We start from the raw sequence: 72,089 nt of genomic DNA on the forward strand, positions 1-72,089 counted from the left end.
AAATAGTGTATTAAAAAAAACAAAAGTTTAACCGATATAAAGAAAAGATGATTTCGTTTTCATAGTCTTAACAAAAAAATAAACTTCTATAACTAACATTTTGAAACAGTAACTAACGTAGTTTAACTACCTGTTCATCACAACTAAATCGACTCGATCGTTTGATGTAGTACTAATAAAGTAAGGTCGTAGCAATAATCAACAAATAATACTAAAATTTAAGAATGTAATAATACATTCGAGATCAAATTTTATGACGTAATTCAGTAGGTTGTAAATACCCTGATTTGGTATTTAAACAAGTAAAACCTGACTAATAAACTATAAGAGAAAATATTTAGCACTTAGATTCAATGGCACCAAATATTTCTTAACCTAGTTATTCTCTGTTAAACGTTAATAATATTCAGTCTAAAATATAAAAAAACAACGTAAAAATAATCAAAAATAACGAAATGTAAATAGCGAACTCGAATGATCAAAACGTTAATGGCTTTTTACGATCTTCCTTATACTCCTCCAGCCATTTGGGATGTTTTTGGGCGATATGCGAAATCAGAGTTTTCTTTTGAGAATACTTCTTGCCACATTTTTCACAGCCGAACTGGGGACCCGTGACACATTCGTATTTTTCATGTCTCAGTTTATTCCTTCTATATTTGTACAGTTTTTTACAAATGGAGCAAGAAAATCGATTGTCTTTGTCAGCATGGATCGGTTTCCTTCCCCTTTTTTTAGGCGGCACCGCCTCTACTTTACACTTAGGTTTTCGTCCTCTTTTTTTGTACTTTCTCTTAATGATCTTCGTAACAGTTTCTATTTCTGAATGCTCTTTTTTAATATTATCTCTGTCTATTTGAGTTACAAGTTCTGCGCTCTTAAGGTACCCACGTGTTAATGGAAAAGGAGATTTGGCGTAATTCAGGTCGTTAATGAGAGCTATGGATGGTTCTGGAAGGGCAAAAGAATGAAAAGCGATATTAAAGTAATTAGACAAGTCAATAGAATTTAAAAGATTTTAAAAAGTGAAAGAAATATTTCATGATTGCGTTAAAACTGAAAATTTAATGCATTGTTTGAGAAGGTCATTTACAAGTCATGCCGTGCGCCACAGAAAAGGAGTGTACATTTTCAATGTTACAAAGCTTGACGATGGTTAGTCAGCGATAAGTGACAGGATGGTGTTGGAAAGGGTTTCAACTAACTTTCGTCTAATCCTACCGGTATAATTTATCTCTGCATTACATCGACTATTAACTGGATTGAAAAGAACGTAGTAGAAATAATGCTAAATGAAATGCGCATCCAGTAGTAACAGGTTCTTTACGTCGTTCGAACATGATACTGAAATTTAGTCTAGTTGCGGACACTGAAGTTTTCGTCTAAAGAACATGCACAATAAATTAATAATACACCTGGCGTTCAAATAATCACGAATTTTTAAAGACTTAAAAAATGATTGACTAAAAAAAGACATCTGCAGTGAAATCACATGTGAATGCAAAAAATACAGAAATAATAAATAAGATAAATAAAGCCACATTACCATCAAACTACAAAATAAAAATGAAATAATTCAGGTTTACCTTATTTCGTGAGCCGCTCCCCGAAGTCACAATCCATTAAATTCTTCTATAAACAAATATATATTTTTTAATAAGTTGCATCACACTATCTGTGCCAAAGTAAAACCGTCCACGTTGTTTTAGCCGCGGTAAGAGAACGCGCAAGATAACTTGATAGCTTTCAATAGCCAAATAGAACTCGAGGGTGAAGTGAGAGGTGTTGTGCACATTTATTATGAAATTCTATTGTTTACAAATAAATACGTGTAAGTATAATAAATATAATTTTTTTTACTTACCAATAAAATGAGCCATTCCACTCCACATTAAGACAATGTTAGCACTATTGAGAGTTAATAGTTGTTACATAATATGCAGTCCAGTATAATAACATATCTATGAATAGTTCTAGTAAGCATGCAGTGATCTAGCAGCGGCCTGGCGCCCAACGCCCAACATACAAAGCGAGTACACATCAATCCATACACATTCATGTGAACATAATCAGAAACAGCGACTTACCTTATCAGTTACCTCACCTTTTAAAAAGGCTACAGTGGATTAAACAAAACCTTTATACCAATACCTTTACCTGTTGCACTGAAATATTTTCAATTTCATATGGATACAGAAATATAAATTGTGATAAGATTAGTAATTTATAATATTAATATTAGATACTAATTAATATATGGTTGATTTTCACATGTGAAAACACTAGCACTCTTATATCCGCCGTCGTGAAATATAATATTTATATATAACAAGATAAATAGATTATTTAAGCAATGACTGTTTATCTCATTTCAAATTATGGGAAGACATTGCGCATTTCATCCGTTCCTTAGACGTCTGAGACAATGGACTTTATTAGTACACAAAGAGAAAAATCAAAATCATGTTCATTTTTAATTGCTGTCTTAATGCAAAGTTCATTGTTCCAGAATATCAAACTCAAGTCCCAAGTAACACCTTGCGTCAGCAGATCGAGTAGGTATTGGAGTTATTGTAAAGTGACGCAAAATGTTGAGGCGCACCATCGCGGGTCGCCGTCGCACAGTCAGCGACGTGCTTGCCGCGACGGCGTCCGTGTCGTGTGTGCTGCTTACCTTGCGAATCTCGAACACTGTCACTCGAGTTCATTATTTCATCCTGAGATCGTTCCATGTGCCATTGAAAATCTGTAACGAAACAAAACATATATTAAAACGCCTTGTACTGTTCACACGTGTCGCCTGAAACATTGAATGCATTGTAGGTGTGACAAATTTGAATAATAATAGAATATTTAGTAGTAAGTTATGATCTTGTTACAATGTCAACTTGCCCTTGCTTCGAGATCGTAAGCTTGATACTTAGGTTTTACATACAATTCTACAGGATAATGCTACTAAATTGCTACTTACGTAGGAAAAGTGATACAAGGTTCTTTAGCTACAAGACGTAATGTTTACGACGGGTCCATATTGACTCTCATAAAATTCTTATTCCTATTTTTTATTTTACTACCGATTTGTGTTCGTAATAATCATTCTTCATAAAAAAATCTCATACTTTATTGTTCATAAATTTTTATTACTAATTTCGGAATTCATAACAGACAGTGTTCATATTTTTTTTACTCATAATGTCATTACCAAGAACATATCACAACTCATAATGTTGTTTTTCATAAATTTTTCCTTCATAACAGATAAATATCATAATTTTCTTATTAATAATGGCATTAATAAGAAACATTTGAACTCAGAATATTGTTTTTCATAACGGTAACTATAGAGACGTAATTACTAACGGTAATTATTCTTATTATGCAAATTATTACCTAGGATTTTTTTAAGATGTCATTTATATGTTCTTCAAATGTACTAATTGGCATACCTTAATTTAGCAAAATATTGAATGGCAACCAACCTAGTGGCAGTTATATTTGCTGCTATAAAAAAACCTATGGCGCCTTAGCCTTCTGAACCTAAGTATAATAAAATATAATTATGAAAACCAATATTAGTTAGTATAAACAAGGTGTATAAATATTTATATTATGAGATCCGATGATTATGAGTTTCGATTGGTAGTATTAAAAAAAAAAACTGAACAGTGATCTTTTTCCGATATAGGACTTAAATTATGTCAAAAAATGCGCACCCGTTTAAGACTGATTTAGGATTTCAGAGCCTGAACTTGTGACACATTAAATTTAGGGGACTTTAAATTAAAACGCTATGGGCTAACTTCTAATACAGGTATAAATAAAGCCATGGTTAACTGCTTACTGCTAACCCATGGTAAGTAACCTAGCGTCAAAATGTATGTAATGTCAACCCTATCCTAGGTTACTTAATTAGTAGTTACCCTATAGTATGAGCTTCATCAATAGGTATGGGTAAATTGGTACTTTTTATTTTGAGAGGAGTAATTTTGTGTTTCAAGTGTTAGAAGTTGACCTTTTTAAGGAGGGTAAACAGGCAATTTGGTCACACAATGGACAGAAATTACCGCTAGAAATGGGCCGAACATGGGTTTCACCGAATACGAATATTCGGTAAATTTTACCGAACCGAATATTCGGCATAATTGATTCCTAAGTAGAAACTAGAAATATGATTCATTTTCGTTAAAATGTTTAATCATGCAACTCTTGATTAAAACAAAAAACTTGTTTAATTTCTCACAATAAAGACCTCATTGATCATGATCATATTAACATAATATTTTAAAATAAAAATCACTGTAGCTTAATCTCAAAACAGCTACATACTTATATTTTGTTTTTAATTATTAACCATCTTTTTTCTGCTGTTATTGGAAATAAAGCTACAGTGTCAACAAAAACATAAAGCCTCACTGTAGCTCATATAAAAATAGCACATTTGACACTCATCTCATACATAGCTCAATACAGTAAAAAGAAGAGTTTAACTTTGCGAACATTCGGTGATTTAGCCGAATATTCGGTAAATCTGCCGAATATGCCGAATACCGAATATAAAACGAATATTCGGGCCATCCCTTATTACCGCCGGCTAACGCCACCCGCAACATGACCGGAGTTACAAGTTGATTAGTTTGCGAGTGGCAATCACTTGCGTATCTACAGTCAGTGCAAATAAGCAACTTTCTTCATCTTTTTTATTACAAATACCACAATATTCCTTCTTTCTATTTAGGAAGGGCATGAAGTGATGATGTACTTAGCAAGACTAATATTTTTAACATCTACCTACACCTTTTTAACAAATACTTATTTATCACTTTAAGAAAGAAGTTCGCCTTTGTACATCTTTCTCTTGTTAACTGTTAATTTTATGAGGTTTATTCAAGAGTTATAACATAATACACGGAACAGAAAAAAAGGTATACTAACTGCGTACGACGTCGTTGTGAGCCACGGCCGGCTGATCATCGGCCTCCTCGTCCAACGTGAGATCCTCTACCCCGTCCCTTGCATTCTCCTCTTTACAAGGCGGGGCTTCATCGCCGTTGCCATGCGTGAGTTCGGCGGGCGGCGGTGGAGGCGGCGCGGGCGCCGGCGACAACGACATGCGACGCGCTTTCTTCCGGCGGCGGCTCGGGCTCATGGACCCTTCGCGGCTGTCTATGCTCCCGTCACGCACCTACGAACAAGCCAACGGTCATCTCATGATTGATTACCTAATTGGATACAAGATTGTGTAGAAACGAGCTGGAACTATATCAGAGAAAAAAAAATTTTAGTATACATAAACCGGTCAAGTGCGTGTCTGGCGGCTTCGCGTAACTTAGGACTCCGTACTAATATGCAGCAAATATTCAATAATACATTTTGATCAAATTACTTGTTGGAATATTCTTTGTAAAATTATAAAACTTTTAAAAGACCAATCCGACGACGCACATTCTGGGTTTTAAACGAGAAAAAAAAACAACATCCCACCTTCACGTGTAGGGGAGGTTAAAAATGTTTCTTTCTGGCCGTTTTGTCGGCGTTAATAACATGTACTTATACTCGTGCAAAATATAGTTTTCTAGCTGTAGTAGTCTCTGGGCTAAGCCGCAGACGGACAGAAGGACACGGCGAAACTACAAGGGTTCCTTGTAGGACTATGAAATCTTAAAAATGAGACAAGAAAATGTGTGTCGCGTATATCAGACAGTCACGAACAAAAATGTGTTTTAACCTATTGGATGTCTTATTGACGCTGATGACTTTAGCGGACATAAGAGTAAAGGAATTTTGATAATACGTATGTTTCCATATAATCTGATGGTGCACTTGATGATTCCGATTTGTATGCAAATTACCATTTGAAAAATATCAAAAATTAATGTATTTTATAGAGCCAATGAGGAATCAATTATCCATTAGTAACTTCCAAGCTGTTAAAAAATTGTAAGATGAACGATCGGTTCCTCACCGTCATTATTCCAGCCTATATTTTATGCCACTATAAGGCTCAAGCCTCCTTACAAGTCTTGGGCGGTAGGTGCCACGTGCGTAACGCAGATTACTAACTTCACATATATCATTAAATTGCTTTGTAGGTATATTGCTACCCATTCAAGTGATTTAACTAAAAAATAATGAGACTTGTTCCTCTAAGATTTTTAATAATAGCCGATTCATCAGATTGCATTATTTTTGAATCAGCTTGAGCTTGAAGCAAAATTGTCTATTTTTAGCTTACCCGAATGCCCGAAAGAGGGTTATGTTTTTCGACCGTAATATGTATGTATGTACGTAAGTACACTCACTATATATTAGCCTACGAACTTCGCTAATTTTTGTTTTGATCGAAGCCTACGAAAGTGGAGACAGGACTCCGTTCTTAACTTATTAAGCATTCATGAATCATGTTCCCACTTCACGTTTAATTTTTTTTTTCAAATGACTGATTCTATCTTTGTTTTTTAATGCAAGTTAAATTCAAATGCGATTCGTAGGAAAATATTCATTATTTTACGACATAAATAACCATAAAGGGGTTGTCCGAAACAAGTATTTGTACAGTCGCCATCAGATATTTCGGAGCGTCCAAATTGATCAAAAATATCGGAGCACGAGCCTTGAGAATAGAGTGCATGTTCCAATATTTTTGACTACCTCGACCGCTCTGAAATATTTGATGGCGACTGGACCTAACCAAAAATTCATCATTCATTTCGGATTATTCAAGTGTAATGTATGTATATGTAATTCTAAATTGACATTAATTTGAGATATTTGTTGATATGTATTTGTGTTAATGTTAATACAAGCGATTATTCGATAAAACGATAGTTGGGCAGCTTTAAAAAATTAGCTATTTGACATAATATTACTTGACATGGAATAAAATGGAAAAAAAAACAAACATCAGACTGCCCTAATCTGTCATCTCCCAGGATAACAGGATCGAAGGATTTTGGGCACAAATTTGTGCCTCTGGGAGAGGACAGGTTAAAAGACCTTCGCCGGCTCTTGCTGAACTTGTTGAGCTGACACAAGTGTTGGTGGCGTAAAGGTTTGTACAGTCGAAGTCAAAGATATCTTTACACTTACACTTTATTACTTTCTCGCTGTCACTTTGTATTTGAACTTTTATATAAAACTGTCAGAAGGCATATAGTACTAGTGTAGGTAAAGATATTTTTGACCTCAACTCTATACACTAATTTGGCACATTAGAGGCGCAGTAAGGGAGGGATGTAAAAAAAAAACTTTATAATGGACCTATCTCATCTGCGTAACTATTTTTATTAAAAACTTCAAATTTGGTATCATCATCATCAGCCGGAAGACACCCACTGTTGAATAAAAGCTTTGTCTTAAGACACCACAATGAACGATAACTCGCCAATTGCACCGTTTGTGCCCCAAACTCTCGCGATATTGTCAGTCCACCTAGTGGGAGGCCAGCTAAAAGCTTCGTCTTCCAAATCGTCAATTTGGTATGCAGTTACAACATAACAGCTGCTTATTATTAATTATCATTGCGAATGTGGAATGCTTAAATTAGCAAGAATTGCAGGGAATAACTGGTCAGGTAGCTCTAGTACTTATAATCATTTATAAAAATTATAAATAAATAAAAACTATGCCCGCATTGCCGATAAAATTTGTTATGATATTAACACATTTGTCTGCAATTTGGGCATAGCTTTTATTGACTCCATTTCAACATGTTAGGAATTAAGATTATTTATTGATTCAAGTGTTACGGAGGTCCATATCAATAAACTGTACTATTTTAACCTTTCTTCTTCCCTACAAACCATACACGTAGCATACACCACAGTTATTTCTGAGACACATTATGTCAACATGCAGAACCCACCCTTGTCCTCTTGCGCATTAAACAATACATAATGTTACACAGGCCTAACTGTCACCAAAATCACACAAATTACTGAAAAAGCAGTGCTCTGATAATAAACTCGTACATAAAAGAGTTCGAAACGCGTCAGTTTTTTGTGAGTGGTCAGCATAATGCCTATGTGTGTGTGTGACATCTGTATTGTTTAAAATTACCAAGAAATAAAGAAAAGAGTATGACGTTGCTCAGACTTAACTGTGATACATGGTTTTGTAGTGGAGAAGAAAGTTGAAATAGTAAGGTTCAATAAAATAAGATCCAAATGTAAGTAGCTAGATTCTACCTAATGAATGTTTCAATACAAATAGAAAACATAAGAATGAACATAAAAAAAAAGTTATGATTCACCCACATGTGATTTTCTCAGAAACTGTACAGCTAGATTTTTACATGCCTAATATCTTAACTACGTAAAAAAATAAAATGAAAATTAAATAATATTTAATTTGTTTAATTTTAAGTCTCATTTGTTATCATGTAATTGAATGTTTACTATGACCTCAAATATCCAATGAGTGTGTTTTTGTGGTGACATGGACAACATTTGTTTGTTTTAATTTGCAATTCTAATTTCACATACTTTATGGTACTCCGATGATTTGAAATTTGGTTTACATAGGTACCTACATACTTTGCATGATAATAATAGATGAGACAAGTACTGCCAGTAAAAGATGATTTTAACATTTGAACATGAAATTATGGTTTGTTTACTACTTAATCGTGAAGAATAGGTAGGTACATACTCAAAAAAGAGATTATCCATTTCAATTTTTTTTTAATACATCTCATTATCATTATACTAAAAACACGTATAAAATAAGCTTTCATAAAAAAAAATTGTATGTAGGGTATTGTGATACTACTAAACCGATAAATCACTAAGTGGTAAGTTTCTGTGGAGTGCAGACGAGGTTGAGGCTATCAATTGCCAAATGTTTGTATGCATATAATATAGGAACTGCTGCATCTATTTGCCTAATCCTTCTCCAAATGTCCAATCTCACCGTTAGGTACACCATACATTGTGGAAGAGCAATAAAGTATTGAGTATTGGGTAGGTATTCTTCTGATCTTGTAAATTAATGACTATTATATATTAAAGTTTTTGGGTTTTATTTATAATGTGGATGTGTGTGTAGTGTGTATGTAATCACAATTTGGTCCTCAAAAGTCAAAATTGTTGGTTCTAAACCATAACCAGTTAGCAAGTGAATTGAATGTCTTGATTGGTACCAAAGTAAGTATATTAACAATATCCCACTACATAACTTAATTCTTGAGAAGTTTGCTGGCATCTATACTTTGTCTGTGACACATAAACACCGACTAAGCAATAAAGGCAATAATTAAGACATAAATATGCTATTTTAATGATCAAGAGCATGGAAGCAGTTAGGATTGTGAGACAAATTAAAATAGACTTGTGTTTCTCATATTTATACTTAGTCCAAGTGTGCCAAAAATGTTTCAGACCAGTCTAGGTTCCTTAACAAGTGTGGGCTTTTGTTCTCATATCAGTCCAAATCCAAGCACACTAGGTCATGCCATACTAAATTACAAATATGTGAGTGACGGATATGCATAAAAACTGAGCCACAGGCAGTACGCAGGTGTTCAGGCATAAGATTAGGTTTTTGAGCTAATAATCAATTTTGATTCTAGGTTCATGTATACAAAATTAACTAGAAATATTCTGTATACCTATATACTGGCTTGACAAACTAGCCTTGTGTATCCTTAGCATTTTCTTAGGCTCAATGACATCCCAAATCCAAAGTTATTTGCATCTTCGACCTGTCTACGGCTTTGTAAGTGATTTGAAAAATCTTAAAGGATTGTTGTGAACATAAGTACTAAGCAGTTAAACATTAATGACACAAGTCCATGTTGATATTGGTTTCCTAGGGGAGATTGAATGTGTCGTAAGTCAAATCACCTATGTAGACAGTTAAATTTGTTTCTGCTACTTATGTTTACTGACCTGAGGTGGGGGTGACGGGGCTCGCGGCGGGTGTGCGGGGGCAACCTGTGCGGGGCGCGACGGCGGCCGGGATGGTTTATTGTCGGAAAGGCCTTTGATCTGCAAGGACTCCGCTGCCTTTAACAAAGCAGCTAGCTGATCCTGTGAGATGTTCACCTCCCCACGGTACATATAATCCATCATAGCTCTCAACTCAGCATATTTAACATCTTTCAATATAATTATGGGATGCTTGTCATACTGCTGTGATAGTACATTCTGCAACAAAAACATTGTGTTGTTTGTTCTATCCTGTAAACATTGATCCCATCTTGCTTGATGTTATTGCGATTGTCTATTGTTCCTAGATTTGAATTGCATTTTTGTTTGATATTATAATGTGACATTCTGAACATAAAACTTAAAACAAAAACAAAGTCACATGTTAATGAGAATAATTGATTTTAGTCAAATGTTAAAATGTCATTGGGCAAATCATCTTTTTATGAGCATCATTGAGTAATTGACTTGATGCAAATGGGTGGTTAAGAAAAGTAGATGCAGTAACTTTCTGTTGCCAACTCATCTATTCATCAATCTAAACCAATTGCCAAGGCTTGAAAGCTAGACCGAAACAACTGGATTGTTTATTAGAGCAAAACTGTGTTGCCTTGTAAGTTAAACACGATAGCAATTGACCTACATTACGTGAGCGCGTTAGGTTAGCAAATGACCAACCTCGAAATAGGGACTGCATGCTGACAGGACGACTTTGTGCGCCTTGAGAGACTGCCCCTCGGCCGCTAGGGTACAGTCCACGTGAATGCCCTTCTCCAGCAGCGTGTCGAACACCGACACCAGCGTCGACTGGTGGTTGTTCCATCGCAGGCAGAACTGCTGGTCGTCGTCCATTCTCGAGCCACTCGCCGCGCCCTCGGTCCTACGTCAAAACATTCTCCCATCAACAACGTTAAAACACCATGCAATAATTAGGCCACTCAGAAATTGCTCCCGATCACAATAAACAACGATTTATCAGCGGTGATTACCACACGCAAACTCTAATCTTCTCACCGATTCACTTCATAAATTGATATCACACACCAACTTTAACTTTAGGGACCACATACGAGTCGGTCCTAAGCGACGCGGCACTCTAGACACAAAGAAAATGGCCGCTTTTCCAGCGCGACAAAAAATAAAATGGCGACGAAAATCCTAAGTTTTACTATTTTCTGGACAAACTTTTCTTGACACACATAACTGATTCAAGTTCAACACGGGGCCGCGACACGGTGAACTTCGCAAAAGTTCGAAGTCAACAAAGAAACTTCAGAGAAACTTTGCTTCGAAAGTTCACGAGTGGAAATTTTCAAGATGAAAACTCGTAGCGAGCACTGCTTATCGCGTTCGTAACGCTACATCGGAGATCTAAACGCTTACCTTGACTATTTCATTAACTGATGTATGAAGTTTTAACACTGTTTTAGATAATTTCGAGGTATTATAACAATACTAGGATAATAGATTAACACAATTTGCACACCCGCCAGCTTTCTTGAATGAAAACACCTACTTTATAGTATAGTAGGTAACCAACTACTATGCTATGTTGCAAGTTTAGAGAAAGGCACCTCTACAAAAATCCAAATGAAGTACAAGTTGGATGGAAGCGACGCAGTGACCCAAAATAAGCTCCGGCGTGTTGCCACAGTAAAAAAACAATAAAAAGCTTAAAAACAAATGCAATATTAATTTAATGTTTTTCAATACTTTAATTCTTAATTTTCATTTTATTCAAGTATTAATGATTTAATTCTTTGATTTCTATTGCAAGCTAAGCGTTTAGTGATCAGATTTTATGAGATTTCATGTCCTTGACCTTATTTAGTAGAAACATCGCGACAGTTATTAACTAACATTTAGTTGTATCGTGTTATATGAATATATTTTACATATAAATGACAAATAAATTGATTAAAATGATTTATACACTTTATTAAAATTGGACAAAAGGGGTTTCAGGAATGTTGCCAGCAACAAAATAGATATCAATGTCAATGAGGGCTATCGTTTTTTGTCTCACTAGATGGCGCACTGTTGCGTGAGGTTTTTAAGTATGGCTTTCAAAGTCTGTTATTACGGGCGTGAAAACAAAGTTTAGATTAAAATCATATTTAATACACCTTAAAACCGTATCATAAAAATATCGAGCATGCCACAGTGTTGCATAGTCCCCGTTTTGTTCGGAAAAAAGGGAGGACAAAGGTTTCCGAAAGACAAAACTGTCTCAAAACACAGCACTCATTGCCCCGGAACGCATATTTGCCATAATTAATTTCAGATATTGCAAAATATTCACAAAATTATCCTAATTATAAATAAACCCGCGTAGCTCACCCAAAAACTATGACATTTGGAGACTTTACGCTACACTAGCGCCTCTAGCGGCGAATTCATACGCGATAGCCCTCATTAGATAGTTTACTTTCAACGCCATCTACCGACTGTGTTCGGCACTAGAACAGTTAAAGTTTATAATGCTTTGGGTAGTACCTTAGTTAATGTGTTTGTACAATATTCTAATCGAAGATGCGGCAGCTATGCGGCCGGCAGCACAGCAAGCGTTAGGAGCTAGCATAAGATTTTTTTTTCTTCGAGTACTAAAATAATAGCATACAAGTGGTAATAATTTAAGAAGCAATTTTGTATATTGCTACAAAATTGCTGCTTTAATAAATAAAATTTCTCGACTAATTGACAAAATTAACTAGAGCATATTTTTTCCAACTAAACTAAGTACTCGTATAATATTTATTATGCCAACAAGACATATTGTTCAGAAATTTTAACGGTATTTAATACGTACAATTTGAAAAATCAGCCTCATAGCGAATGGTCCTAGTTTTAATTGTTGTTAGGTGTCCGCTCTATTCTGCACTTAAGAAGCCCTATTAGTGACACAAAGTACAAAGACGCAAATATGGCAGAGTACCTACTCTTAAAAACGACGTTCTAGTTTCTCTCGGCGGGCCTTCGAATTACCCGCCCCGCCGAGAGAAACTAGAACGATTTTGACGAAATAGCTATGCAGGGCCTTTTGGGGTCGAACAATCTATTAGCTAGATCTTAGCTTACCTCTGAGAAAATGCGTGTTTTAAGTTTTCGCCCATGTACTAAATTACAATAACGGCTGTGCTCCACTCAGCGGGGGCTCTGATGAGTACTTTTAAGTACAGCTTTCTGTTTTTAATGTATCATTTTAAATATCTAATTATATACCTATTATAACAAAAAAGAATACTGACTGGCTTCACTTAATAGGATAGGGTGCCAAATGCTAGAATAAAATCTCATTCTACTTCTACCATGCTATAAACAAGGTGTAGTGCCAGCTAGTATCAAATAGCTATAACTAATGTAGTTCACCTTTTAGCAATTGATGGCGCCACTAAACACTACCACAGAATAAGTACAGACCTAAAAACAAATAGTAGCCTGGTCATTCTACAGTTTTTAGGGTTCCGTAGCCAAAATGGCAAAAACGGAACCCTTATAGTTTCGCCATGTCTGTCTGTCCGTTCGCGGCTTTGCTCAGGGACTATCAATGCTAGAAAGCTGTAATTTTTCACGAATATGAATGTAAACTATGCCGACAAAATGGTACAATAAAAATATAAAAAAATTTTTTTTAGTGTACCTCGTATAGAGTAAAGTATAGTGTATAGACGTAAAGTGGGAGTGATTTTTTTTTCTCATCCAACCTTGTAGAGTGGGGTATCGTTGTATAGATCTTTTAAAGTCATTAGGGGTTAATAAAACAATTTTTCGATTCAGTGATTTGTTCACAAAATATTCAACTTTAAAGTGCAAATTTTCATTAAAATCGAGCGTATGGGTGCTAAACAACGAGTAGATATACATTACATTGCAGAGACATATACTTAAATACATTCAAACATCCAAGACTCACACACACAAACACCTACTACAAAAATTTATATTCATCATACAAGTATAAGCAAAAAATGTTCGGTTCTGGCACCTCGTCGGCCGCTGCCCGGACTGAGGGTCGCAGTTCTACCTAACACTCCTCGCTTCGCTCGTCGTCGTACCTAACCAGACCTGCCTTATTAGAATAGATAGAAGCATCGAATTAAGGTACTGATCTATTTATTAGGTGACTGATCTATTATTTTGGTGATCGAATTTTGATGATCAAACTATAATTTAGGATACAGGTTTACATTAATCTGATAACTCATACTTAGAGACAGATTTGATTAATTTGATGACCAATATATAATCTTAGGGATAGATATAATAATTAAGGTACCTATCGCAGTTTAGTGACCAATCTAAATTTAAGTGACAGAAAATATATTGTTCCCAAAAAATAAGATTTTTCATGTGTTAACAAATAAGAACATAAATAAAACTAGTAAATTATGAAGTAAATAGGCTTATAGCAATTTCGGCTGATTTTAACAGAATTATTAAATATCGAAAATACAAACCGAAATATAGTTTTTCTATGCATCTTTATTTCAGTTTGTATTTTCGATATGGGTTTTATGGGATGACCGTAAAACTGTAAAAGAAACAAAAAAAAAATTGAATTGAAATAAAAAATATTCCAAAAAACCAATCAGAATTATTAAAGATTATTTTTTATATACTTTTTTGTGATAAATTATTTTTGATAAATTTTGGTGGATTATTGAAGAATGGGCCCGCTGGGCCCGCGTGGGAACTATGGCCCAAGCCCTCTTGTTCTGAAAGGAGGCCTGTGCCCAGCAGTGGGACATATATAGGCTGGGATGATGATGATGATGATGATTGAAGAATATATTTGCAAATTACCTGACCTAATTTTTAATGCAAAAAAAAATATTATTTGAATTAATGTTGATTTTACTTAGAGCGAAGATGTTTTAGGTGACTCTGTCTATACCCCAGGCCAACGAAACGAGATAAATTCTGGCATGAGAAAGAAATGGAGCGAGATAGAAGTATCGTCGTATCAGACAAGGATGAATTACAAATATCTCGTTTCGTTGGCTTTACTTTACATAATGTAATGGGTCCCACTGAAAAACAATATTATGCTGAGTGGGTCCCAATTTATACTATTCGATGTTTTTTTAAATTATTATTTCATCCTAACGTGTTTTTTCTGTGTATCGAATATGTGTAAATCTCTCTCTCTCTCTCTCTCTCTCTCTCTCTCTCTCTCTGTAATATTGAAATAATACCTAAAGAAAGTTTAATGAAAGCTAAGGCAATTAGCGCGACCCCCGCCGCGCGTGCTGCATTAGTTTTTTAGGTTAGTACTACTGACCTATTTCGAATTCTACCCCAAATTAAAATAGGTAACGGAATTGATTTTGTCAACTATCTACTTTTTACATACGTACGGTCAAGGACTATTCATGGGCCACCATGGAACCATTTCACAGTAAACGTCATAGTGACACCGCATTAATTAACAAGGAAAATCGTAACAACTTTTCCTTTGAAAAGGTTTCATGGTGGCATGAATTAAAGCCCTTGACCATGACCGAGGATCATGTCTAAACCGCTGAACCGATTTAAATGAAACTCGAAGTTCGTATCGTACCGTCCCTCTCGCTCTCGTATTAAATAGTATAAGTGTCAGAGGGATCGCACGACACGAACTTTGAGTTTCCAGTTTCGTAGTAGCCCTGCGGATACTTTGAGTCCCCGGGAAGGACATTAGGATAGTTTTTATCCCGGAAAATTACATAGTTCCCGCGGGATAGCGATAACCGAATTCTACGCGGACGGACTCGCGGGTAACGGCTAGTATTCAAAAGCTTTTATTTAGTTTCACCAGTCCCGTTGTCTGTCTGTCTGTCTGTCTGTCTGTAATCAAATCTCGCAAGTTAAATTTGACCATCTTCCAGTAGTGAGATCGACTTGAAATTTGGTATGCAAATGTAGTTTGGCTGACACTTAAAACAATTACTTTGCTGAACGCGTCTTTATATGATAGCTACGTCTATGCAACAAATGTGTGTTCATGCAGCTCCTCCACGCGCACAGTTTAAGAACACACACACACTCAACCAGAGTAGGAGTGGTAATAGAAACATCAGATGCACCTATATGCAAAAATATCACCTGGCAGTTTATTACTTACGGTTCTTGAGATGTACCTAAATGCCCTGTGACAGACACGCGTAGCGAAATTAACAGGGTTTCATTTGCTTACCCTTGCTTAGGGTTAGGTTTATTTTATAAAAAAGTTCTGTGAAGTTTTCCTTTAAAATAAATTTAAAAAATATATCAAATGTTGTTATATCCTTTGAAATGATATCAAATGTTGTTATACCGGTCTTTACACACCCATTTCACGGAACCCTAAAATAGTAAAGACCTTGAGAATGAAGAAGCTAGCACCAGTATTATGACAATATCCATATTATTCTCTTTGAGCTATTGTAGTATCTCTAAGTCTATTAACCCATTCATTGCCGCGCGCCAGATTACGTACACAGACGCCCATCGGCGTCAGCGGCGTCACATGAGGGTCCACCCAGACGCCGATGGGCGTCAACGGCACTGAATGGGTTAAATGACTACTTCAATTCAAACAAGTTATTATAATGAGCTAAATGTATGAGAGGGTTTGAAGTTAATGTTTCAAACACATTAATATACTCGTATCGTTTTTTTTTAATTAAAGTAGTAATTAAATTAATAATTAATTATATCTACAGAATATCGCCTGGCTACATAACGATTACCTACGCCCTACGAGGGACTTAAATTGCTAAAGTATTCTTGGCGGATAGAACATTGAATCATCGTTCAACTGTTGTTATTATTCGAGCTGTAGAATGAGAATTATTTGAACGCAACCAACCTAACGGTAGACGAGCTTCCCTCGTTTTCCATGTATCTAGGTCTAGCGACAACTGTTTTTCGAGGGTAGTTGTTATAACATTTAAAAAAAAAACAAAACAGAGATAAGTTTTAAAGTTTAAATAGCGAAAATTTTCGTCTTATCATTGTATAATTTTATAAGCTATCTATGCATCATCATCATCATCATCGGCCTATTCTTAGTCCACTGCTGGACATGTCTCTCCAATAGCACGCCACTGAGCACGATCCTCGGCCGCTCTCATCCAGTTACTGCCAGCTAAGCTACCCTGCGAAATATAATATTAATCCTAATTGCAAAAATAAGATACACATTCTATCAGTTGTAACGGAAAAACAGTCAAAGTAAACGCCGCGAGAGAGAAATAAGCCGCCAGCCCCGCAGTCGCTTCGTTATAAAAATCAATAGCATTAGTAAGTTCGTACAAACGAATTATACGAATCCCGTTGTGTGCGTTCGCCAGCTCTCAGTGTGCGGAAAACAAAAAAAAACCACCAGCGAAATTCTTGTAATAAAAATCAATCGGAGCGGAGAGAGAGAAGGCGCCGCGCGGGGCGCCGGCCGGGCGGCCCCCGCATAGCTACACGCGCTATAGTGCATCTACCCTCCTGCCACCCCACGCGATTTATTCAGCGATTTTTACTCTCCACGCCGGTTCGCTTCCTAAACAATCAAAACTTTCTCCGAAACTACCGAGCCGACGGCGGATTCTCGCCGCTAGCCGGTCCCGAGTCGTAATAACGTTTGCGAAACCCGAGACCGTTCGGAGGGCCGCGGCGCTCGGCCGGTTCCGGGCAAAAAGGCGTTTGTTTTTATTTCTTCGGCTCGGGGAAAAAAATCAGCACGCGCCCGCCCTGCACCTCCTAAACATGCGCCACGCAACGACGCAGACTCGGCCGGGTGTGTGCCGAATTCACTTTCATTTGCGACATCCCATCGTGTCCCGAAGGTCACCGCGGAGCTGCATGCGTGCCGGGCAGGACTGCCAGCGGCGGGCCCCGCTGACCGACTACGTCTAGCTAAATGAGGTAAGTAGAGTGAATTTCGCGCCGTTCGCTTCCCTCGCGTTTATCGCCTCCGTTTTACACCGTCCTTCGCGTCGGCAAGACGGTGAGTGCCTGAGTGCCCGATGTGTTCGCATTTCGCGGGCGCGCACGTGCGCTGTGTCCACGCTCGGGAACGGCCCGCGATAGAGCGACATGGGAGAGGGTTAACCGCGCAACTTTACATTCACTACTTCGCAGGTGTCGGCGCGGGTGCCGCCTTGTCCCTTTCACAACCCCGTTCGTCCCAAGCGATCACGTGTCTTCCTTTCGATAAAGTTTTGAATTTGATTCGCGGGCAATTTATAACAACACATATATAGCTTGCAGTTCGCAGATGACGTATAGGTAGTTAGGTACGAGTTAGGTCGAGGCGTCCCGGCAAAAACAAACAGAATTAAAAAAACTCGGGAGACGGCAGCCTTGCGGGCGACAGAAAGGGAGGGAAATTAACTTCGCACTCTTCATTTGTGCACCAATCGAGAAAAAATTCAATAAAGCTCGCTTCCTTTTGTCTAATTGCCTATGTATACGTACTTATGCCGAATGTTCGATTGCTGCGACATTTAGAGGAAAATGGAGTATTTCGCTGTATCGCCCTCGAGGGCCCGCGGACGGGGCTCGGCGAGGTACTTCGGTTAGATCACTTTTGTATTAGTATTTTGATTGCGGCAAGGACGCAACTTCAACTAACTTTTATACGCAACGGTTATGGCGTTTTGTTTCAATTAAACTAATCATCGGTACTTATGTTTTATATCGTTTTAGATACCTCGTTGAGTTTCTTGCCGGATTCTTCTCAACAGAGGTTTTTCCGAACCGGTGGTAGATTTTTTTTTGACATTCACAAGTGCTTGTTTTAGCCTAAATTGAATAAAGATATTTTGACTTTGACTTTGACTTTTAAAACGATGTAATGGACAGATTAATCGAATACGGATTCGGTGCCGTATTGTTAAGTCGTAATCTGGTTTGGTGTGAGGACCGGAGTTCCAGCGACGCTCACCCCGGGTTTTAACATTATTCTTCTATCTTCTCCAGGAAATGCCCGGCCGTGGAGTCCTGCAGGTCAAGTGCGAGCCGGCCTCTGACGACGACGAGTCCCAATTTGCGCACAGCTTCCTCTCAAATCAGGTGATTTTTATGATTTTTTTATTTTAGGGAGTTTAGGAGCCTCCTGGTTTATTTTTTGGATGTATTGATTGATAGTGAAAAATATCGTGACGAAAATTTAGTTTATTTCTGTTGTGGTGCAAATGTTTGGGGATTCGTGGTTAATTCCTGCTGTCGCTTTGGTATTTGAGGAACTTGCTCATTTTTAGTTATTGTTTTTGTAAGTTTGATGGATAGGTACAGTACAACATGAAAAAGTACAAATCAAAAGAGGGCGCCACTTTCTTTGTGACGTGTTCTCGCAAAATGCTTGAAAATGGCAACAGTTGCATATGTTTCACCCGTTGTCTACATTTGAGTACCAATATTCACACTGATGGTGATGGATGTTTTCAGATACCGTCTTTGGAACTTCGGGCGGTGAAGCTCGAGCCGGAAATAGACAACAATGCGTCTGCGCACATCCTGCATCACTTGCAGGTAAACTCACAATAAGCCGAAATTATCAGATTTTAATGACGCACAATAATATTGAATCAGGCGTTATTTGCGGAGGTCTTCACATCAAAGAACTAAAAAAAAAAAAAAACTATACAGTTTACATGGTATATACGTGTCTGTCAACTTCAATGCCAATAGTGGCATTATTGTGTTATGACATCCAAACGATTATCAACTTTATGGTGGTAGACTTTAGGGTGGTAAATATGTTTTGACTGATGGTACATGGGGCGGCGGAAATAAAGTGGCCATAAAAAATTAAATCCGTCACTGGTGTTCATGCAACTCCTCCACCTCCACACTGGAAGAACACGCACAATGTAAGACTAAGATCTGGTAGCATGGTGAACGCGTTTTGTTGCTCTGAAGATGAACTCTGGTTGAGTTCGAAACGCGACTCTGCAGTGTGGTAGATGGTTGGTTTTGTGTGTCTTCTTATAGTGAGAAGCTGGAGGAGCTGCAGGTTCACGCATTTGCTGCATAGGCATGGCTACATACCTAAGCTAAGGTAAGGTAGGTAGGTAGGTACAGTCACCAGCACCAATATCTGATACGACTCTATTTCTAGGACCGGAAGGGCGTGTCAGATACTTTTGCACGCTTCGCTATGGCAGATATTAATGCTGGTGACTGTACGTAAGGTTTGCTTGTGAGCAAAGTATATTGTTTATAGTTCTTCAATATTTACTTAATACATTTTTAATTTGGTTACCCAAGACCTTATAATTAAAAGCAATAACAATCATATACAAAAATAAAACATTAATCATAATTATAATAAAAAAAAAGTTATACAAAAAAAAAAAAGGTCAAAAATCACAAAAAAAAGAGTAAATTATATAATAAAGTAAAAAGTAAAAATTGATAAATTTTTAACTTAATTTGTTCTAGAACGTTTTATTTTTGATTACCGTTAACTACGTGCAACAGCTAAAATGTAGTAAAATTCTGCTCACGTTCCATATCGTCGAGACAGGGTTCGGAGGAGCTGGAGGAGCTGGCGCCGCCGGCGCCGTCGGGCCCGACCGCCACGCCCGTGTGCGTCAAGCAGGAGCCCGCCGAGCCCGCCGTCACGCTCGAGACGCTGGCGCCCGCGCCGCACTGCGACACCATGGTACGATGGTGATGATGATGCCATATCGGTTTCTGGTAGGGCGCATCCAGTAAAAGTGAGGCAATGGGGAATGGATGAAAATTTTAGAAATGCTTGAAACTTTTTTTATCGATAGGAAAACCTTCCTAATTAACAGAAAAAAATATCAGACTTTTAAGTAGCATCAATTAATTTCTGAAGCTCATGTCAGTTTCTATGGGCGTGTACATGAAAAACAGGGTTGGTATTTCCAAGTTGGTATTATCCGGACCGGTAACGAGTGTCACCTGTCAAAAAGAACGAGTCAAAGACACAACTTCTTTTTTTTATTTTTTTGTTCTGGGCTATGGAACAACCCGTAACCAACCGGACTATCGTAATTTGGTGGTAAAGAAAACTATTTAATTTTTATTTAATTAATTGATGCTACTTAAAAATCTGATATTTTTTTCTGTTAATTAGGAAGCTTATTCCTATCGATAAAAAAAATTCAAGCGTTTCTAAAATTTTCATCCATTCCCCATTTTGGCAATTAAGGTGATTTGCCATCGGCGAGGCGAGACGAGACGAGAGTTGAAATTTGTATGGCAGCACCCGCGGCGGCTCGCGGCGGGCGCGCGAGAATGCATACAAATTTCAATTCTCGTCTCACCATTATTCGACCCCGTTACGATTTTACTATCGAACCAACTGAATCTTGTCATGGTCCACTGTGAAACTTTTAACAATAGCTTGACGAGGGCACAATATATGCCTTTGTCGCATCGCATCAGACAATCTATGCTCCATTACGAGTACAACTGTCAAACAGGTTTATATGAATGTGAGTGTGAACCGAACCTGGTTATCCATCGAACCCGTGACTTGTCTTAGTCTCACTCTCACTCACTACTGGGAACACTCCTCTCAGGTTGTTGTGTGGTGTTTTTACCCAGGCCAAGTGCAGTTTCTAAGTCGCACATAAAGTCCGAAAAACTCAGAGGGCTTCCACCCACTGTTTCTTGCTTGAGAGGTCATGACAAACCGCTAAGGCTACTACGAGTTTTTTAGAGTTCACGCTCTTTGTATCTTTGGATGATTTCTTTGACTTTTGACTTAGTACCTATTTCACGTTTCCAGGGCGCCACCCTTATCGACAGGCACAAGACACTTCCAGGCGCAAACGATGCTGACTCCATGGATTTCATGCCCCTACTGGCTGTTAAAGACGAGCCCCTATCTGAAGGAGGTAAGATTATTTCTATGTACATTCCCCTAGAACTTATTTTAAATATAAAAACGAAATAAAAACGTACGCTTTGAATCGAAGTCGGACCCTCCGGAGAGTTAAAAACTCATGCTTGACAGGATGACTTCTGTAGACAAATCGGAGCTGCAAATAAGTGATTAATCCTTCTTTTCTTCGCCAACTGTTGTGTAACAACTGACGAGTTATAGTACCTTTGTTCCAATTTCATCCATGATGTGCAACCAAGAGGTTCCCCGAACCTAGGTTCTCCATGTCATCAAGCTGAATTCTAAAGAATCATCTCGATTTTTCAGAGCAACAACACCTAAGCGGGTCGGACACGAGCGACTCGAGCACGCAGCCGGAGCTGACGCGGAGTCCTAAGAACTGGACGCAGCAGGACATGCAGCTGGCGCTAGAGGCGCTGCGGAAACACAACATGAGCCTTACTAAGGTCAGTTATCTATAGCAATAAAACGGTACAGCTTTTGGCAAGCTACGAGATGTTTTCCAGTCCAAGCTACCCCAGTCGGTGAAGACTATAATAATCAACCAATGCGTTTTATGTACCTAGTACGACATGTTCATTCACAGTCACACACAATGCAACAGGTAAGCAAGCTTAAGATCCCACAAAGGGACTCAGATACTTGGTATATCTCACCGTGATCATTTTGATAAGAAATAAAGTTCAGAAATTATTCGCCAGCGCATCTGTGTGGTGGATATATTGACCATCACGTTGCGGAACTGAAATGGGCCAGGAGCCTGGGCAGACACTCGAACAACAATGAAACTAGAATGACTTGTTTTAGTCCCTCGTTGAACAATCTACTATTATGTTGTTCGAATAAACAGAGACTACGAGACTAGAGAGTGGTCAGTGGGTCTTTATTCTTTATCCCCCAAACTCCGTGTTCCAGGCATCAGCCACGTACGGCATTCCGTCCACGACGCTCTGGCAGCGCGCGCACCGGCTGGGCATCGACACGCCGAAGAAGGAGGGCGCCTCCAAGTCCTGGAGCGAGACGGATCTAAGGGGCGCCCTCAACGCGCTCCGCTCGGGCGCCATATCGGCCAACAAGGCCAGCAAGGCGTATGGTGAGTGATTGTCATCGCCATTAGAAATACGTTCACTGAACGTTAGATCTCCTTTAAAAACGCCACGATGGCCGGTCTTGCGTCGCTCGCATCCATCGGTGCCTCTACCTCAGCACGAGCCAGCAAGAGTGAAAGAAGCCTATACTGAGTAGGGAAGATAGACGACTAAGTATAGGTCCACTCCAGCTGGCTTGTTCTGAGGCACCGACTTGAAACTGATATAATACGGCCGGTTAAATTTTTGTTATATTTTTTTCTCGCTGTTTAGTGTACTGTCAAGGACTTTAATTCCTCGCCACGGGACCTTTCCAAAGGAAAGTCACGATTTTTCTTGTTATTGTTAATTAATACGATGTTACTATGACGTTTCTTGTGAAATGGTTCATGATGGGTAAGGGATTAAGGTCCTTGGCCTACTCTTGCTACTCTAGCGCCACTCTGAAAGAATGTGGAATTGTTCTTTTACGCTTATAGCTGTGGCTGTGTGGCTGTGTGTGGAGGTGGAGGATTTTAAACTCCGTCCGTAACTGGTTGCAGGCATCCCCAGCAGCACCCTGTACAAGATCGCGCGGCGCGAGGGCATCCGGCTGGCGGCGCCGTTTAACGCCGCGCCGACGGCGTGGCGCCGCGCCGACCTGGAGCGCGCGCTCGCCGCCATCCGCGCCGGCGCGTGCTCCGTGCAGCGCGCCGCCGCGCAGTTCGGGATACCCACAGGTGCGTAGCCCGCCGTCAACAAGTCAATCCTGCGGGTACTGCCTTTTCGAAACGACGTGTAAGTCGTATTCTGATTGAGATCTGACTTTTCCCGATGGAAATACATATTCACTATATCAGTAAGTACTCGCTACTTGCCGATAGGTGGCGCTAATTCACTGGTTTATTGATTAACTCGGGATTTTCGTAGGGTTCAGAATTGATTGATTGACTACGGGCGTTGTTTGTGTCATGTCACTAGGGCGGAGTGGAGACCAAAAAGTTGGGCTACAACTCGGTCATAGTTGAGTTGGCTGAGAATGACTGTGGTTGGTAACATTCTATTTGGGAACAAATTTTTCAATGCATAATACCACAATGACATCTAAATGTTAAATCTGTGAATTTCTGCAAAATTACAGCTCGAATAAAATTTTGATTACTTATTTGAAAATACATTAGTGTAGTTTGCACCTCGTTGCTATTGCGTTGCTCATTGTCAATAGAACGGTTATCTTGCGTGTAAAACGTTTAGCAAGAAAGGAACATTTCACTAACAGATGTCGCTTTTGAATCTAATTGGCGGGAAGATGTTGCTAGTATTATTTTTATACACCTTTTCATCGTTTTATAGCCAATGCTATCGAGCTATCCTAATTAATAATAATCTAGGCTGTTTTCTCAAGTTTCTCAATTACGCTGTACTATATTGATGATCTCAATTAGTAGCATAATGTTAATGAATGCCTTACAGGTACTCTTTATGGGCGGTGTAAGCGTGAAGGTATCGAACTGTCGCGGTCCAACCCGACGCCGTGGTCTGAAGACGCTATGGGGGAAGCACTGGAAGCTGTCAGGTTAGCACAAAATCTCTTTAGGTCGGTATTTAGCTGATTTTGGACCATTTTGTGACCTTAATACGTATTTTTTTTGTAATGTCACGAATAAATATTTTCCTTCTTACTCCTTCTTTCTTTACTTCATCTCCGAATCACCACTCTTCCACGTGAAGCTTCTTCTATTTTTTGATTTCTCTTTCACGCTTTACTATTTCAAACTTCACCAGTTCTTAATTATTTATGGTTAATTACATGAAACATATTGTATTTCCTACGGGATAATCTTTTACTTTCTGCCTGCTGGTAGATGCATTGAAATATCGGGAGTTCATTAATATAATCTAGTCTAGTACTTACATCACGGATCACAATAGATTCATGTATAGCACGATAACCAGTTTTTTGTTACGCCCTCTTAAAACCTGAAACTACGTATGTATTATGCTATTTCTAAATTTATATAAAATTGATATTTAATTTCCAGAGTTGGCCAGATGTCAATAAATCAAGCAGCAATACATTACAATTTGCCTTACTCTTCTCTATATGGACGGTTCAAGAGATGCAAATATCAAGTAAGTTTTCCAGAATTTGCTAATATTTAGGAATGATGCAGTACCGTATGTACCTATATATAGAGCACTAAGGTAAGAACTCTAGTAACTGGGCAACAAACTTAAAAAAATACGTTTTCCCAGAGAAGCTAGGTTGATTGTTCGCTCCCGAAAACCCCACATAGTTAGCAAATTTCGTAGAAATCATTATAGTCTTTTCCAAGATCACCATAATAAATAAATAAGTATAAAATAGTAAGTATATGTAAGTATACAATTGGTTATTTTAGAAGTGTAAAAATAAATACTTTCTTATTTCTATGTTACTAAATAACATATTTTTTTTTCATTTTTATGTTTTGTCACATCGTCTCATATATAGCAAGTAGTATTATATCTAATTAATTATATTCCTTCTTGCAACAAACTCTATATTCGACTTTTTACAATTTACAGAGTCCTCAAACCCTTCCTCAACAAGCAATGCCAGAGAACATGGAAATGGAGCAACAATCTCAATCCCAAGAGATGTATTACCAGCACCAAAATGTGCCTGTGAATCAGGGCTTACATCCTGAACAAGATCTTCAAAATCCTTACCTTCAGCAGAATTACGTGATGAGTGACCCGGGGTTTGAGGCGATGCATAGTAGTATGCTGGCTGAGCAAGGATATGGGATGTACTACCAAGGCTGCAGCAGCATTGCCACGAGTTGAGGGCACGGTGCCTCTGGTAATGAGGCCCCTTGACATTGTGTTTTTTGAGTAGCAGTTTAAGATTTAGGTTACTCGTCTTATACTTAGTATTACCCAATCTGGGGAGGTACTATATTCGTCCCACTGCTGGGTACAGAACTCTTGAAATACGAAAATTTGGTCCTTCGTGTCAAGATGATGTTTCGTTTGGTAAGTAGGTATTCTTAATTATTTGGTGATATTAAGGATTTTGACCGGGACAAATGAAGAAACAACCGATTTTTACTCGTTTTAATTTTGTTGTTGTGATTTTATGTAAATGTATGCAAGGTCTATTGTACATAGAAACCATGCCTGAGTAGAATTGTAATTAACAGGTAGGTAATTATTAAATAAGCGGTGTCAAGCTGTAAAAAAATGATTACAAATCATTTGTAAACCGAAATACGTAAACCGATGGCAATTTATTATAATTAGTATAGTTCGTAATAATTTGTGTCCGATAAAATTTTAGTCTGCTCATATTTTTATAAAAAATATTTCTGTAGATTACTTATTTCTTGTAGATTATTTAGATCACGATTAGAACTTAGGGTACTGTCAATATTGACTCGATCGTTTAAGTAATCGTGGACTTCCAATATAAATTATAGCAATACTTAAACTTTAGGGTGTTTTTAGCATTTTACTTTACCGATAGGTTGGAGATTCGAAACTTTGACGGTGACCTATTTTCGCAAGACACTGCATATAGATAGGAATATTTAATTTACCAGCAATTTGTTTCAGTCGTGATTGTGATAAATACTAGCCAATACGAAGGGTCATGGTCTGAGTGAATTGGAAATTTTAAAGCTAGAACTGTTCAAGATGGATAATACGACCGATTACTTTTAATATATTTTTGTAACTCAACTTTTAACTTAAATTCCATCCTTTCTAAAAACGTTTAAGGATATCGAGGAGTCAGATAATGGTTAGTGAATATTCAAGTTTTCCACGTTGTTGTTATTGTTTGTTTTTGTAGTTATCTTTAGTGATTAGTAGACTGCTAGATTATGAACTGTCATGACATACGTAATTAAATACCAAACGATATTGTAGATTTAAGGATAAAAGGAAAGAAATGATATTATTTTTCCACTGCCTGTATTGTGTGGATGATAGAATACAATATCTTTACTTTTTATTGACTACTTACTTATAATAAAAATAAGACGCTATGTGAATTGTTTCTTTATATGGACTTTCAGTATTTATTTCCAAAAGTTAAACAATTTGTGGTACCTAGTACGTGTCCAGTGGTGAAAGTTATAATTGAAGTGCTAAAAAATCCAAGCATTTCATTTAAAGCTCGCTAGTGGTAGACATGTATTAAAAAGACAATCATGTCCGTTGTGTTTGAAAAATAAGATACGTAATTTATAATGTGATAGCACTCACTAAGAGTCCATCTCGTCCGTAGTATTAAAACTTGGCGTAAGTATTACTATACTCTGAGGGTAATTTTATAGTGGATAGTTTGGGATTTTTTGTCATCTTGTTAACATTTACTTACTAAGTTATCGATTGTATTGTTACATTGTGATATTATGTACCTATTTTAAAAGCCTACCCTAGGAGTTTTCTGTCAGGTGAAGTATCACTAGATGGCGTTAGTATCGCATGGTCCGCTAGACTGAATCACGAGCCAATCTCACGTCAGACCTTTTGTCAGTGGCGCCATCTAGGCATGTGATTTCTTTGTTAGAAAATATTCATTATTATTATTATTCATCATGCCTGTTATGTTCGCTTGTTGGATGTAGAGATTTAAGAGTTCATTCTGTAATATTAAGATGGCGCATTTATGGAGTGTTCAACAGCGCCATCTATCTGCGGGAAACCGTAAGTAACAAATGATTTAAAACAGATATGAAATAACGAGTATGTGCGCAACTGTTCTGGTTGTAATGCAAGATCTAGTTAAAATTTTCAATGGGTCCTTGATTTTATTGAACAAACTTGCCTACCTTTCCTTCTTTTTTTTCAAATAAAAAATAGATTCGCATCATTGACGACAATGCCTAAATTTATATAAGACCATTGGTTAATCAGAATATACATTTTTGTATTTGAATGTTGTGTTTTCAGCTTTTTTCTGTAAATGCGTTCTCCAATTCTTTTCATACTTAACAGTAATTGTTTTCACCAGTCGTTTATTAGTTGTATGGTTATTTGCAAATGTTTATAAGTGATAGGGATGCAGTTGAGAGACAATGTTCAAACTAGCAATAAAGTTTTTATATTCTTGTAACTAATAGCGCTTTTAGATCTTCAAAAAAATAAACCTGATAGTCTGGAGCAGGATTTTTATTCACATTCACACCAATACTATGAATAACCCTGCTCTGCAAACTTTACGTCTGTGCTAAGCCAGTTAAGGATGTCATAATTTGAACTTATTTATAGCACGGCAGCAGTTACAAAGGCCGTATTGTGGTAACTTTTCTGACGCTCAACTGTCATTTGATTGTGATCGCGAGTGTCAGAAACGAGAGGGAATAGACCCTCGAGGCCGTAGGCCGTACTGCCTAACGTTTCTGATGCTCGCAATTGCAATCAAATCAAATGACAGATTTGGCATATAAAACCTGTCATTTGATAGTGAAGTAATATTAGGCAATACGGCCTCTGAGGCACTGCTCTAGTTTTTTTTGTGTCCGTCATATTTTTAGTTCTTTGTGCATCTGTGTCTCCGAGAGACTGTAAGGAATAAGATAAAATGCAGATATGTACATAAAAAAGTCGCTTTATTTAATATTATCTACAGTTAGATATAAAATAAATTACATATAATGATTTCCGTGCGACGTCGACCGCGGCGCGGATACATTTACAATTCTCTCTCAGTCACTACTACAATATAAATTAACAATGTACAAAATTACACAATTGCACGTCTAAATCTATAACAGTATCTTTTTGAGCGTTTATTTATAAAGCGATTACAAATACGGTCAATTTTATTTATTACAATGGCAACACTGTCCTTCAGTCAAACCAGACTATGCGAAATTTGATTATTGTGTGATTTGTGTTGGGCCTGTAATTATACATAAAAGTGAATGGGTCTCAAATTATTAGGGCATTTCCAAGTAGAAAAGGCACGTCCCAACACAGTTTATTTCCTGATTTGAGGCAGTATAGTAGTATGCTAATGTGAAGCTTCATGGCACTTAGTTAATCTACTCGTTCATAGATGGCGCTTGTTTTACCTTAGATGAAAGCGCAACTCTTACAAAATTGAATAAACCTATTTTAGACAGCGTCATGCGTTTTTAAAAACATTTATCTATTTAATATGGCAGGAAATAGCATCGTCAGAGTATAAACATTAAAAGTCTCCAAAGTTACGTAATTATTTATCATTTATGACTGTTCACGCTAACTGTTAATTAACAATTATATCACTTATTTAATACACTTGTACTTTGAATCGGCAATAGCAATCATAAGAAACATTTTATGAGCGGGAGCGGAACTAAAAACAAGACTAATCAGCATTGAAGTTTGGGAGAAATAGAAAAAGAACGTTCAATAATGATTGGTCTTGAATATTACTAGTAAACGGCGCAGTGACACAACATGCCGTTCCTTCTTCGTAGCTAGAAGTGTCCTTATTTAATTGTTTATAAACAAAAGGGACACACTGAGCGACCAAGTAGGCACGGCATGACGCGCTGGTTAACACAAGATTTTGTTAGGCTAGATGAAAAATTAACACAGTAAATTAATAATAAGGCCCATCTTTGAGAGTAGATGTACAAAAAATTACAATAATAATTCGTAATACGGTATTTGACTATTTTGTTATCGAATAGAAATACAATTTTTAAGCTACCTTTACAAATAACAAAGTTATAAAGGTTTGTAATTCAAGATTAGGCAGAGAAAGACATACTGGCATATGACGTCACAGGCCAGTACCGCCATACTTGCTGCATAGAAAAAAGCGTTTCAGAAAGAGACAGGTATATCGATTTTTCAAAAAATCACTATAAATCCAATTTTCAACTGATTTAAAATTTCTCTTCGCTAAACACTATCTGTATATCTATATTCTCATAATAATATTAAGATATGACAAAATCAGGAGTTGTCAAATACCGTATTGGCAAGCAGCGAATTTATCGCAGTTCACAAAAAGAGGCCATTAAACTCGACGCGACTAACAAATTACCTTTTTTTATTTGGAAACATATGCCCAATTAAAATTGATTTATGCGAACAACACGTGTCATACAGTCAGCGTAACAAATGTTTGCATATTTTAGTAAATTGTCGTTTATACATTACGTACAGTTGTAGTGCTAAAGTATGCAAATATTTGACTTTGACTGTGCCAAATATACTTTGGTATGTATAGTTGCGTTGGGGTCAAGACAACTGCCTGGCTACCGAATGTCATAAAATAAGTGCAGCAGTTCACCATATGCTCAGTTAAAAAAGAAAAACGCCTTTCGTTAGTCACGCCATGAAGAGCTTCACTTGTTTTACGACTGTATACTCGTCCGTTTCAGCACGCCGGAAAGAAATAGTAATGTGTAAATTTGACATTACATCACACATTGAGAAACAACTCAAATAAGTAATTTATTTAACGGTATGTACAAATGACAGTGGTTTTTGGCAATTTCGGTATGCTAAATGACAATTAAAGAACTCACTTATTTGGGTACGTGTGGTAAAAAATATTGGTGCTCAAACTTTTTCTTTTTTGTTTCTTTGTATAATTTCATTGGTAATAAATAACTTAATTTTAAACTGTAAAAACCTTTTAGAGCCCTGAATAAATTCGTACAGTACATGCTTATTACACAATTATGTTGGGTCAAAATGGCCCTAATAAAATGGGTGTCATCCTAAACACGTTATGTATGGCCTTCAAATTATTCCGCTACAGTTTAATATCAAGCCGTCTTAAATCAAGTCTGAAGGTACAAGTTATTAGCAATATCGATATCAACTTTTGGGATGCAGAAAACAGTTCATTACACAGAGGAGGGGCGCCGACGCCACGGTCGCCATTTTGTTCTTACACACTATTTACGTATATGCGTGCACCGCGCGTTCGTTATACGCTAGGACTAGACAACGCGCGGCCATCGTCTCCTCTCACTCACACAAGGTCCGTCGTCGAGCGAACGTCGACGGGACGCAGTATTTCGGGTATAATTTGATTATTACGTTTCGATTCGTTCTGCAACGACAGTTTTTAAGTATCCAAGGAGCGGTAATCGCGTACTCGTTCGTCTGGGATCGAGTTCTGCAGTTTTTTTGTTCGTTCAGTCAGCGGTCGGGTCGGCTCGGCGTCTACACGGGGCCGTAGTCCGAGAGCGGCTGTCCGGAGCGCGCGGAGGGCGCGGACGGCGCGGGCGGCAGCGGCGCGGGCGCGGGCTGCGGGGCGGGGCGGGGGCGGGCGCGGGCGGCGCGCCCCCCGCGCGTCACACGCCGCCGCCCTTGACGAGCGCGCGGTGCTGGGGCGGCAGCGGGCGCGGGCCGCGCCACACGCGCCGCCACGACTCCAGCGTCTTGCCCGACCAGATCCACACGCCCGAGGTGATGCCCACGGCCAGCGCCATGAAGTACTTGAGCATGAGCGCGGCGTAGAGCGGGCGCGGGCCGCAGCGCGCGCCGCACGCCGCGCGCCGCAGCCAGGCCGCGTGCCCGCCGGCCTCGTACGCCAGGCAGCCCAGCACCGCGCCCGCCGGCACCGCGTACAGCACGCTGAACACGCCGATGCGGATCATCAGCTTCTCCAGCTTGTCGGCCTTGGAGCCGGCGCCGAGCCCGCCCTGCCGCTTGATCACGGACCGGATGCGGAACAGCGACACGAAGCCGGCCAGCAGGAACGTCGCGCCGAGCGCGAAGTACACGATCAGCGGCGCCAGCACGTACTTCTTGAGGTTCTCCGGCGAGGAGTTGCCGACGTAGCAGATGCCGGCCACGGGGTCGCCGTCGACGGCGCCGGCGAGCAGCACGGCCACGGTCTTGGCGGCGGGGATGAGCCACGCCGCCAGGTGGTAGTACTGGGCGTGTCCCGCGATGGCCTCGTTGCCCCACTTGAGGCCGGCCGCCAGGAACCACGCGAACGACAGCACCACCCACCAGATGGACGACGCCATGCCGAAGAAGTACACCAGGATGAACACGAGCGTGCAGGCGCTGGGCCCGGCGGCCGACGTCTTGAGCAGCGCGCCGTCGCACGCGATGTCGTCATGGCCGAGCGCCAGGCGCGCCAGGTAGCCGAGCGCCACCATGAAGTAGCACGCCGACAGGTACACGATGGGCCGCTCGGGGTACTTGAAGCGCTGCGAGTCGATCAGGAACGTGGTCAGCGTCATGAGCGTGGAGGCGGCGCACAGGCCGCTCCAGAGCGCGACCCACACGGCCGCGAACTCCTTCTCCTCGCGCGTGAAGAACGCGCCGCGGCACGGCAGCGCGCAGGCGTCCGCCCCTCCCGCGCCTCCCGCCGCCAGCAGCGCGCGCAGCGCCGCCGAGCCGTTGTGCGGCGCGCGCGTCGCCACCAGCGGCGGCCGGCACGCGCACGCGCACTCGTCGCTTGCGACCTCGCCCGGGCTTGCAGCCGGGCCGCTTTCGCAGTTTTTTGGATCCTTGCAGTTCTTTGCGTGCGGGCGGCGGGGCGGCGGCGGGCGCGGCGGCTCGGGCTCCTGCGCGCGGTCGTTCTCGTCCATGCAGAGGCGGTCGGGGTCGCCCATGCGCGGCAGCTGCTCGCAAGCCATGCGCTCGGGCCACTGGAAGCCGTACTTCTGCATGAGCGGCGCGCAGCCGGCGCGCGCGCGCTCGCACACGCTGCGGCACGCCGGCAGCGGCTTGGCGTAGTCCTCGATGCAGATGGGCGTGTACACCGAGCACAGGAAGAACTTCAGGTCCGCCGAGCATTTGATCTCCACCAGCGGCCAGTACTGGTGCACCTGGAATGATACACGACCGCTTTGAGTAAAGATGACCAGGAGCACGGAAATCGGAATACAAATAGAAACCACGTTCGATGTTCAGTTAAACATGAGTCAAATTAAATTAGTCACAAAACTCGAAAATGTTTAGCGAAATTAGAATTGAGTCACTTTTAGTCAACGATGATCCTAATTGACGTATTAACTGCCTTACACGCTTGCTAAGCCTAGCCCGCCCGGATAGTATTAGGATATTTGTCAAACTTTGCGTTGGTTTGCAAAAGTTTCTAACCGCTCCGAATAATGAACACAAATCAATAGTCTAGTGTGACAAGAGCTACTGATGTATTTACTTACAAGTACGACGACTTCGGGAAGAGCAAGTTGAGGAAGGCGTGGTTATAGCCGATGCCGCGGCACATCGGGGATGTCGCAGCGCCCTAGCGCCACACACTATACACACACCTTACACCTATGTAATGTTTTTTACCTCTAGACCGGCCGTGTGTCGTAGTAAAAGTTTTGGGAGGCGGTGAGGTTGTAGTCAATGACACATCGCTGGCACATCAGGACGGGATCTCGCAGAGCTAGGTGTGATGTTGCTTACCTCTAGACCGGCCTCTTCCTGCGTGTCGTGGTCCAGCGAGTTGGGGAAGGCGGTGAGGTTGTAGCCGATGGCACATCGCTGACACATCAGGACGGGATCTCGCAGAGCTAGGTGTGATGTTGCTTACCTCTAGACCGGCCTCTTCCTGCGTGTCGTGGTCCAGCGAGTTGGGGAAGGCGGTGAGGTTGTAGCCGATGGCACATCGCTGACACATCAGGACGGGATCTCGCAGAGCTAGGTGTGATGTTGCTTACCTCTAGACCGGCCTCTTCCTGCGTGTCGTGGTCCAGCGAGTTGGGGAAGGCGGTGAGGTTGTAGCCGATGGCACATCGCTGACACATCAGGACGGGATCTCGCAGAGCTAGGTGTGATGTTGCTTACCTCTAGACCGGCCTCTTCCTGCGTGTCGTGGTCCAGCGAGTTGGGGAAGGCGGTGAGGTTGTAGCCGATGGCACATCGCTGACACATCAGGACGGGATCTCGCAGAGCTAGGTGTGATGTTGCTTACCTCTAGACCGGCCTCTTCCTGCGTGTCGTGGTCCAGCGAGTTGGGGAAGGCGGTGAGGTTGTAGCCGATGGCACATCGCTGACACATCAGGACGGGATCTCGCAGAGCTAGGTGTGATGTTGCTTACCTCTAGACCGGCCTCTTCCTGCGTGTCGTGGTCCAGCGAGTTGGGGAAGGCGGTGAGGTTGTAGCCGATGGCACATCGCTGACACATCAGGACGGGATCTCGCAGAGCTAGGTGTGATGTTGCTTACCTCTAGACCGGCCTCTTCCTGCGTGTCGTGGTCCAGCGAGTTGGGGAAGGCGGTGAGGTTGTAGCCGATGCCGCGGCACATCGGGATGGAGATCTCCTCGCAGCGCGGCTGCAGCGCGCCGCCGGCCGCCGCCAGCGACGCCACCAGCCACCACAGCCACATCGCGCTACTGACGCATCTGTAAACAACGGGAAACATGCATTATTTACATGGTAATGCGTAAATTAATCAAAGTAAATGAAATCAATTTAGTGGTTGCAGAACCTGACTTGATTATGAAGCTTAAAGTCCCGGGTTCGATCTGTGGTTGGGCAAATATAAGTATTATTATTTTTATCCACATATACATTTAGCTGTTGAGTGGTACGCATAGTAGAAACAATCCTTGTTTAGTGTCAGACTAGGTCTATTGGTGTCGTTTGTTTCATGATATTTATTTAATGATTATTTATAATCAAAACTACTTATTATTAAAAATGTATGTATTCGCAACAAAAGCTCTTTTACGTCTTTATTTGAGTCCACTAGCGCTTTTTGAAGCACTTTCACCGCCAATTGGTAAGGATGCGCTACTATGATTTATCATATAAATTAGAGATATATATATACGAGTATTACAAAGAGAATACATTTTTATTACAAATAAAGTAATGTTATTCATAAATTATGTCAAATATTGTTTCATTCATCGCATCACGCGATTACTGATTAGAAATACGATAACCTTACATTATTGGGTAGTAAGATACACGCGACAGTAATACAGTGCGTCAAAATTATGTTTTACCTAAATGTGTACACAATAGGATAATTATGTAGATATACTAACTTGTAATGTTTGTCTTCGTGTAATTATTACGGCACGTTTGTGAATTAGTTTATTGTTTATATTTTACTTATTGCGACGAAGCACGGTTACCTAACAAAAAATGATCAGGTGATGAGACTTGCGTGTTTGGTTGCATTGGTGCATCTTCTTCAAATGGTTCAAGGCTGCGCGTATCAGCGATAGCATGATAAGCGTATCGCTACCGTTCGTGTTTACGCCGATACGGTTATCAGTTGTTTCGTTGTGATTCCGAATTTCGAATCATCGTTTGGAATAGGTGATGCTGCTAATTGAGAACAAGCAATAAAATAATTAAAATTTTGATGCAGGGTTGCCAGCCGTACGAGGTTTGTACAAGTACGAGATTTGTGGGCAGCTGCACGACAAGGAGAGTAATTTTGTACGAATTTGATACTTATTGGAAATGTCATAACGTTTTTTACAATAAAAGTCACCCAACTTGAGTGGTTAAACTGTATTGAAATATAGGTGTAGGTAGATATGCCCAATTGTACATAATAATATGTATTTAGGATGACATTTTAACAACAAACTGTTTCAGGTGTTTCGACTGATGGCAATAATTTACCTATGCACATTTGCAACACTAAAGGTATCACTCACGCATTTTCGACCCCGTAAGAACTTTTTATGCAGCTTCTCAAGACCTCGTATGTTTGCTGGTGTAATCCTACTAATCCTACTTCTTACTAATATTATAAATACGAAAGTTTGTGAGTGAGTGAGTATGTTTGTTACTCCTTCACGCTGAAACGGCTGGACGGATGTGGATGGAATTTGGTATGTAAATAGCTGGACATCTGGAATAAAACATAGGCTATTTTTTATTCCGATATTCCCACGGGATAGGGATAAATCTCGAAATAACAACCGCTGGGCTTAGAGTCATTTGACATGATTGTTTTTAATGTATCGTCAATGGAAACCATGATTTAATTTTCGGGAATTACCAGGGGATTTCTTTAAAAATCCCGAATTTTCAATTCAGCTTTTGGATCTCATGATTTACGTGTGCGAAGCCACCATTTATAAAACGTGCATCTTAGAGCAAATAAAGCTCGTTAAAGGGAGCTTCCTCGACAGGTCGCTGGTCGGATTTAGTTCGGTAAGCTAAATAGTTTTATTTATTTTGGGCGGAACATGTGCCCCGTAAATATAGCTATAGATTAGGATTTTAGGAGATGACGGCGCAGACGCGACAGTGTTAAATTCGTGCGTGCAGGAATGACTCGCAGAGGGCGACTCCGATTTGCCTTCTAGGTGTTTTTCGTAGGGCGCTAGTTTTATATTATATGAATACTAATAGACAGTATTTTTGTGGATTTTTGCGACTCTACTGCTAAAATATTAACAGGGTCGGGTGCAGGACCCTTTTCCCCACTGCGCACACTGGGCACGTGCCCAGGGCCCCTCGATGGATTGGGCCCCCTAGTCCCTACTCCATTACCAAACGATAACCGATAGCTACTCAACTCTCGCCTGAAAATCAGGCTTACCGAATGCATGCATGTTGTGCCCAGGGCCTCTAATAAGTGAAAGACGGCCCTGGTCGGGTGTGTAGATCATTTCGAGCAACCAATCGCTCATCTACTTCTGCTGCCACTTGTTCTATAAAATTGGGAAATCATGATGTGCTGGAGTTTTTTGGAGCAAAAGGTATGTACCCATTTTTGTTCCTCTCACTCATACATCACATCAAACATTATTGTTTAACAGTGGCAACTACTTATATGGAACATCTATCGTCTAACCATAGCCTAGCACCATTGTGTGCCAAATTCGTCGCAATGAAAGTGAATAACCCTCGTATTATTATATACTCTGTGGCACGACGCCAGCAGCGCCGACGTCTGAACACAACTTAATGCGCTTTTAACGACACACGATATCGACACGTGGCGTCCATGTCCAGCTTTACATTTCGAATTTGGAATGTCGAAAAATATTTTTTATTGACGTTACGCTTTTGTAGGTGGCCTGCGGTAGAGATAGGAAATGGGAAAATCGTGTTTTTTTTTTATTGTGTTGATTCTGGAATCAACGTGTTATGGCAACAATGCGCGTGGGTATTTATGACCACAGGAAAAGCTAGGTCACAATCTGTGGAAATAAACACGTCACCTCAATATGAAAATTTGATATATTTACGGGCTAGCTAGGACTTAACAAATAAAATGCTAAGTATGTACGCACTGGTCTGTACAGTCTGTTCAGAGAGCTGAGTAGACACGTATAGCGCCGTAACATCTCGACTGCCACCGGATTGCCAACAATTTTTACATGATGTTAATGATAGCAAGTTAGCAAGGGTTATATACTCTAACCGCGAGGTATTGCATCCGAAGACGACCTAACCACCTTACTTCAAGTTCGGCTTGCCTAACGAAAATATTCAACAGACCGCCACACTGCTAGCGTGTTTTAGTGGTTTTAGTCCTAGCCATTGTCGGTGGCTGTGCAGTTCCCTGAACCAGCGCGCATTCCCGGTTATCACGCGCGCCGGATAAACAAGCGTTTAATCGTAAAACTAAAGCCGGCGTTCCCCGTACCGGGCTGGGCAGGTGCGGGTTGGGAGCCAGTGTTGGCGGGGAAGCTTATTTGTAATTTTACCCTTGTGGCACTTTTTTAAATTATGGTGAAATGAGCACGATTTAGTCAGAGTGGGAAAGTCGTATTGCAAGGAAAAGTTGGGCACGTCATCTTCCACTCCGCCCGATGCATACGAACGATGGCCCGTTTCTACTAGGTAATATAAGGATGAATACTTTACTTCAAAGAGAAACTACTTGTATCAGAAGTTGACGCAAATAGTTATCGTCGTATGCATCAATATTCATAACACACTTGAACAGGCGGGCAAAACGCTTGTGAGCCTTACCCATCTTTGGATTTGCTAAGTTATTTAGTTAATTTATTAACTAAGTTAAAAGGGCAAAATATCGCAACGTGCCTAATTGTCCCTCGTTTCGTATAATCTCTTTGTTAATAATAATGTTCGGAATAAAAAGTAACCTGTGTTATCCCTAATTCCCTATCCACTTTCTAAATTTCATTAAAATCCGCCCAGAATGCGATAGACAACAAAGCCTGTGGTGTTTTCTAACTCCACGTATTCAGTCTAGTAAAGATCGCTACCGCCTATGCTCCCGCTCCCGCCTCTCGCTTACACACGCACCCCATCCCGCCCGTTTATTCCGGTCCAGTGGGAAGTCGCCTTACCGCCCGAACGTGCGACCAGCTATTGAGTTATTACGCCTTCCGGGAACTAAACTGAACCAATATTGTGCATGCGTGAGCTTTAATTGCTCATTGTGCTGAGGGCATTGAATCTAGAAGTCTAGAAAATTCTCTGGCTAAGTGTTAAAACCGTTCGTACTTGAAATTCTGCGAACGTTCATGAAACTGGAAAATGTTAGAAGTTTTAAGCTTTATTTGTTCGCGATTATTAGTAGTATATTTTATTAGTACGGGATCTGATTTCAAGTTTACCTATGTCATCGAGTACCACAGGGTGACAATTATAGGCTCATAACCACCCCAAAGTTATGTAAACAATCCAGTCTGCCTTAGTTCCATCGGCCGGGTTGATTCCATCCGAGGTTTTCTTGGTGGGGGTTCCTACGAGTATACTAATAACGAAAATGAGACTATGCATAATTCTGTTTCATTCACTCACTTTTTGTGCGGAGATTCTTAAATCCGCTTTTTTTACTCTTGCATACAATTTTTTATTTTTATTTAATTACACACAATAAAAAAAAAAAAAAAATGTAGGTGCAACCGTTTTGAAGTGATGTGCAATACATTTTTTTAATTAGTATATATAGATTAGCAGTGTTTTTCAAACTTTTTCAGGACGCGACCCCCCTGGGTCTGAAAAATATTTGGCGACCAAACAAATACGGGGGGGTCGCGACCCACAGATTGAAAAACATTGAATTAGATAGATAAGATTCTGACTCTTGAGATTATAAAATCCTGAGATAAAATAATGTAACCCTATAATCCTGAAAATAGTCTAAAATTAAATATATTGACCCGGATAACTCACGTCTTAAATCGAGTTTAGCTCGACATGTTCAAAATAGTCTAAAAATCTCGAGATTTCAAAAAAGAACGTTTTTTCTGCAAACAGGCTGCAAAGGGCTCTTTGATATGATCTCAGGACTTTGGAGATATGGTAACCTTAGTAGGAGACGCACCTGTACGCAATTAACTATTTTACGACTCAATTAGTCCAGGTCCGTGAACTAAACGCATTTTGTCCACTTGCATAATGAGAGTAAAAGTAAACTGTTTTTAATGGCGTCGCATAACAAAAATATCTGGGCATGATGTCATCGAACCCAAGTCATAAAGTTAATGCATGTATGAATTTTCGTACACAATGGCCTAGAGTTTATTTTCATTTAGGTATGCAAGGTGACCTATTGAGAAATGACTACCGTTCAAAGTACGATGAACGATTAATCAGTTTGAATAAATTTCGAGGCACTCGGTACCATCATTCAACTACTGGGCAGCCCCTTAAATGTCCACACCATTCCACCAGTTCTACTCCACTAGCACTCCACTAGTTCTTACAGCTCTCTTCCAATCCCTGTATTTACATAGCAGAGGGTCAAATCAAAAGTAAAAAGGGTCAAAAGAGTCGCTTTGAAAAAATTACGGTAGGCTGTGTCTGGCTTGGCGGCTGAAGTGCCACCTGATAGCTTTACCAAGGGATCTTTAAATAGCGTCAGCAGGTAAAGCGACTGGATCCGATGACATTTCCGATTAGCAGTCGGATCGGAGCGGCCGGGTTGACGCCCGATCGCCTGGCACCGCTCCAGCTGTTTAAAAGCAGAGGATTTGTGTCCCTACACAGAGGCAATCTGTTCGGGGTACGGGGCCCAGTTGATAAGCGAAAAGCGGGTTGTTTGTGTATTGAGACGAAAACTTATGCTTTCATAATGGAAGGCAACTCAGAAATCTGATGATTAACTTATTATCTATGAACAAAAACAATTACTTTGCTCACCCGCGACCTTTTGTTCATTATATGGACCTCCGACTAACGCCTAATTCAATAAATTATAACTTAATCTAATCAACTTAGAAAAGTTGGAAAACCCCGATATAGTCATTTGGAAGTTTAATATCTCAAAAATGGCCGAACCGATTCTAATGAAACCAACCAAACCATCACAAGCAAACTCGCTTTTACGTAAAAAGCTGTCGAATGGTCACCGTGGATCGGCAAGCGCAAGGTAGGACGTCCACCAACGAGATGGAATGATGGCCTGGTTAAAGCCGCAGAGGGTCACGCATACGGTGGATGCAGGCCGCTTACAAACGAATAGTCTATTCAATAGACCATAGCCATAGGGTGAGGCCTATGTCCAACAGTAGACGTCCTACGGCTGATATGATGATGACTACATAAAAAAACTGCATGAAGTAAGTTTAAAAAAAAAGCTTGAAGTGATTTTGTTAAAAAAAACTAAGCGTAACGTTTATAAAACGCCATTTGCCTAAGCCTTGTGCCGCGGCCTAAAATCGTTACCGTACTAATCACAATTCGTATATGAATACGTGGGCAAACTCTCTTGTGCCCTGACTGAACACGTGGTTTTATGTTAATGCGAAGAAGTTCGTGAGTTCTCTGTCGGATTCCTCGGATGTGAGCAAAGCTTTGAGGTCAGAAGCATGTCATGTATAACCGTTTACCTTTACTTGCCCGAATTTCACTTGCCATACCAACGTTTGCCATAAAATATATAGAACCGTGCTGTTTTCAGGATTTTTTTAAATGTCATCATATAGAATGTAGTAGGTTAGGTTAGGTTAGTTTAATATCAACTCTGAAGAAATTACTAATTCAGAAATAATTTACTTTATGACAAATGAAAGTTCTAGAAAACGATACATTCGGGCATATGAAATTCGGGCAAACGATAGAGAACCATGTATAACATGTATTAAACTTAAAACATGGAACACTAACTTGTTATTTTACGTTACTTTGATGCTTATACATACAAATATCTTAATTATTTCTAAAAATGCAAAAAAGGAATGTAAAAACGCAGCCTGGTTTAAAATATAGTGAACAGGGTCATCGATTAACCTTTTGATGTTGAACTTACTCTCGGAATGCAATTGCATCGAAATATTGGGAGCGGAGCTCATTAAAGGTTCCAATTCCCCAGTCAAATGTACATAATTGTTCCAAGCTCTACGCTTTGTCTTTCGTTAGCCAAGATTTGATGCCAGGTCGCTCCTTAATGCTGGCAACACACCGTCGACTTTACGATTACGGGATCATGTTACATTACAGGAGGCGTTTACGACCAACAAACAGCGGTAGAAAGCGCTAATACCTATCCCAAGTGCCAGCAAATTATGTAAATATAATTGGTACTGAATAATTTGAAAACCCCTTGTTAAAATAAAATTCCAAAATATTTCATCATAACTTCATCATATCAGTCCCTATTGGACATAGGTTTCCTCCATGGACATCCAGTTGCTTCCGTAAGCGACCTGCACCCGTGAACCCGCGGCTTTAACCAGGTTATCCGTCCATCTCATTGGTGGACGTCCTAAGCCGCGTTTAATGATCCGCGACGCGATCTCTTTCAAGAACTTTTCGGCCCCAACGGCTATCTTTTCTCTCTGCTATATTACCTGCCTATTGCCACTTTCAGCGGGCTAATTCGCTTGGCTAAGACATAAGTTAGACGCAAAAAAATATTATAAATCCCTAATAAATTAAAATCACCATTTAGTTTCAAAACTACAATAAGAAAGTATCGCTTGCGCAGGTCTATCTCCCTACGTACTACGGGTTAAGGGACATACAGTCTACAAGGAAACGGCCCAGATCGAAATACCTGAACGAGGGAGGTCTCACGCAACATACGTCAAACCATACGTCACATAAGGCTGGCAACACACGCGCGGCCGCGGACGTCGTAAAAACGCAGTAAAGCCGCAGCGACCGCGTTTTACGAGCGGCATCCTGCGAAACTGCTGTGTTGTCGAAATTAGAATAGATACATATCTAATACAACACCTCATTGTTCGGCGTTGTGGGTGTTACGAGTATGTGAAGGCGGTTATGTTATGGCAGTCGATGGTTCAATAACAAAGTTACTTTATGTACTAACTATCCATTAGCTAAGCCTAGTTTGGGTATTCTGACGATTTGTTTTGGCTACCTGCTTTAGCCTGTGTGCATTTGTTTCTGTATAAATCGTTGTCCGAAAGAGATCGCTTCAAAGCCTATAATCTAAAGCTGATTCACTGTATTGATCTGTGGTGTTTAATAAATAATAATTGTATCTTTGATTACCATAATCTATGTATACGAAAATTTACCATGTTTTGTTAGGATCTTCAGTAGGTGTTACCCTCAGTTTCCATTGTCCAGCGCCCAAAATACACAGATTATTATTACATTATACATTACCTTTTCTTAATAACTTTTCTGTATCTTTTACTAACATACAATCAAGAGACAAGTGCATTTTAATGCACCTGTATGCAGATATTGAGTGCCACTTCAAACGACTGACAGTGTACAAGATGGCGTCGCGATTATTTGTCACAATGCTTGTACGGCCTTTTTTTAGGGCGAAATCTCGGTAAAGACGTATACACACTAGACAAGGATTTCTCAAAAACCTATATTTCACGTCTCAAGCATTTTTGTCCAAGTGAAGTTTTTACGAGTGTCCGAGTCGTAAAGGAGTTGGCCCCGTGGAATAAATTCTCGACTCGGGTTACGCTTTACGCCGTTTTTGATTTACTACGAACGATATTGAAACGGAATTATTGAATGTAATTCGAACTTTCGAAGGCTTCAAGGCGTTTTAAAGTAGTCGTTTTAGAATGAGTTTTTATGTGCCGTCCCCGTCTAAATTGTAGGACTCGAAGTGAAACGACTATCTAGAGGTGTTGTTTATTCAGATTCGGACGCGATTTTGCGTCTTGTGATTTTGTGATATTAAATCAATGGGAACAATTTACAATTTTACGTAGTCCAACCTAGGGCTCAAGGCTAGAGCGAATAGGCTGCTACTGACCTGGTGTGATACACTTTTGGCTATGCCACTCCGACAGTCTGACAAATCTAATGATATGTACCTTAATAAGGTCCCAATACGCACTGGGCCCGCCTGGGAACTACGGCCCAAGCCGCCCAAGCCCTTTCATTCTGAGAGGAGGCCTGTGCCCAACAGTCGGACTTATATAGGCTGGGATGATGAATGATACCTTTTATGCTGAAAACCGTCCAGCCAGGCTACAGAGAGGATCAAAGAAATAGATATACATACGCTCGAAAAACTTAACCCTGCTCCAGGCAGTCGGGTAAAAAGTAAAAAAAGCTTCTGTATTATTTTGAGCCGCAAATTAATAATTGTTACTGAGCCGGAGCATTGTTCGAGCGATCAGGGAACAATGGGCCAATATCGCGAGCACTAAACTCAAGAAACTATCGAGTTACGATTTTAATTTCGTGCGAACTGGTTAAAATAAGGTTTCGTCGTCGATTTCACAAAGTTAACTCGAATACCGATCAAATGAGTTCATCGCAGGCACACTCGTGCGTGGCACCTTGCAAAGTGCATAGTAGTACAAGCTTTGCTGAGTCCCAAACTAAGCAAAGCTTGTACTATGGATACTAGGCAATGGAAAAGCAACGTAATAAAAAGAAACACAACAAAAACAAACATAAAAAAACATGTATGTAGAGATATGGAACTTTAGAAGTGGCTTAGTGTAAAATGCCATAGATTTACCACATTTAGTAAGTATCTATCTATACACGTAAGACATATTAAACTAACAAAATTAGAAAAGTTGAAAAACCCCTAACATTGTAATTTCAAAGTTCAAATATTATTGAAAATGCTGAACCGATTTTTATTGAAACGTAGCTAAGGACCCCGCAACTGCTTTCACGTAAATAACCGCATCGAAATCGGTCTATCCGTTTGAGAGCTACGATGTCACAGACAGACATTGGCGTCAAACTTATAACACCCCTCTTTTTGCGTCGGGGGTTAAAAATAGGCAGAATCAGTTTATCGCCTAGACAACTAATTAGAGACAGAGCCATTTAGAGTATGGCTTATGTTCTAAATTTGAATGTCACGGTGCTTTATACCATGGTGTATAAAATGAGGAGCTAATTCGTCAGTAGACAGCAATGATACCATAAAAGAGTCTGTAAATACATTTAGTCAAACGGGCTCAACTAATACAATAATTACCGTATAATTTACATACAGTTTATACGCTGAAATAGCCACGGAATTGCCCTTATTGACGTTGGCGAGTCAAAACAAAATAGTGTTTATAAATAAGGCAGTACGGTACGTTCTTGTGTGACGGGGGTTTTTGAAAGCGGCCATTGTTCCTCTATCTGCACTAGTGAGTCACGCGGCTATTCTCGGACACTAATTGCCTCTACCTTATATCAATCAATCTTGTTTTATACGCGTAGAGATAATATTTACAATATAAACATACGTATCACGGTATTACGTCGGGAGCTTTATCTAACTAGTCAATTGCATGATCTTTACAGGAGTTACAGCGGCCAAATGATTGAGATTGTATGCCTTCATGTCAGAGTTTTTTTTATGTTTTGGCAACAACGCACACGCACGCAGTTTACACTTAAGTTTTACAGAAATCTGTCATTTTAGGTCAGTCTAAGACGTATTGTTACTTATGTGAATAAAAACTATTCTTTGTCCTTATTATTAAGGAGAAAGGACTATACTAAATATCATCTTAATCGGTTCAGCGGTTTAAAAAGGTGTATACAGACAGTTACTTTCGCATTTGTAGGTACTTAAATAATATTAGTAAGAAAGGTTTTTTTAGTTACAATTGCAATGAGATCACTGTGCTGCCATCCGCGGTTTTTTTTTAACTTGAACAAGATTGGAGTTAACGTCCATCGAGCCAAGCCACCATCCCGTAATCCAATAGGACCCCAAGCGGCAATCACATTAAGTTTCAACCATTAGGTTATAACTTGTGTGCAAATAGACGCGCCCAATTTGTGCATGACAGCAAATATTGCGCCAATTAATCAACGATCGTTTCCGAACCGCTCCGAATCCAGCCGAATTCACCCGAATCCAACGATGTTAAAGCAGCCATTAATTTGCGCGAGCCCTTTGCAACGCAATCAGGCCAACTGGGTCAGCGTTTCTTCGGTGTGGAACAATTTTCCGCTTGACAAATCAAACTTGCGCGGGCGCGGTCCGAGCGACGAGAGACGCGCTTCAGAGCGGTTTCGCGCTACAATCCGTATGCGACGTAGTGCGAAGCATGCTTTTGCTAGAAACCTTGTTTGAAACATTGTTTCCTAAGTTCCTAACATATACATAAGTATATAATAAGTTAAGTATAAGTCAGCATTAATAAGCGATCTGCTTACGTTTAAACTTCATGCTGTGTTTGCCTGTAATTGGGTAAATACTCTTCCAATTGTTATACCTATGTTTGTACTGCATGTTTTACGGTATGTTACCTGTTGGCAAACCTAAACAAATAAATAAATAAACCTGTGATGGCCAGGGCGTGGCCAGATCGTCATGTAGGTATTTAAGTTTAAGTGGACTGGCTGTACTAACTAGTACTCTCTCTAGTATATCTGTCTAATTTTTATCGTATGTCCGTTGCAGACGCAAATTACCTTTTATTGGTTTGATAATGTGATTTGATGACCGTAAATTAAAATTATATTACGTTGTTTAAAAGTGATCATGTAAATAAAGTAACTAAGCGACTGAACTTTGCTCAAAATGAAATATCGACATGTTAATGAAATAAATAAAGTTACCAGCCTGAATATCTGATCCAACAAAGCATGCATAAATATCAGCAGGGCTACTACGAAACTCGAAGTTCGTATCGTACCGTCCCTCTCGCTCTCGTATTAAACAGTATAAGTGTCAGAGGGACCGCACTACACGAACTTCGAGTTTCGTATATTAGCCGTGCGTTAGGTATTTTTGCACGCTCCACAGTGGCAGATATTGATGCAGGTGACTGTAGGTACAAGATTGTTCGTTTAAATTAGAGGTAGATAAAAAAGGTTTTGATAGATACCCTGTACGACTCCCGCCCGCTACAGCTTCTACCTTGCGTCACATAATCAAGGGAATTTAGCCGAATTTACAATTTCCCCGGGCAGTTGGCCGGCCCGGATAAACGGGTTAACTTGAGATCCGGCCGGACGGCCGCCGTGTTGACGGTGCCAATTTAGAATTAGTCCTGTCCGGCGTGACCTAGCAATTGAGTTTACTCTAGATCTTACCTATTCCGTGAGAAGATTACCTGTCGTCATTTGTTTAACAAGGTAAAAAAATTCTAATGATGGCTGTAAGAAAGTAGTTGATTGCGAGTGGTAGTACCTTGTGCGAGGACTTTCCGATAGGGAATATGCAAGCATTATTTATTCGTTTAAATATCTTTATTGTTTATTCGTGGGGGCAGTGTTCACTTGCTATCAGGTAACAGGTAGCCCAATTGCTTGTTCCACACCTTCTTTTTATAGATAAAAGTTATTAAGAAAATTTGTTGCAAAGCGCAAAACACTTGAACGGCTGGATCATTGTGCAATTTTTTTCTTCAAATCTTTGTTAGTCAGAGGTAGACTCTTATGAAGAGAATTGAAAAAAAAGCATAGTACAGATGAAGTCGCGGGGAAAAACTAAAATGTAGAAAAAAAACTTAACACTTAACAAGAAAACAGTGCTGTCGAAAAACTTAACAATGCTTAACGCGTAGATTTGAACGAATCCAATATCACTGCTGAGCGGCTTAACAGATAAAGTGCTAGCACAGATTACATTTACAACCGCCTGCATAGCATCAAGTACATGCTGCACACTTAGTGTTGTCTCCATAATCCATAGACACGCGGGATTAGTGCGGGTTCATTGCCGGCGCTAGCTAATCCTCCGTCCGCGCCGACGCGATGCAGACGCCGCGTCGAGACGAGATTTACGGATATCCGGCCCCGGTATTCCGCCTCAAACGGCTCTAAAACAATATTTGGCTGTTTAGAATGCCTTTGCGTTCGATTTGTAAATGTTCGGGATGCTTTGAAATGTCTGTGTAATTGTCTAAACTAGAGCACAGACTAGAGCAAATTTCTTTATGGATGTTGGACCTTATTGTTTTCCATTTCGTTATTCATGGTACGTCATAAAATGTTACGTAAAGTTTTGCTGTCTCTCCGGCTATTGCTTTAGTTCTTAAAAAATTTGCAACTAAAGTACCTGTAGTTTATTGCCGATCGTTGCCAATCGCATTGTCTGTCGCCAACAAGGCCGACGGCGACGACAAAGCCTGTATAACGGTCAGCGACAGCACAATGCAGTGTCGTAGACAACGGCCGAACGCCCAGCCCAAGTTCAATCTGACAGTTTGAATAATGTTAGCCCAAAACAAAAATATAAAACTGGATCTTAATCTTATTCATGACATTCTACAGCAGTGTAGGCAATGATCAGATATTATTTTCCCTAATTGCTTCCGCAGATCGTGACGCTTTGATGCGACATTGTCAATTTGTAATTTAGACATCAATAAAGACGGCCGTGCTATTGTACGTTTTGGTATGTGGGTTATTTAATCAACAACAGCGGGAGTAGTCTGTACGATCATTAACATGAATATCGCAAAGCAATCCCAAAGAGGACCGTATAAATTAATAGGCAAAGCAACTGGCGCAGCCGCTCGCTAACAAAAGGTGTGATTTAGTGCGGCCTAATTTAAATATCGGCAATTCTGGCGAGGACGCCTGCGACTCCAGAAATGTCATTCCCGTCCCTTTTGTTTCAAAACGGGGGCTTTTTTCGTATCGATCCCTTGCAGGTAACCGGGAGCGGATGATTTATTACCGGGCTTGTTGGTTCAAATAATCGATTCCCCGACGACTCGCGCTCGGCACTAAACTAGCACCACAGGGTTCCGCCGTAGGACGCTTTTGCTTTGTAGCCGGCCAGCGCATCTCGAGTTAATGGCTCAAACGAAAATACCCCGTGTGTAGTGTTGCTTCGTAGAAATATTTGGACAATAAGCGAGCTTGCAAAATTTCAATGTGAATTTATTAGGGCACTAAATCGGGGAGTCATCGCGCAGCAGTTAGCACGTGCACAATAAAATACGCGGTCGTAATTTAACTTGTAATCCAAATATTTTGTTTCGCAAGCGAATTATTATGACTGTAAACAGACGCCCCGGTATGAGAGATATGTCGACCGTTTTTTAAACATACATTTGTAAAAGAATAATTTTCGTGGCGACGAGCAAGTCGCTTTGTTCTGGAATCCGCGACTGCGAAGTTAATTCAAACGGTATGTTAATTACAATTAAGTGAAGTGCAACTGTTTAAATGCGGCATTATGATTACAATGAGCGACAAACTTGGGGTTCGAGTCTGTTTACCACACGAGTTTTATTACTGGCAGGAAATCGTTTTGTCGATAGCCGTGTAAGTTGCAATAAATTATCTTTACAAGGTGTATCTTGCACCAGATTGCGCGATAGCCGGAGATAGCGGGATATCAAATCGCACGAAAATGTTTCTTTATCTGAGGTGCGAGATTACTTTATGGTACACTCGACTCTCAACATTTCTATTACACCTCGCATTATTGTAAATAGACACTTTAGTGTTTCCGCATTCAGCGTGCCAAAGGTCCTCGCTTGTCAGATTGTATAGCCCATTTTATGGTATCAGGAGAGATGTTATCTGTTATGTCTCTAGATGTTGTGAACTCCACCTCTGTGAAGGCTATAAATAAATATACGGTAGTTGCGAAGGATATTAACGATTTATGTACTGTTATCGTCTCTCTCTGTTTACGTTCAAACCTGAATTCACGAGGCGTTTCCATCCTTGATTAATGAAGCCAGAGCGTAAGACTAATCTTCTGTTTGGAGAGATATTCAGTATCCCTTCAGACTTTACACAGTTGTTATCCATCCAGTGTAAATGTGCTTTATTTGCCAAGTAAATAGAGAGCTGTACCAGCAAGAGATAACGTAATGCATCGAAGGCGTCTAAAAATATGAAACGTTTTTTGTCGAAATTTAGCCGGCGTAGGGTTACCGAGTGACATTAAGAGGGCCATAAATTACATTACCGCGACAGCAGAGATAAACAGAAACGTGAGAAGCGAAGCATATTTAACGGGAAAACACCTGCGAAAAATTAATGGTGCCACTATAAAATCGAGCGTGTAATGGTGCGTGTAGGCATTCAAAATCAGAATTATTTTTTCAAATAGGCTGCAGGCTCTTTAGTATGTCTTTTATGAGTCTGTTGGCTCATTCGAAACGTCCACCATTGCCAAGAAGTATGCGAGCAATGAAATAAATGAAAAAAATATTTGGCCACAAGGCATGGTAAAAGCAAAAGTGAAGAAAATAAAAATGATTTAATTGACCAAGTGATGCATAAGGTCTCTAAATTACGACGAGAAATTAATGTTAATGATTAGTGTGCAGAATACAGATAGGTAAGTACTCCTATATCGAGAGAAAGGCCTAACGATAAGTCCGAAAATAAAATTAATACGTAATAATTTCTAAATGTAACAGTTGGGTTATTACCTAGGTGTTGAATAAATCCGCATGTATAGCATTCCTACCTACCTAACTGCTATATGATGTCAACCTTTGCTTATTTTTATAAGATATCGCACGGTAGTTTATCAAACTATGTTACATGTGTAAGTAATGTTTTTGATAAGATTTTTACAATCTTTATAGAGGTATTTTGTGGAAGATACGAGATCAAAATCAAGCGATTTTGCTTCATCAGCGTTATGGCAGTTGTAGTTGTAATTTGTTCGTCGTTTATCCTAAAAAGATACATAATGTTTGCTCTAACGATGTATTGGGAAGAAAATCTCTTTTGATAAGCAACTTTAGCCATGTATGAGCATTACAATTGCATAGCAAAAGCTTAATAAATGGTAGTAACAAAATATCAAGTTTCGTATTGATACCAGTTAGGGATAATCATGATTTTTCTCAGAAGAGACAATCGAAACTAGGTATAGATTGCAAGATATCGAAGTTGATGACAAATTTAGTAGAAACAATTTAAATCAATATCATATCATAAGTATTTATTAGCTAAATTTGAATATTTATTTATTTATTTTTAAATCTATACTACACTTATAGAAGTGTAACTTACCTGTAACATAGATATCCTAAACCAATGGATCTAGAGAATTGAAATTCGTCACACACATATTTTTTGAGCATCATGAATGTGCAGTATGACGGGATTTTTCTCAATTCCCAAGGGATAGAAAGATTTATCATTTTGTATCCTTCAACAGGAACAAAGGCGCAGGATCTTTACGGGTATGATTATGCGATAGATAATGTAGAAGAAAATTACAATGCAATAACTTCAATATCGACATGATTTTCAACGTTGGCTTCAACTTGGCAGTTATTAATAAAAGTCAATTTAAACCTCCTCGGCAGTCTTGCTCCTGGTCGATAGCGCGATGATCGATCATCGGCCATGTTTAATTACGCACTTATCGCTGATGATTTATTGATATTGCCCGTATCGCGCGATAGCCGCTTACACATTTCATGTTTGTAGGAATCGCTCCTTCCAAAATTGTGGAATTCTTAGCAGATTTCCATAGCAATAGTATTTTCAAAAGTGAGGATTTTGAGTCGAAAATAACGGCATTTTTATATCATGTTGTGGCTTTCTGCCGTCTTGTTTTTCTTGGTTACGTCGCAATACGCCTACTAATATTATCTCCAAGGTTACAGTAATGCAGTAGAGTGCATTATAATATAATTTCTTTAATTATACTCGTAATACGGCGTGAAAATCAATAAGAGGATTAAAACCAACAAATCCGCAGGAACTCATCAATAATATTTGTCCAGATATGATTTAGTTGGAGCGTAGGCAGGTTTATCGTGCTTGTTTTTGAGCAAATATTTATTCAGTTATCTTTGGTACAGATTAATAATAAGATTAATCAGTTGCTGTGCCACCTACGCGTGAGTGGGTGAAGTTTAATGTCTCTACGTGTCTATGTAGATTTAGATATTTGATTTTCAGATTTGCCTTAGACGAGTATTCCTCAGTAGCTTATGAATGAAAAGTAGTAGTGATACCATATTTACGAGAGCATACAAGTAATTGTCTTTTCCAACGATAAGGGACAAGGCAAATATATCGTTTATCGACGTTATCGGTACAGTAGCGGTCGATAATCGGGCAATCTTTACTGACACAAGCAAAGTTTAATTTACAAATTTTTAATTTTAGAAGCGATATTATATGGTAGCACTTGTTTGCGAGTACGATTAGTATCTTTTGATGATTGTGTGGTCACGGCTTATAGGTATAAACGGCGAAAATGGTTTCCACCAAAACGTTGGCAAATTTTTCGCGTTGGATTACTTCGGTTTAGGGACTATCTCTGTCCTATCCACTTCAAAGTGGCGTGGTAGAACGGTAGAACTGAACTAGGTATAAAAGGGTATGCACATAGTTAAGTCGATGGGTGGGCTTGTAGAGGTAAGTATAAATAATTTGATAAATGTGCGACGGTAGCTCAGCGGGCGACGGACGGCCAGCCTCGTTATAGTTAATAGTTCGTCCCCTGACAACACGGGACGCAAGATGTTCCGGGATTCATAACGCTTATTAAAATAAGCGACGGACGCCATACTGAATACTCGTCTTCGAACACCTTTGAAGAGCATAATGGGTACAGATGCAAAACTTTGCGTTTAGTTCTTTTTTGATAACAATAATTGATTACTATAACAGTAAATGCAGTATTTTTTTATTTTTTATAACATATTGAAATAAAAAAAAAGAAAAGAAATGATGGGGCCAGGGAATAAACCTAGTCTTCGTCAATCCGGGAGGCGTAATGAACCCTTACTACGCTACTGAAACAACAATTAATTAGTTTAATAGGAAGAGAAGGTTAATATCCCAATTCATAAAAAAAAAATTACGTCATTTGTGAATTTTATTTTCGCCATAAATGACCTAAGTCATCCGCATTAGCAGGCATATGAGCAAATGTTCAGTAGGTAAGTACGTGCATACAGACAAACCACGCATTGTTGAATCGTGCTAGCAATGTTTGCGTCGAACGCTTTTACCAACCACTAATTATATTTAATGCGTTTTACGTATAATTAGAAGGTGTTAGATACGCGGAGCAGTGTTCGATGCGAGCTTTATGAGGTGCGCTCGCGCATACAAACACACGGATGAGCAATCTAATGATTATTGTAAACAAACGGTTGCGTAAAACTGTACAAATCATGCGCGTACCTAATCTGAGCTGGAGGTGTTGTTTGACGACGAAACTTCGTGTTAGGGCCACTTGTACAGTCGAAATTAAATTATATCTTTACACTTTAGTACCTTGTCGCTGTCACTTCATGTTTGAATTTAAGTATAAAATTGTCAGATGGCATACAGTGACGAGGTACCAGCAGCCAAATAAGTGGTCTATAAATTTTTAAACAAATTCCTATCAATAGAATGAATATTTGCTAAAGTCGAACTTTCAAGTTGACAGACACGTCTATTGGCATTATTGTTTTATGACATGCAGACTATTATCAACTTTAGGGTGGTAGACCACACATTTAGCTGATGGTACTAAAGTGTAAATATCTTTCACCTCTATTGTACCTAAGCGTTATGATTTTTCAACATTCCTTTTAATTTAAGGACTAATCCATATTTTATTTATTACAAATGCGAAAGTTTGTGTGTGCGTGTGTGTGTATAGGTAGAGTCATTCACGATGACGCGTGCCATGGTTCTTATTACAATGTCTAATTTTGACAAAATCACGCGTCTTCGTGGATGGCACTAGGTGGCCTAGGTGGGTACCTATATGCGTTACCCTTCACGCTGGACATGGCTGGACGGATTTGGATGAAAGTTTGTATGTTCCTAGCTGGATCTCTGGAACAACTTTGCAGTTTCTTCCAAAGTTTCTTGCGGCGCATTCTTCTTGGCAATGATGGTTTTTCTGAAAGCGCTGGTAGTTTAAAAAATGACGTGTAAAAGTGCCCATTGCGGCCTATTTACTGAATAAATGTGATTTGAATTTGAATTAGGCTATTTTTATTTGGCAACGTTAATAAATATCACAATGTATTTTTTTGAGAATTCCCAAGGGAATTTTAGTGAAATCGTGGAATTTCATTTCAATGTGAGATTTAATGGTTAACGCGAGCGATGGCGCTGGTGAGGGCTAGTTATGTAAATACTTTGTTACTAGTGGTTTTCTATGTAGCTACCCAGATTATTAGTTAAGGATGGTGAGGAGGGTATGGGAATAAATTATAGGTAGGTAATAGACCCGAAAATATTAAAAAAAAACTTGCTTTTAACTTTCTTGCGGCGCATTCTTTTTATTATTTAATTAACCTGAGGCAGTCCTCTTGAAAACTTAACTTTTATTTTATATATTTTAAACAGAACGAACCTAGCTATAGTACCTGTATATTACTAGCTATAGTACCTGTATAATACTAGCTATAGTACCTGTATATTACTAGCTATAGTAGCTATAAACGCTAAGTAAAACGTTGTCACTTTGTTACAACTCATAATAATATCTACAACATTACGACTAACGTACCTACATACCTATTAGGTATGTAGTTGTACCTACTACAGATTTAAATACCTACCTAATTAAATTGCTTAATGAACATTTCCTGTCCATAATTGGTTTCATTTACATACATAAACACTCGTAAAACAGGCACAAATTATAGCAAATTTACGGACTTCTTAGTTCTACGTTCTGGGAAGGTTCTAGGTTTCGTTTATGTTTATTAATTATGCTTGCACCATTCATTTACTAGCAGGTATGTAACCTAGTTAGGTAGGCACTACATTATTTTCGATTATCCAATTGGCTGTAAACTGGATTCTTTCCTATGCCATCCGTCGACCATAGACAATAAAAGTAAATGCTAACACATGATGGGGCGGGAGCGGAAGATTCGCGGACACTTGGCGGCCAAGCTTCGACAGGAATATAGGCGAGGAAAGTGGCAAGAGATCATAAATAAGGCGTGAGTCAGGCAGCCAAGGCGGTGGCGATCGAGCTATTTTCGACTTGCAAATGAGAAAGTGCATCGACAGTGGAACAGCTAAGCTATGGACGCGGGATAGGGCGCGACTTTCTAGCTATACATAAACACTGTGCTAGACATTTCGGTGCGATCCCAAGCTTTGTTTTACTGCGTTCCGTTGGAAATTAAAATGGCGGAAAATGGTTAAAATATGCGTTAACGGAGATGGCAACATAAATAACAACAAAATTTAATTGTGCTACTTCACGGACCCCGGCCGGCGACAGATTGTACGCACGCGACTCGAGCCTTCTTAGCGAACGGGTTGGTTTGTAGGTATTCAAAAGTAATAAGCAGTAGCTACTTAGGTTTGTAGAGGAATACCCAGTGAGTTTATCATTAACCGATCGGAATTATATTCAATTAAACGGGTCAATGCAGCTCTTATAAATAAACTGCATAATAACACCTTAAACTGATGCATAATTGAATAGTTTAATCGAGTGGTCCGGCCCTGAAACAGGTAGTTCCACGGCAGCTGCCGCCGTGCGCCGTGCCAACAGGTATAGTATACACTACACAGGTACTCCAGAGTGCACTGAGTCGCTGCAATAAACGCTATCTCGTCACCGGCCACTTATCGCCTCAAAACAAATCCGAACGCGTTATCTCAGTACGTAAATTATACGTCGGCATTGAATCAATACCCGATAGGTTACCTACCGCTCGCGAGTCAGTCTGCCGCCGTCGTCACTCACTCACTGGGGACACTGCACCTCACCGTCTTTCCAAATTTAAACACCTAATTGAATCCATGTTATCATTTAACTATCGATCAGTCACACGCGGCAACGTTTCTCCGCGACGCGTATATTTTTACATTCGCTTGAGATATTTTCGACAGTCGTCCGGTTTGGAGCACTCACAAGATTGCACAGTTAAGCTTTTGTAAAACGTAACGCTAGGATTCACCGTTATAAGGAACTTCTTGTCACGGATCAGCTGAGCGATTGTTTCAAACAATAATAGCAGAGTTTACGAACACAAAACACGGGCTTCGTGCGTGCTACCGCCGCGGTGTGCGGAGAGGGACTGACTGACAGAGCGAGCGAATGAAGTGAATGAACGAGGGAGCGTTTCGGACGGAGGCAGGGAGCGCGCGGCGCGGTAAGCTTCCGACCGGCCGCCGCTAGATGGCGTTACGCGTTAGTTTTTCCTCCCTTCGACTTTGCTCGCATCGCGCAGTCACGAAGCTTGGAAGAGCTTTGAAAGGTACATTTTCTTGCGTTTTCAATAATTCCGCAGGCGAGACTCCCGCCTGTTTATAAATTAGGAAACCGTTTTCAAATTCACTCTCATCAAACGTTTGCTTACCGATTTATGGCGCCCGCCTGCGTATTTCTCCGAAGTCCGGAATCAATTTACGCGAAAACGCGGAGCTTTTAAGATTTTACGTTAGTCAACAATTTCATTTTGTCAATAATCTTGGCGGAAATTAGTGTGTACATTGCATTTCTCCGACGGAGGCTTGCTCGATTTCCCAGCGCAAATGTAAAAATTCTATTAGACGTTGGATTGGTAGGTAGTAATCGAGAATGAAAATCGATTAAAGTTTGTGGAGTCCGGACGGCGTCTATCTGAAGGGTCGATCTGAGGATGAAACTCATTTTCGGCGGTTCATTCCCTCCCAATGAAAATAAAGGAAACAGTTCCACCGGCAATCTCCAGAAAGCGTTAATGCGGAATGATTCTCTCTTATTCTCATCCAATCTGCAGATGTAATACCCGAGCTTAATAAATTTCACTGAAAATAATTGAAAGAAAATGTCTGACGCTGTTCTTTTTCAGCCGCATTCAGGTTTACGCATGAAATGTCCTAAATAAAGTTTCCTCTTATTGTCTCCCTTTCCTGAAAGTGCGTTTTGCAATACCAGACTTACAAGTTTCACTACAAAGCGCGTAGAGCGTGGGGAATGCCTACTGTAAAGATAACATTTATTGCAGCCATATTCACGATAATATTATAATGTACTATACTAAAACTTATTAATAAAAGGCGTTAGTGGCGCATAAACAAGGCTTGTCTATGACAGATGATACGCGCGACCATAAACAATAGAGTGGCCGCGATACGGGAGCGATACCGCTGATTTATTGTGGGTGGAACGCCTTTAAATCAATTACTATGACGGCCCATAGAGCCGATATGCACCGATAAAGTTCTCGATTGGTGCCACGTACAACCTGTGGTTCAGTGCCGTAAAAGCGATTCGATAACGTTGGAAGTGGGGCGAGAAAAGTAACATTCAACCTGTAGCGTGGACCACGCGAGAACCAGAACAATGTAAAGATAGAGTGCAGGTATAGAGAGTAGAGACAGATAAAGTAAACTCGATGAAATCACAATTTGTTCATAAGATAAGAAGATTTAACTTAGAAAGAAAGAAGACATTTATTCACTAATACCACTAATACAGAAGACACACAAAATACAATAAATTACACAAATACACACAAATAAACAAAAAAAAACATGAAAACAAACACGAAAGCAGTACAACATATTTATGAAGGGACCAAGAAAAGAACATGCCTAGTCACCTTTTTAGGGTTCCGTAGTCAACTATGTTGGAACCCTTATAGTTTCGCCGTGTCTGTCCGTCTGTCTGTCTGTCCGTGGCTATGCTCAGAGAACGTTAGTACTAGAAAGCTGTAATTTGGCATGAATATAGTTCAATATCAGTCACGCCGAGAAAGAGGTAAAATAAAAAAAAGCAAAAAAAAAAATTTGACGTAGTGGGGGGTTTTTTTTTTCTCAACTAACCCTATAGTATTGGATATCGTTGGATAGGTCTTTTAAAACCTCTGGGGGGCTGATAAGACGATTTTTCTATTCAGTGATCTGTTTGCGAAATATTCAACTTTAAAGTGCAAATTTTCAATAAAATCGAGCGTGCCCCCTTCAAAAATCTAAACTATTGGGTGGAAACATTAAAAAAAATTCAGAATGGTAGTTAATATATCAAATTTGCAAGGAAAATTATAGCGGCTCAGATTGCTTAAGAATTATTAGTAGTTTAAGAGTAAATATAGCAGCCTAAGGCATAAAACATACCTAAACTTGTAAGATTCCGTACACAATACGAAATCCTTAGAAAAATATTACTTGATTTTTTCGTAATGGCAACGGAACCGGTTGGTTAGGTGACTATAGACACGATCTTTCCGTGGACCCTTCATTTACACCATTTTCATTTATACCACCAGCGAAACGGAAATTATATCAGTGGCAATGATATAAAAGGAAAAAAGGAAAATAAAGCAAATAATACTCACATTAATAGTCACTACTACAATCGAACTTATCCCACTATAAGTAATTGTCCTTGACATTAAAACGTATACGTTTTAAAGTTAATAACATATTTAATTAATCATAGCCAAAAAGAAAAACATTTTAGAATACAAGTGTTTTCATATTAGCACTATTTTTTAGACCAATTTTACCATATTATTATCTAAAGCAAAAGAAACTGCTTCATTTCATGCGTGTCTATAACTTGTTCAACTTCAATAGATGCGGAGAGCCTTGTCGTGCCCTACACGAATAAATTATAACGTCATTGTTCAATAAATGGCTCTAGAATGAATGTGGTTTGTAGAAATAATGATTTATTATAATAGCGATAAATTTTACATATAATTCCAATTAAACTTTGTTTCTTATTACTTTATTAATTCTTTTGTGCTGACAACGGCCTGCATACTTAACTGCGTTAAGCATCATGAAATGATTTGCAATTAAAGATAAATAACCTACTTCTAAGATCAGTGGCAAGTTGTTAAAGGAAAATAATAAGTTTTTGGTAAAAAAATCATTTTTAATACAAACTTTTTTGTTGACTGTATTGTATTGTCACCCAAACTACATTTGCATACCAAATTTCAAGTCGATGCCATTAACTGTTGAAGAGTTCCGTCCTGTGGAGTCAATCCTGGCCGGACTACCAGGATCTCACTACCAGACTATTGTATTGTCACGTAATTTACATAATTATAAAAAATTTCAAGTCAATCCAACTATTGTAAGTTGGTCGAATTTAACTTGCAAGATTTGAAGAGAGACAGACAACGGGACAGGTGACTAAATAAAAGCTTGTAAAAAGCGAAGAATACGAGGTACCGCAGCAAATTAACTTGTCAGCACCGCAAATGTAAAAGCAAACTAGACAAAACGCTCGTAGAACATAGGTTTAACTGAGGTTTAACTAGACAAACTCCTAGGTGCAAGTACCAGGCTACCAGAAGCTGCGAGGATGTTTGCGGCGCGATGCAAGATGCAACCTCTAGCCGCGTAAGTGCACTCTCTGACACAGTGATACGTAAGACTGTATGAGTGAACGAGTACATACTATTATTTACATAACTTGCCGAGCGAGAGGTTCCTTGAAGTAGAACTATTTATTTAAGTGTGTGTGTGTGTGTGTGTGTGTGTGTGTGTGTGTGTGTGTGGGTGGGTATTTGATTGTCAAACTGAAAGTGTTTAATATTGTGTTTGTATGTATGTAAACGCTTTAATGTAGAAATATAAATAAATTTCTAAAAAAAAATTAAATTGAATCTATGATTGGTTTTTTGGAGTTTTTTTTGTATTTTTTATTTCAAATCCAAATTTGTTACTTTTACGGGTATCCCGTGAAACCATATCGAAAATACAGCAGCAGTGGTATAGGGGTTATAGCACGCAGCACGGAATACTGAGGACCTGGGTTCGATTCCCAGTGCTGGTCTCTTTTTCTGGTTTTTCTGTGCATCCATGTCTCAGTTTGTATTTTCGATAAATTGAATCTGTTTATTTCAATAATAACAAAAAAATCTTCTAGAGAGATACCTAAGATAAGATTATGATCCTTTATCCCCTAAATGGATCTCTATCAGTTATCCTTTGAATGACTCCTAAAAAGCCGTGATAGCTTAGTGCTTTGATCACAGGCCTCTCAAGCAGAGTCGTGGGTTCAAAAATAGGAAGAAATGTAATAGTGTGTAAAGTTCCGAATCTGCATCGAGCTCGCATGTGAACTACGGCCGAAGCCCTTTCCGGCTACCCAAGCCCTCTAGATTAAAACAAAAAAAAGACAAATGATAATGAAAATGACAACATGACATCTGTTACTTTAGTTTAGTCTGTTATCTGTTTTGTTACGCGTGGAATTCGGTTATTGCACGCTGTTCCCATTGCTCGCAGGACTGATGGCCGATGGGGTCAGAAGGTTCTCGAATGGCGTCCGCGGACCGGGAGACGAGCTGTCGGTAGGCCTCCAACAAGATGGAGCGACGACCTGGTTAAGATCGCGGGATCGCGGTGGATGCGGAAAGCATAAGGCCGGTCTGAGTGGAGTGCCTTGGGGGAGGCCTATGTCCAGCAGTGGACGTCTTTCGGCTGACATGATGATGATGATGACGCTGTTCCCTCGAGAACTGTGCATTTTTTGCCATAAAAAGTAGCCTATGTCACTCTCTGGCGCACAAACTATCTCTATGCCAAAAATCAAAAGACGGACAAACATACAAACACAGACATTTTCGCATTTATAGTATTAAAGTATGGATTTGAGAGGCTATAGGTAAAACCACTGCTACTTGTAGGTAATGTAAGCATGTAAAATAAAATACCGAAATCTCAGCCACTAAGTCTAGCGACAAGAAATTTTGCAAGGGTTCTTGATACATCGTAAATGAAAAGCACATTGTAAAGTCCCGGAATTTCAACTTAACTGCCGTACTTAACGGTCTAGACGAGCGAAGCCGCGGGCAAAAGCTAGGGCTACTAATATAAATTGTTCTCGCCGATACAATGAAAATAATTCCCGCTGCTGTAGACTGCACCATTTCCTACAAGTTAAGATTAAATTTGTGCCAAATCTTTGCAAGCTGTGGAAAAGAATAGGAAGCTTTAATATACAAGTTAGGTATTTTCTAGTAAAATGAAGTTTCTTAGAAAACTTATTTTACATAATCGAGGGAAAACGAGCAGGTGGGTCAGCTGATGGAAAGCAATCACCGCCGCTTATGGACATCCATAACATAAGAGTACGGATGCGTTGCGCCCTTTGAGAAATGAGTTGGCTCGTTTTTAAACTTCGTTGTTAAGGAATTAATTTATACTGCAAACAATCTTAACTTCCTTGTGACATAAAATTATTCCCACAAAAACAACGCCAACCCCTTGATTGCTTCCGGCCCTAAAATATTGAACTACCCGCTGTACCCACATCCCGATAAACATAACCAATTATTAACTATTAAAACAGTCACAAATCAAAATTAACTCGTGGCTGGCTAATAATTCTCGGCTTAACGAGTTATTGGAACCGTGTTCTTTAAGTAGATTTAACGATACGCTTCATGTGGATTAACCACGGGATTAGACATCTGGCAATAATAGTGAAGGATTTGGGTACAGAACGTACTTACGTGAATTACAAAGCTAAGCCAAAAGAAAATATAAGCAAGCAGTTTATGAATGAAACGGATTAAGATTATGTCGAAGGTTAAAGACACTCTTACTCATCTTTTAACAATTAACCACAATATAGGTAGGTAGAAAGCTAAATGATTACTTTGGCTTCCTAAATGACGATCTACAACTCGTTTTAAATCTTGTTTTTCAAATTGTCGTCGCTATACTATAACTTTAAAGACTCCGCTTTGAATCTCATAATAAAAATATGTGTGTAACAACCGTGCCTTACTGAATTTCAAAGGTTCCACTGCGAGACCCACTTTATTATATGTATATTACATTTGCGATGAAACTAAGTAAAATTGACCCAGAACCACCATTCCGCGCCATGTTAAGTAATGCATTGTCTATTCAGCCAGTAATTAATGACGTACCATAGACAGCGCATTAACCGCTGTTGGAATTGGGCCAGAGACTAATCTCTTTATTATGTATTGTCTATGGAAACCGCATTAATTTGGGACCCGCATGACGGACTGTAAATCAATGATTCTGTATAACGGTCAACAACTTAACAAGAGGTTGAATCCGTTAGTATTTTATTTAAAGGTGTGTAGAACTGAAACGGCGAGGAAAAAAGACGATTAAACTGTGTTTTCGACCTCCTTTGGAATCCAGCGCTGATTCGTTTTATTGCGTAATGATAAAGGATATTTTATTAGAGTATAAGGTAAACACATGACAGCTCGAGGAGATAATTTTTAGAATGAAAGACTCTTAAACATGGAAATGGAACTTAGAACTTTTGTTTTTACTTTTACCAAAGTAGTTTATTAAGCTCTTCACAATTAAAGGTAGGTACTTTATAATATCGACGGTTGAAAACACAACGCATACACATGTCACAAAAATGTCGCTTAGTCAATTTCTCGTTTCTACCGTCGATATGTAGGTACGCAAAGAATGGCTTTCGCAGATATTCTAGAAAATTAACGTGGAAATAACAACGCTATTTATTTGATAATGTGACACGTTTTCTGCCTAATACTAATACGACTGAATAACCCAATCGACGAAATTCCATCCAGTCTAGACTTATTTAATTCATTTCTATTCCTAGACCAATCGTCGTCTCGGCAAATAAATATTTCTCTTTCAATGTACCCTAATTTCATCTTCAATATTTCAGTAGGTACACGTGAATAAATTGTGTTCTGATTGACATTCAAAGTCTAAAAATACTTGAAGGTTCTATGGTTTCTTCAGACTTCTGTTTTGATTCCCAACTAAGTTCGCGGGGTAAGTGGACTTTAACATAAAAGAAAACAGAAAACACAAGTACCTACTTGTTTATCACCTAATTATTATTTTTCTACTCTTGTATTTCGAAACCTTAACACAATCTTTCGAAAAAAAAAACATTTAAAATTATCAATTTTCTAACGCATTCCATCCAGAACGTACCCAAAGACAATATCCCTTCAACTAAAACTGTCGCGAAAAGGCATCAAAAGGGATTAAAAACCTTGTCACTCGAAGAGCCACAATGTTGGGGTATCGCAATCTGTCACGCTGACAGTCCACAGATTAGCAAGCAGGTAGTGGGCAGACAATTGATACTTGGAGCCAGCGTTCCTGGAACTGTTAGGTACGGGTGACAATTTGAATGAGCAAAATGGAAAATGGATTTTAGGAAGAGATAACGGGGGTAGTTAGTGATTCATGTCGTTGAGTGCCTGAGTCGTCAGCAATCTTGGGCTTAGATGCTAATCGGTAGCACAGGTTTATGTGGTCGGTTTATGTAGATGATTTGCTCTTGCCAGAAAAAGTTGTTTAATTTTTTGGTAGAGTCGATTTTTTTTAATATGCTTTAGGTGTACGAGCTGTTTATCATTCACTACCAGCAATATACTATTTATCGCTTATACATATAATTAGTTATTAAAAGTAAATGAATATACATACTTAATAATTTATTTTTTATTTTATTCAAAATAAATGTACACGTGATTTATAAAAAACCTTACCATTTTCCTCGTGCAGCTCGTAACAGTCAATTCCGTTGGATACGGTTACATTTAAATAAAACTCGAAAACTATTACATTTCTACAGACAACAATTTAAAAAACGGATGGTATCACGTTATCCATGGTAACACTATACCCGTGTGCGTTGTCACTCATCGAGAATCGAACCCACACGGCAAACCACAGGCCACACTTTAGATACGGTACTAAGATTAGATTCGTCATATAAGGCTAATGGGAGCGCATATATTTTAACGACATTTTCAAGTTAACCTTACGAGCAAGTAAACGCAAAATGACAAGAGATAAGCGCTGATTAGATGGGTAATGGTCTGCGTCACTTGTGATTTACTGTTAGCTGTAAGACATCTCAGTCATTTTTCAATGCAAATGAAAATTGTACTCACAATGCTGATTCTATTTTAAAATCTATAGTTACCATATCAACAAGTTTATCTATTACTGTAAATTACTTATACTTAAATCTGTGTTTAAATTTAAAATGCAGCACTGAATAAACTAATATGTGACACTATTCAAATGTCCCAATATTTTAATGTTCATGACTATACGAACATGTGCTGCGGTTCGGCGATTTCCGTGTCCATTGCACGGTCGAGACCCTCAAGCCACATCAGTTAGTTAGCAGTACTCTCAATGTACTAGAAATTCGCTTGCTTTGCCGTCAGTCGCGACCAGGCTTTACCGAGCTTTATCAGGGCGCAGTGACCCAAATTTTGTCTTAGACTCCAACACCAGATTACACCATGCTTTACGATCTTGAGCCAGCTCCTGCCAGCCTTCGACCCTGAGGTTCAAAAGGTCTTTCATTCTTCCCTCATAGCCTATAGCAAGAAAGTATTCGTAACTTCTGTATTAGTGTATTATCGCAAGCGCCCATTTGTTTCGTCAACGCCCCACTAGAAACATAGTTATCGAGTTAAGGACAATTTGGTATCGGCTCCGAGCTGACAATGTGGGCCCCAACCTTGGACCAGTTGCGCACACGCCGCTTACCACAATTACTTGTAGGGTGACCCGGCCTAGCTCATAGATTAGGACAACGCTATGCAAATATTCTTTGGACACCACAAAGCAAAACTATGAGTTAGCAAAAAGGTTATTTTTTTAACTTTTTTACGCTAAAAGTGATCTCTTCCAGAAAATCATTCGGCTGACCAAATGAGTCTCGTTTATCATCAGCATGGTGGTTCAGCGGTTTAGTGTTGGACTTGTAACCTGAAGTTCTTCAGTTCAAATCTAGGTCGGATACGACTTAATTTTTTGGATTTCATTTTTAAAGCTTATTTAATTATATATCTTCTCCAAAAACCACGACTAAACTCCAGAAAAAACTCCAAGCAAAGCTCGATTGCCCAGGTAGGTTAGGTACCTACTTAAAAAAATAATCTCTTTAATACTGGGAGGTTCGATATAACTAACTGACTCCGGTAGGACCCGTAGGATTGATCCAGCTCAAATCAAATCAAATCATCCTGCCTGCAAATCTGAACAAGTAGCGTATCTAAAAAATATAATAATTTATTTGTACTCATCATGAAGCCGTGGTGGCCTAGTGGTTTGACCTATCGCTCTCAAGCAGAGGGTCGTGGGTTCAAAACCCCGGCTCGCACTCTGAGTTTTTCGAAATTCATGTGCGGAATTACATTTGAAATTTACCACGAGCTTTGCGGTGAAGGAAAACATCGTGAGGAAACCTGCACAAACCTGCGAAGCAATTCAATGGTGTGTGTGAAGTTCCCAATCCGCACTGGGCCCGCGTGGGAACTATGGCCAGCCCTCTTGTTCTGAGAGGAGGCCTGTGCCAGCAGTGGGACGTATATAGGCTGGATGATGATGATGATGATGACTCATCCAAGTGACACCGATAAGCGTCGGGTCGTCTCAAAGCTGTAAAAAGCTAACACTTCAATTAATACTAATACTCTGTTGCCACATACATAACTAATTGTTTCTACTAAAATTAATTGTTTTTGCTCGTGCGCTGTGTTTAAGCGTCAGGTCACCCAGTTACTAAATAAAAATAAATACTTAGATTGTGCATTTACCGCATTTACAATAGACATCTACTTCCTAGTGGAAGTCCCGTTATTGGTTCTGCTTGCTGTAAATATAAGGCATCCTTGTGAAGTCTGCATGATACTTCGGATTGTTTGGTTGTGTATGATAAATGTTAGTTTTAGGTTACCATTCATTATTGTTACAATGCCACGTCTTCCAATAAGTCTTAGTGGGAATTGTTTTAGGATGTACTTTTTCGCATTATTTTAATTGTGTCTGTATCTGTTTTTTTCCCCAATAAAGAGAAAAAAAAAACCTACCGATGTATAACTTCTTACAATATTGGGTAGAATTCAGGCAACTATCAACTACATATATCAAACAGGTAGTTATAAATTTTTAAGCCAACCAACTATTATATCTTTCTTGACTTATGTTAGCCGTGGTAGCTCAGTAGTTAGACTTATGGCCTCTCAAGTAGAGGGTCGGCATTCGAGCCGGGCTCGCACTTCCGAGTTTTTCGAATAGGTACTTATTTGAAATTTACCATGGTCTTTACGGATAGAAATCTGAACACGTCTGCGAAGAAATTAAAATTGTTCAGACCCGACGAAAAACAAATGTCAATTTTTATCCCGGAAAATTGCATATAGATCCGGTTAGCGACAAACGAATTCTTCGCAGGTGAAGTCGCGGCCAACAGCTAGTGCTCATTTATTTATTTATTCTCAAAAAAGTTGCATAGTTTTAGTTGCATTGCTAATGTCACCAATGAACTAAAATAATTTCCTTGCTCACCCGCGACCTTACGATAGCTAAGCTTATGCAAAATATGCGTGTTCATGCAGTTCCTCCACCTCCACACTGTAAGAACACACACAAATCACACAAAACCATCTATCACCACCACCACACTACACTGACGCGTTTCGAACTCAAACAGAGCTCATCTTCAGAGTGACACAACCGTACACCATGCTACCAGTTGTTAGACTCAATGTCACCAATGGTACGGCGTTTATTGGCGAATTCTGCCAAAATAATTTAAATTTCAAGGTAGATGCAGGCCGTTTTCAGCCGAAGCAATTGAAGGTCCATGGGGAATTATGTCCAACAGTGGATGTTCTACGGCTGATATGATGATGATGAATTGCAATCATACGAGTAAGTTCTTGTTATAGCCTAAATTGAATAAAGATATTTTAACTTTGAATCCCCATGGATCCCGGCGCAGGGCTCCCCTACTCGCGGACGAATAAGGATCTAATCGTGCGCTGCGCATGAGTGCCCTATACGGCCCGCTTTCGCAAGCCCGTGCCGGAGTCGCGACATGTCTCCGTCACTCCCGAGCTTGACGTGGACGGATCGTGGACTATAGATCAATGATCTCAGTGTTGACTCATATAGGCACGGATAAGTCACCCCATGACATTTGTCAACTATGTTGGTACAATATAACCTAAGCTGTCATGAGACATATTTGGAAAATTACAAAAATTCAACGGTTCAACTCACACACTTACCTTTGAAAAAGTCCTCCCACAAAGATCGAAACTAGTCGGGTCGTTCCTGACTTATAAATTAATCGTGGATTGCATCGTTTAATTTTTGTATTTTTTCAATATAAATTTTTTTCGACACACCAATATCAATTCACCAATTCATTATGTATGATAAAACTATTCCTAGACATCACAAATAAATCAAAAAAAAATAAAATAAAAATAAATAAATAGTCATATATATATAGAAATAGTTATATATATATTATAGATTTTAACTATATATAAAATAGTTAAAAAATCTAAAATTAAAAAAAAAAACTTTTATGGTAAATCATTATGGATCGCGTCGATAGATTGCGGTATCGGTCTCATGCGCAATCGATTCGGGTAAGCCACCATAAATTAACTTAGCACTGCTGGTATATAAGCTATTTAGTATTTATCGTAATTCAATTAATTCCAACTATCCCATCACAGACCACTTAATATGTCCATGAGTATGAATTAATGAAAGTTATAAGATAGTGCGACTTGATTCCAAATTTGATACCACAAATCATAAACAAACGACGCTAACTGCATTAACGAAAGCATCCGACGCACACAGACGTAATGTTTTCCCAACGAGCACAATTATCGCGGCCTGCGCGGGAGTTGATCAGTTGATAGCATTAGTAACGCGATCTACCGGAATGCGTCAACATCGGCCGCTGTGGGTGTCCTGTAATTATACTGATTTATTCTTCATTGCCGATAGTAACTAGCGCTGATAGTACATAATATGTACTAACATTATTTAGAAATATTATTTATGTGTGTTGTAATTAAATAATTTAACTAATTATTTACAACTATGTCACTACGTGTACAGTCACGATCGTTAATTTAATATCTGTCATTTTGTATGACAATTCAAAGGATTTTTCACGAAATAGGTCCCAAATTAACGATCGTGACCGTACCTAATTAAACGTACACGTGCAGTACACAAGTAAACGTACAGTACACTCACCAGCACCAATATCTGCTACAACAAATCGTGCGTAAATATCTGATACGACTCTATTTCTAGAATCGATAGGGACGTGTTACATATTTTTGCATGCTCCACTGTGGCACATATAAATGCAGGCGACAATACACTCAAGAGCCCTCTTGTTCTGAGAAGAGGCCTCTGCCCAGCAGTGGGACGTAATAGACGGGAGATGATGAGAAGAGGTAAATAGGTATCATCGTTATCCCAGCCTACGTTCCACTGCTGGGCACAGGTAGGCAAGTAAGCCTACATTAGTCTGTTCATATTTATTAATTTCTCAGAAATTGGTCGTCTGGAAGAGATCGCTGTTTAGCGATAAGACCGCCTATTATCTACCTGAATTTTGCTATTTTTGTAATGTCTCTGTACTGCTTTTGGTGATCAATAAAGAATATTTGTATTGTATTGTAAGCTGGGTGGGTTAGTAAGTATACCTTTGTCCAAGTCGTCTAATGATTTCTGTAATTAAATTCATCACCAAACAAAGATTCAATGACATACTTATTCCAATTGCTCAAACATGTGGTAACTGTATGAGAGTTTGACTGTGATCTATAAATGTGGGGCGACAAATTGACATTTGTTTTGTATTTGGGGCAAAGGCATTTTAAATTGTGCAAGCTTTTGTGGTGTAAATAGATGTGAGGAGCGGTGGATTCAGCCACATCCTATAGTAACGCGGCCGTCTAAAGCAGTGGGAATTGCACTGGTACGCTACGGATACCCAGAAGGGTATCTTTTAAAACCCCTATCACCGACCCATGTAACCGCAGAAAAACTCTCCCGACGAGCGCAGCTCCGCGGGCAAAAGCTAGTTACAGATAAGTAAACGGATTGTGTAGAGTCCTGAATGATGGCTTTGTTTGGCAGTCGTTTCTCTTGATAACATGATAATTATTGTCCTTCATTTTATAATTTAATTCAAGCATCGCTTATATTATATCGTAGATGAAGGTTAATGATGTCAAGTGTCCCGTAATATATATTTTTTTTAATTATATTTGGCAAAATTCCATAAGATTTTTTTCAACTGTCAGATCTTATAGTTTATGTCACTTTACGCGACCGAAGACGCGGATAAAAGTTAGTAATAAAGCATACCAATAAATTAATAATTGCAAAACACAACATTAACCAACCTTGACATTAGATCGCTTAGCAAAATGCCACCTGCCATTCGCTATGATTTATTGAGATTTATAAGGTTATTTTATTGTTAGTAGTTATCGAAAGAGCCAAATTGAATTATTTAACGAGGCCCCAACGCATATAGTGAACACGCGGCCAATAATTTAATTTATTTGTTTAAGTAATTTCCATCATAAATAACAGGTTCGTTTACAACGCGCGACTTTGGTTCGGACGGGCGAGGTGACGGCCCACGCGTTGTTTGCTATGATATTTAATTAGCCCATAAATACTGTTTTAGCTAGGTCGTTTATGATTATGATTTCTTTAAGCTCAGTTTAGATTTGCAAGAAAAATCGGACAAGTGCGAGTCGATTTGCCGCACCGAGGGTATCGAACTCTGTACGAAGAAATGTACGTAGTGAGGTCATTTTTAGATGTTTACTGACAAATACAGACATACAAAATAAGATTTTCAGATTTTTGAATCAGGCGTTACTTGGGAGGTCCATATCAATGAACTAAAAGAATTTCTGAAGAATTTAAGGTCGCGGGTGAGCAAATAAATTCTGCTAGTTCATTTCAGATTTTTCTTATAAATAGTTTGCGGCCATATCATGAGAAAACAATGTGCATTCGCAATGGAACGTCTCTGCTGCAGCGCCAACGACATCCTGCGCGTGTTCTCGGACAGGTGGGACTCTGCACTCCATACCTATCTATATCAAAGATGTCTGTTGAATTTTTAATTTTATTTTATGAATGTACAATACTAACTCTAGCTCATAGGTCATTGTTACTAACCTTATGGATTTTGTCTGAATTAAATAAATTGAATTGAATAAGAGTGACTTTCATACCAAATTTCACGTTTCTAGGACAAGCGGAAGTGCCTTATCGGTTTTTCGGGGGTTGACGGTAGAGCGACGCGACAAGATTAGTTTTATTTCACAAAGTTTTGAAAATAACTACTCGTACAGTGTGTTCTAAAGGGCTTTCCAGCCACCAAGCAGCAGGAGGCCTGCAGGGCGTCCGATAGTAATCGATACTCGCTCGATGTTTACGACTTTTACGGCTGACATCGATATGTAATCGTTTATTTTTATTCGCCTCTCTATCCGTTACACAGGTAGCTTGGGAATAGGGCGATTGTTTGGATTCTTCACACCTACGGTCAATCTGATGTGACAGCCAGTAACAATTAATACGATGTTCAATAATATGCTAAACGTGTTTTGTAGCTTAGGTATAAAACGTGTTTTTATATTATTTCCGATAGCTTCGACAAATGGCTCAGTTCACTGATGGAATCTATTTACTACTCGAGGGAGCTCGAGGGTAATTAAGATTTGGCTAAAACGAAAAGTATTGTTTTTTCTTCACAGTCATTGTTAATTGATTAAATTATAGGTACGTCAACATTAACGTGACACAAGAGAGACAAAAAGGGATCCCCTTCAATCGCATATTTTTTTAGATTATTATTGTTTCGCGTAATTGATTTGGCATAATTTGTATTGGCATAATAGTACTGTCGCATAGTAATACTTTGGCCTACTACTTTTTTGGCATATTAAGCTATTAGAATACTTTCAGTTGGACTAATTTGTATTAGACTAATACACATTATGCATATTATTGTTTGGGCTATTGATTATTTGTTATAATATTTTGTTGTTCATTTATAAATGAACAACAAAATATTAGGTTAGGTTAGATCACGTTAGGTAGATACATTAGGTTAGGTTAGGTTAGTATGATATCCAGGCGCGAGGCGCCCAAGAAACGCAGAAATAGGAGATCCGCTTCGCGGACCTCCGTCGCCCTCGCCATAGTTCCTAAATATATATTAACACAAAACTAACCTTTTCTCGTTGTGCATCAGGCTCGTAATTGTGGTTATGCACTTTGTAATGATGCAAATTTATTATTATGACTTTTTGTATTTATGCTATTTGACGTTGGTCTTCATGAAGATGATGCTTTCTGTATTTATGCTTTTTAATTTTATACGTAAAAATATATGCGTAATGATGAGTATGCACATCGCTAATTCGGCTAAAAGCAATTACAAATGCGTAAAAATAATATTACAAATAATTTTATGCCATCCAATAGAGAACCGACATAAAAAAACTATTTTTGGCCTTCTTTTCTTAAAAATGTGTGAATTAAAAACACTTTTGTTACGGACTTTGAAAAAATGTCGTAAATTAGACTATAATTTACTTTAACAAAATGATCTTAATTCTTGATTATTTTAAAATGATACCTACGAGTTAGCCACTAGTGTCTTGTGGTCTTGTGTTCAATGTTCCCTTAATGTGATTTGATTGATTTGATTTGATTGATCTCTCATATGCGCATCGCGATTAGACGTGTAGAATATTCTTTAAAATTAATAAATAATCACTTTGCTGAATCGTGACCTTGTTTACCGATACGATCTTTGAAATGTTTTCTAAAGTGTAATAATACTTAGAAGTATAGAACGATGACGACATGCCCGAAGTTATCTCAACTCCTGAACTGTCGAACTGGATGTCGTCAATTGAACAGTGCCTCAACGAGGTGTGCTCTATCGCATCCGAAGGGAAATTGAATGCAGAACAGAAATTGCGCATTAATAACTTGTGCCGGAAAGTAGCTCACGGTACATCTCAAATGGCAGTTCATTATCAGTCTGTGAAACTGAGAACCGTCCAAGCCCACTCTTCTATTCAGACCCTCAAAAGCCAACTTGATTTATCCCAGCGGCTCCAGGACCTGAAGATGAGCATTGATCAGTCGTCGAAACCTGCCACAGATCTATCCCAGCGCCTGCAGGACCTCAAGCATACTATAGAGGAGACATCAAAACCGGCTCTGGGAACTTCTTTTGCTGACATGGTCAAAAAAGGTACCAATAACTTCATCCAGCCAACAAATTTCAGTTCAGTGGTCATTTACCCGAATAACAAGGAAAAGTCAAGTGAAGAGACAAAATCCCTGGTCCAAAAGCTTATCTGCCCTGAACAGATGAAACTCCAAGTGAGAGGCCTTCGCAAGACAAAGAACGGCGGTGTAATTATCAGCACCGATACTAAGGAGGACATCATGAAGCTTAAGCAGTCAGTACAGCTTACGAACTCAGGCCTTACGATCGATGAGCCTCATAAACGTAAGCCCAGAGTGGTTGTTATAGGCGTGCCCGCATCTATGCAGGAGAAGGAAGTCTTTACCTGTCTTTACCATCAAAATCTAGCAGATAAACTTCAAAATACCAGTCTCGAGTCGTTCTTAAGCTCTATCAAGCTTAGCCATAAGTCGGGCAAAAAAGACGCTGATAGTAACTGCATCAATACGTAAAGCACTGATCACGAAAGACAGGGTCTTTGTGAATTGGTCATCTTGCCCTGTAAGAGACTTTACTCTGGTCACAAGATGCTACAAGTGTCAGCAGTATGGGCATGCGGCCAAATCATGTCGGGATTCTGCCTACACCTGCGGCCACTGTGGCAACCAAGGTCACGCAATTAAAGAATGCCCAAAGAAATCTGAGGATCCTAAGTGTGCGACCTGCATGCACTATAAGAAACCTTGTGGTCATACTACAGGTGCTGCGGACTGCCCCGCAAAAATATCGGCTGAAAAACGTTATATCAATTCCATTGATTATGAAGGCGCCTAAGAGCGCCAGAGTTTTCCTGTCCATAATTATTTGTTATTGTTTTTTTTTCTGTATTAATTCAACTTCAACTTAATATTATTTATACTTACCTAGTCAAATTATGTTTTATATATAAATCATGTTCATCCTACTAACCTTAATTATAAAAAAACGTACTCTAAGAATCACTTACACAACATCTAAATAAAGCAAATAAGTAACTAGGTTAATGTAAAGAAATTCGTCAGCAATTTTAGTATCGACTTTGAGTCTTTGACCCAGTAAAAATTCCACTGACACGCAGTTATATAGGCATAT

The 72,089-nt window shown here is 39.4% G+C and overlaps 3 protein-coding genes and 1 pseudogene across 13 annotated transcripts in view; 2 read left to right on the forward strand and 2 right to left on the reverse strand.

The window, feature by feature from the left end:
• The window catches only part of LOC141430714 (uncharacterized), a 15,345-nt gene extending 3,781 nt beyond the window's left edge, over positions 1-11,564 (reverse strand). Inside the window, exons 1-6 of one of the 5 annotated variants that reach the window (XM_074091581.1) lie at positions 11,307-11,564; positions 10,602-10,803; positions 9,885-10,142; positions 4,933-5,182; positions 2,675-2,746; positions 1-951 (exon numbers count right to left, since the gene is read on the reverse strand). The exon at positions 1-951 is cut by the window's left edge and continues 9 nt beyond it. In XM_074091581.1, coding sequence (XP_073947682.1) covers positions 479-951; positions 2,675-2,746; positions 4,933-5,182; positions 9,885-10,142; positions 10,602-10,775 — 1,227 coding nt within the window. In that variant the 5' untranslated portion in view covers positions 10,776-10,803; positions 11,307-11,564 and the 3' untranslated portion in view covers positions 1-478. Of the gene's footprint in view, positions 952-2,674; positions 2,747-4,932; positions 5,183-9,884; positions 10,143-10,601; positions 10,804-10,912; positions 11,250-11,306 lie in introns of those variants that run through there. The other 4 variants (XM_074091577.1, XM_074091578.1, XM_074091579.1 and 1 more) reach the window with 4 other exon arrangements.
• A 5,269-nt stretch (positions 11,565-16,833) lies between these two features.
• On the forward strand, positions 16,834-26,515 carry psq (BTB-domain-containing protein pipsqueak). Of its 6 annotated transcripts, none has more exons than XM_074091587.1 (11): positions 16,834-17,801; positions 18,858-18,950; positions 19,326-19,409; positions 20,407-20,544; positions 21,643-21,751; positions 22,066-22,205; positions 22,675-22,852; positions 23,390-23,566; positions 24,300-24,402; positions 24,869-24,959; positions 25,395-26,515. In XM_074091587.1, the coding sequence occupies exons 2-11, from the start codon at positions 18,861-18,863 to the stop codon at positions 25,653-25,655; spliced, it is 1,371 nt and encodes a 456-aa protein (XP_073947688.1). In that variant the 5' UTR covers positions 16,834-17,801; positions 18,858-18,860; the 3' UTR covers positions 25,656-26,515. The 6 variants fall into 6 exon arrangements, with proteins under 6 accessions (XP_073947688.1, XP_073947691.1, XP_073947690.1 ...); XM_074091590.1 differs by having other exon boundaries at positions 16,834-17,186; XM_074091589.1 differs by lacking the exon at positions 16,834-17,801 and adding an exon at positions 17,836-17,883.
• A 1,892-nt stretch (positions 26,516-28,407) lies between these two features.
• fz2 (frizzled 2) lies at positions 28,408-55,037 on the reverse strand. 2 transcript variants are annotated; one of them, XM_074091593.1, is made up of 3 exons: positions 54,664-55,037; positions 33,963-34,140; positions 28,408-32,611 (listed from the first exon to the last, which is right to left on the reverse strand). In XM_074091593.1, the coding sequence occupies exons 2-3, from the start codon at positions 34,122-34,124 to the stop codon at positions 31,121-31,123; spliced, it is 1,653 nt and encodes a 550-aa protein (XP_073947694.1). In that variant the 5' UTR covers positions 34,125-34,140; positions 54,664-55,037; the 3' UTR covers positions 28,408-31,120. The 2 variants fall into 2 exon arrangements, with proteins under 2 accessions (XP_073947694.1, XP_073947693.1); XM_074091592.1 differs by lacking the exons at positions 33,963-34,140; positions 54,664-55,037 and adding an exon at positions 33,201-33,814.
• A 15,586-nt stretch (positions 55,038-70,623) lies between these two features.
• On the forward strand, positions 70,624-71,976 carry LOC141430071 (uncharacterized; annotated as a pseudogene).
• The last annotated feature ends 113 nt before the right edge of the window (positions 71,977-72,089 follow it).

Source organism: Choristoneura fumiferana, chromosome 8 (assembly GCF_025370935.1).
Source record: "Choristoneura fumiferana chromosome 8, NRCan_CFum_1, whole genome shotgun sequence".
Classification (NCBI taxonomy): Eukaryota; Metazoa; Arthropoda; class Insecta; order Lepidoptera; family Tortricidae; genus Choristoneura; species Choristoneura fumiferana.

What these genes read in the sequence shown, in the direction of transcription:
- fz2 (XM_074091593.1), bottom strand. Translation starts at nt 34,124, where the DNA reads ATGTGGCTGTGGTGGCTGGTGGCGTCGCTGGCGGCGGCCGGCGGCGCG. An exon ending in AGGAAGAGGCCGGTCTAGAG is followed by an intron (nt 32,612 to 33,962) that starts GTAAGCAACATC and finishes GTATCATTCCAG; the next exon opens with GTGCACCAGTACTGGCCGCT.
- psq (XM_074091586.1), top strand. Translation starts at nt 18,356, where the DNA reads ATGCCGAATGTTCGATTGCTGCGACATTTAGAGGAAAATGGAGTATTT. An exon ending in CGCGGACGGGGCTCGGCGAG is followed by an intron (nt 18,446 to 18,857) that starts GTACTTCGGTTA and finishes TATCTTCTCCAG; the next exon opens with GAAATGCCCGGCCGTGGAGT. An exon ending in CGAGCCCCTATCTGAAGGAG is followed by an intron (nt 21,752 to 22,065) that starts GTAAGATTATTT and finishes TCGATTTTTCAG; the next exon opens with AGCAACAACACCTAAGCGGG.